At 32.6% G+C, this 72,089-nt stretch overlaps 1 protein-coding gene across 2 annotated transcripts; it reads right to left on the minus strand.

Moving 5' to 3' along the window:
* Positions 1-11,733: 11,733 nt before the first annotated feature.
* LOC115242738 lies at positions 11,734-47,614 on the minus strand. 2 transcript variants are annotated; one of them, XM_029819262.1, is made up of 3 exons: positions 46,377-47,614; positions 42,318-42,455; positions 11,734-13,742 (listed from the first exon to the last, which is right to left on the minus strand). In XM_029819262.1, exon 3 carries the CDS (start codon positions 13,416-13,418, stop codon positions 12,402-12,404), a length of 1,017 nt encoding a protein of 338 aa, XP_029675122.1. In that variant the 5' UTR covers positions 13,419-13,742; positions 42,318-42,455; positions 46,377-47,614; the 3' UTR covers positions 11,734-12,401. The 2 variants fall into 2 exon arrangements, with proteins under 2 accessions (XP_029675122.1, XP_029675123.1); XM_029819263.1 differs by lacking the exon at positions 42,318-42,455.
* Positions 47,615-72,089: the final 24,475 nt, after the last annotated feature.

The raw sequence follows: 72,089 nt of genomic DNA on the forward strand, positions 1-72,089 counted from the left end.
AGAGAGTACTACGAAGGAAGATGGAGAACGAAAGAGCGACGAAGAGGACGTGACGCCGTTCTCTCGTGGCTCTATCGACGCGAGCGCCTCCTTCGTCGACTTCCGCGCCGAAAACGCCGACGCTCGCGGCCGTCCCGCCCCGGAGAGCTAAGGGGGTGGTAATTAGAAAGAGAGAATACGCTGGCGCAAGTGGTAACTGATTACGGAATTAATTAAGAGGCTCGACGCGTACTACGCGCATCGCGATACCGGTCGCCGAAAGAATAAACGAGCAGTAGATATGGTTGGAATTAATCGGACATGAGTAATTAAAAATAATAGAAAGATGAATTTTTTTGAAGACACAAATTACGGAGGTGAATAAATAATAACGATTTGTAAAAAAAAAAATAATAGGCTATAACTGAGGCACACATTGGCACGTGGAATATAAAAAAAAAAAAAAACTGCACAATGTATACAAAAAATACGGAAATAAACAAATCCAATCGATTTGAAAATAAATAGAAAATAAAAACGCATGAATACGCCGGGGAATACAATTGAAAATTTTCAACTATAACGATGACGATAAACTTTCAGCAACAAAACATGAAAACGTGACCCAGATGAATGCAAGAAGAAAGGCAGACTTCTTTATCTTGTCTCTTCAATTTTCTTTCCGGCGATCTACTTTTTATTCTATTATTATTATTATCGAATACCGCCCGACTTTCTCATTATTTATCCTTCTTTTGCCACAGCTGATAAATAAAATAAACGAATACAATGGCAACAAACTAATAGATCAAAGACAAAAGATATTATTTTTATGTCAATTGCCAATTTAACTATTAGCTTCTGCTGGATACAATAAACTTTATGAGATCCTATGCAATTTTCAAATGCGAGTCAAAATAGTAGTTTACTTTTTCATAGATAATCAGGATCTGCAAATAACAAGAAATTTCGTTCTAAAATTAAATTGATGTATCGCGAAAATATTAACTCTACATAAACGTTAGTCGATGATGCAAATTTTTGATCCCAACTAAAAGTCAACGCGATTCAAGTGAAAACTATCGGTAGATTGACTCGATTATCTAAACGATTACACAATTAATCGGTGTAAAACCGTAACGGAGAAAATCGATCAGCAAACGTCGAGCCACCAAACACGAGAGAGAGAGAGAGAGAGAGCGACGACGGTTGTCCCTAAAATGGCAGACAAACCGTGATCGCGGAAACGCACGCTCTAAAATGCGGAAGAGGAACCACGTGCTTCGAGTGACACACCCACGTTTCTCGAAATCAATGGAGAACGTGCCGCGTCGTTCGAGCGAACGTGGATCTGAGTAAACGCTTTACAACAGGATACATTTGTTGCGGAACGCACGAATGAACGACGAGCATGCAAATGAAAGCATTCCGAGATACAAGTTTATCGCAATATTTACATTGGAGGAGATGCAGTTTGCGCACGCGGTTGACAGCCGTGAATCTCGAACTTCGCGCCGAGCCCGCATCGATTGCGACGACAGATTATTAGTATCACGCGGAAATGTCAGAATATTATGACGCGTAAAATACGGTAAATACGTGTTTAAATCAAGAAATAGATTTACCGATGCCGAGGAATTTTGATACCCTCTATATATAATCCCTGAAATTACTCCGAGAGAAATGGAACGCTTGACCTTACGCGTCAAACTGTCAGCTTGCGATAGCATGGATAGTCAAAAAGTATAGAAGCAATAAGAAAGCTTGGTGGAGAGAAGGGATTTGTCGAGTCATAGAGAGTTACGGTTACGTTACGAGGAGATTAAGTGAGAGAAGTGGAGAAGCTAATAAAACATACGATGCGGCGCAACAAAGAAAAAAGACACGAATTGACGGAGATGAATTTATTAGTACAGAAATACACGGATCCGTGACCTGCACAATATATGCATGGTAACAAATGTGCCATGGAAGCAACTGTTCACCCATGACCTACGTCTACAGTGTGTTTCGTGATATTGATCATACGCACGCGACTTCAATTTAAATAACGTAACACTTAGAAGGGGTAAATATACATATTGCGACTCCTTCTATTTTTACGTCGTATATAAAAGCTTCAAAGGAGAACCTCCTCTTGAGAATTATTTCGATGCATCCTTTTATCAAACTTTAATCACATATCAGGAATATTAAATATTTCTTAAAAAAGAAATATCACTATTTCCAAAAAGTCTGTTATTTAACAGATGGGAAAATAATTAAATTCTTATTATTGATAAATTATTTAAAATCATAAATCATTTTTTAATTAATTTCGTCAACAATGCAATCTCTATTATGCGGGATAAATCGTAAGCGAATGCATCATTACAAATTCGGTTGTTTCTTTAACGTAATAACGCGATACACATGTTTCCACGACACACCCACGGCGCAAAATCAATGGCATCGAGGGCGCCGTACCGGTGGCTGTGTGTCCACAGTAGCAGAAAATTTAAAAGGACGCGTTTCCTCTCGGAGAGTAACGACGAAAAACGAGGAAGAGTTCATGTATCGAACGCTTCGTCACACTTGTCGAAATAATAATAAGGTTGTGGTACGACAGTAGAAAAATAAGTCAACTGTAAATATAACTGACAACTAATATACGTCGTGTAACTCGACACGACTTTTGTAATATTTCGTGCTTTTATAATATAAGTATTTTATTAAAAATAAATTTTTTAAATAATATTAAAAATTTGTAAGACAGATATATACAATATATTATCTCAAAATTGTTTAAACTTGTAATATTTTTTTCAAACATTTTATCGATGAAGCCAAGAAAACTATATATTTTTAAGACTAACTGTACCCAGAAACATATATTGAACATATGAAGATTTCTTTCTTTTTACGAATCACTAGAAAAAAAAATAAATATTTTAATAAATATAATATATGGCTGCCCCGCATGGCAACGAGATATAGATTTACCGATTGCAAAACTATTGAAAGGAAGAAGCTAAAAAAGAGAGACAAAGAGAGAGAGAGAGAGAGAGAAAGAGGAAATATATCTCGAATGAAAAATCGATGGAAAACTAATTCCAAAGACAGGGTCTGCAATCTGATACCGACGATCAATCGATTGAAATGGCACTTACAATGGGAAATCAATAAATGTATTCGACGAACACTCCGATAAATACGGGCGAATATTTTCCGATGGGAGAATTTTCAGAGAAACTGAACCAGAGCAATAACACAATGATGTTATCGCATGATGTTATTAATGCAAACGTATTAAACCCGCATTATACGTAAAGTGAAATTCCATCTATCTTTTATAAAGCTAATGCATATATCACGAACAACATTCTCATCTGGATTAAATGTTGCAATTCTAGTTTTATATATCATACTAGCGTAGATTAATATCTGCAATGTAGGACAACGGAATATCAATTAACATCAAATGTCGCTCGTTGCACGTATCAATCGAAAGATTTCATCAAAAATTAATTATATGATTAAATACGTCTAAATATGTAAGAAATTATTACTGACGTTTTAACATTCTCAAGCAATAATTACGATCACGATTTATTGAGAAATTCTCTTGCATCCGATAAAAGATTTTAAACCAGATCGTAACACATTTTTTTTTATTCGCAATATACCAATAATTTGAAACCTAGAGAATGCATCGCGCTCGACATTATTCAGCGCATTTGAGTGCATTCCGCGATGACATTCTTTCTCTTCGCCCGCTGAATCTGCATTGCCGGACCACGTTTCAATTCGTTTCCGTCACATTCTAAAAATGCAAGTACTCCCCAATGACGCTTTGAGCCCTCGAGAGCTTCTTACTTTCTCATCCATCCTTCGTGACATCCTTGCGATAAGAGCTTAATAAGAGACACTACTATTTGGCCTATCGCTTTAATTTGCATCGTTCAATCGTTGCACTGTTAGTGTATAGGTGTACGTAATAATGTATAATAATAAATTTGACAGCAATCTGTATTCAATAATTTTGAATAGAATATCACGTAAATTGTAATGAATATTATCAATAGCTATTCTTATATGTGTCTGTGTATATATACGAGAGAGAAAAAGAGACCAGAAATAAAATTAAATAGACACAAATTTTGAATAATAAAATAAATAATAAAATTTTTAATTCCAATAAATATATCAGTAAATTAAAATGAAAAATATTAGCTTTTAATAAAAAGGCTAAAAAATTAAAAATTTTTAGAAAATGAAATGTCTTGTATATACATACAATGTGTGTGTTTTGTGCTATTAAATTTTTACATATTGTTTCTTTCGCGCTCCGAAAGTAAGGAAAAAATACAGCCATGTTGTAAAACCAAATAACTTGTACTTAAATGAAAACAAAGTTTGACCCGTCTCATTATTGATTCTATGAGTAACGCATCGTGCTGCCACGAACTGTTCATCTGCTAAACTTTATATACACCCTATGGATCGATTTTGTAGTCGGTAAAGCAGACGACGGTTAGCTTCAGTGGCGAAAAGCTACTATGATAAAATTTTCGCGGAAAACTGATGAGGTTTGAAGATTTTCCGTCACAGCGCTGCCGGGAAAGTTGCGATCAAAGAAAACGCAGATATCTCATTTTCCCGCATTGCGGGAAACTCAGGATAACTTATATAAATCGAGAAAAAAATTTGCCTCGCCCAGATCAAGCGTATGCATAAAATTTAGAGAATTATACACAAACATATAATCCACCTTTGTAAAAAGTTCGTTATAAAAAGCAGTTTTATTTTTATCTCTTCGCGATAATACGTTTTCAAACAGAAGTAGTTGAAAAAAAAAATTCACGGAATAACTCTAAAGTAAAATCCTTGCGTTTCGTAACAAAAAGTCATACAAACAAAATCGCGTATTTTAAACAACAAGCGTACTTGGTAGAAATTCGCTTATATAAACGTGGCAATTTGGCAGCTGAATGTCGCGATCTTCCCGAGCCTCCAACGACAGATTCGTTTGTAACTGACGGTTTGACAATCATGCGTAAAACGTCGACGTTCGCATACCTCCTTGACTCACGTTGGCAACTGCCCGATCAGAATATTTAGATATATATATATCTAGCTTTAAATATAGACAAAATTACTGACTTAATTTCGCAAGACGGGAATGGTTCCTGTATTAACGTTGAAAAACATCTTGAAAAATATCACAAAAAAATATGTGAGAATGCTGTGGGTGAAAGTAGGCTGGGAGATGTAAGATCAGTTGGAATAAAGATCCAACTCTGAATTCCATCTGGACCAAACTATCCTGAAGAAGACCGATTAATCTCAAGACAGTTGTCTTAAGCTTTGACTAAACTTTTGCTCTGGCAAAACTATTTATCGGATCGAGATAGACAAAGTTTCATAAATCAAGTAGACAAAAGGAGAAAAAAGTGAGAAAGATAAAGAGGCATAATTAACTTAATAGAGAGTTTGCCATAATTAAATTATACGGCTGAATTTAATTATACAGCTATTATGAGCAGTGCACCCGAGCAAGATGCAATTTGGCTCGTCTCAAAATTGCATTGTTTTTCTTGGAACTATTAGTCTATTCACTGCAATCGACTTAAAGCCAGCCGTGATCAATATCTTTGCACAAAAAGAAACGCTAATGCAAATTGCGCTAATAGAGAGGAAAATTGATCAAGATTTTATTTAAAACATAGGCGATTTGCAGCAAAGTACTACAGGCGAAATTAAATTAATCAAGCATGCTTGTTTGTATCAACATTAATATTATATCGCTGAGACTTGTAACGAAATCACGTTAATTAATAACAACGCTATTACATAATACTGCGTTGTACGTCGTCATCGATAACAAGTTCGCATACATTGCCGAGTTTGCGAATAATAACCCAAATGCGAAGAAAATCCATGTCCGTTCGGTAAACGAGGGAGTTCCAGTTTCATCATTTAAATCGCGGCGCTTTGTTATCATTTTAATATCAATTTTTTTATACCAATGTATTTTTTCAATATATCAGAGTTTATATATACAATAGATCGACATTTCTGCTCGTGCTCCTCGCGTATTTGCCAGAGTTCATATCGTGAGCAAACACACGCGGTATTAACGCGAGAAACCGCGAATCAGACGGAACAATATACTGTGATCCGCGATTCCCGGAGCGTCGCACGAACGATAATGGCTCATTGTGCGCGCAACGAAATGTGTAATTTCACCTGGAAGAACTGGCACATCGGCCGATATAATGTCAGTACTATAGCCCAGTTGTATCGATCCAGAAACACGCTCTCTCTCTCTCTCTCTCTCTGTCTCTCTCTTTCTCACGTTTAAATCACATATATCACGTTTAGTTTCCGCAACGTATATATATTCCACGTTGTATATATTCCAGACATTACAATACCGGATGAAATACATAATTTGCATGTCTGCAAGAATAGGAAAAACTTTGAAAAGATATAACAGGAAGTTTTAAAGGGAAGATATCCGTTGTACCTTGAGATATATTGGATTTAAAGCATTAAACACTGTATATTTTATAAAATTTCTCGTATCATCTTATTTTCTTAAGCAAGAACTATTTTTTGTACAAATTCGTAGAATCTAATTTTATTGAAAAATGCAAAAATAATAGTCAGTTTTGTCCTTCGAGATACATGATGTAAAAGAAGCCAAATATAGAATATTTATCGATAAATTATTGCGATCAAGAAACAAGAATTTGCATGTGAAGCCTTGAAGCAATTTTCTACTCAGAGAAAGCGATTACAAGTGAAACTTATCGTGCATGAACTATCGACAATTGTCATTCTACACACGGGTGTACTTTAGAACACACAGTTCGCAAGTAGTTTAGGTTTAGGTCAATATGCAGAACTCAGTGTGACTAGGGCTAGGTCTCAGAGGAATCAAGGTCATCATATAGCCTCGTTGCTGGCCATATTACTATCGATCTTATGAAAGAATCGCCGAGGAAACAGCGTAAAAGAAGAGGCTAGACGCGAGTAAGGGTTACATGTCGAAATGATCGATCGCGTGTGGAATATTAAATATCAAAGAAGCTTAACCCTTTAAGTTTCTATTAGCATGATTTGCACGATAAGATTTGTGAACTGCACGCGAAACCATTTAGGAATTAATGCCTTCGACGTTTACGTTATCATATCGATAAATTCCATTATTTATATCACGTATATATAAATAAGGTAGCTCAAAAACTTTCTGTATTAAAGTAGCTTTTTTAGATCTTTAAATATCTAACACAAAGTTGTTTTAGATGTAATAAAGCATTTTATATTCAACGTAATATTATATTTAAATTGGATGGACATCAAACTTGAACGACGTCATTTTAAGTATCGTCACGTTGTGTTTTAATGTTACGTGCTTCCGACGTAGAAAAGTTCGAAATAAAGTTTTAAATTGCGCATTTTCAACAGAGGCAAGCGTAACACTTCATCATTGTTGTTTCTAAATTAACTTCAGCAATATGAAATGATTACAATGTATAACGCGTTACGCGTATAAATGATAATAAAACACATTAAAGTAAATTCAATATTTTGCCAAGATTAGACAGATAGAGAATAATTCAAAACGCAAAAGAAAATGAGAGAAATTACAAGCAACATCTTCTTTTTTTCTTTTTTTTTTCCGTGATAAATAAGAGATCTTTCTATTAATAAAAAAATTTTTATTGAATGCACTAGATGAGAAACAAATTTAGAATAAGCAAAAGCTTTTATATCAGCATATGATGTGAATAATTATCATTAAATATCTATGACTTTCATGACGCGTTGTTAATTACAAGAAACTCAACTTTAGTCAATTCAAAATCTAAAATTTAGTTTAAAACTGTAACATTTTATATTGACGTAAGATAATTGCACGAGTTATAAACTATACAGCAATTTATCGCACTAAATAACATCAATTAATAAGAGGCGGAGTAACTGTAGGTAAAGTTGTGTATGTATCTGAGTTGCAATCAACTACTCGACAAACAACGCACTGTAATATTAATCGATTAATTAGCGTGTAACGTTACGTACATACGCAAGAGTGAATTCAAAATCGCTAAAATGGAGCGAGTAAATAACCCTGTTCCCACCTGTGAATTTATCTTGCCGTAAAAATACGCTGCTACTCTTGCGTATATAAAAATGTCAAAACTCGAGCATGAAATCACTCATATTCACATTTAATGAGCAACGTGCTCTTAATGCATTGCAGATCCTACATCCATTCATTTGGACGCAATTTGGTGATTCCTGCAAAGCTATGTGCTAATGTAACACGGAGTGTCTCAAAGGGCATGTAAGTAACTAATGGGAAATTAAGTTCCCTCATCCATTATTGTAGCAGCTGATAAATAACTAGCCATTGAACGAGTTGGTTTGACTACGTCGTATCTTTTTAATTAATGATACGCTGACGTTATCAATATTTGCAAATCTGATCTCGCCAATTTTTTTTTACGTTACAGTTCGCCGAAAATGCTATAAATGTGCTTTCAACTCAGCATAGATTAATAATGATTCCTAGAAAAAAAAAAAAAAAAACGATAGTTACTAGTTGCCGGCGATATATCACAGTAACACCACAATGTGTCAATGTCGCGAGTAACGAGCTATTCGTATAAGTAAAAATATAACCGCAGTAACGCTGAAAAATAACGATACAAGCTAGACAACAAAGTTGTCCGAAACAATACCATCAATATTTTCAACGCCATTGATATCATTAAATAATATTTTAGATTTTTCTATATTTTTTTCTCTATTTTTTCTGAAAAAAAAACAATGCAGAAATCAATATTATTTGGTGATTAAATGAATTATTATTGCCTATCAGGCAAGAAGATTTAAGTGTACAATTATACTACCTATAAATAGAAAGCAATAATGGACTTAATAAATGCATATTTAATATTATATACCAAAAAAAATATATACTACATAAATATAGATTCCATAATTATGCTATTGTAAACAATAATGGATAGAATCGTATTTTTATTTCCGAGTGTAGATTATTTAAAGCGCTTTACTTTAACTTTAAAAATTATAGAAGTAGTATATACAATATGTAGTATCGTTATTTCCTTATCCACATGATACTCCGTTTTATATTTTGCATTTCGCTTCTCGAGTCTGTAGCAAAAGGTATCATGGAAAGGCTTTGTTTAACAAGTTAAAGGTCGATGGTGCACTTTACGAATGACGTCAGATGATTTTTAATGCAGCCAAGAGAAGAGAAAACAGAGCCGCTTTGCTGCACTACAGCTATGATATATGATAAAATGGAAGGCTTTTGCGCAACATAAGGGCTATATGAACGATCAAGCTTTAACCCATGATGCTTAAGCACGTTTCAACCTTGTATTCTTTAGTATTTAATTATGATATATTAATTTCTACCAAAAGAACATAGTGTATAATTATTTTACATTTTATAATTATTATATCATAACTCTAAATTAAAACCACAAAGAAAATATCTCGGAGTAAAGAATATTTAATTTATTTATGTTTTCTGTTTGAATGATATTTTCTTTGAGGCAACAAAAGCTTTTATGAAATTAAAATCAATTTTTCATTAACAGAAATGTCGAGTAACATGCGAATAATACTTGTATTATAAAGAAAAATCTTCTTCGTATAATATTAGCTTGTGCAAAAATGATTTAACGCGACAAAATTACATCAACTAATAGAAAATTGTATCAACTATTAGAAATTATATAGAATATTTTTTTTTAATTAAGTAAATTACCATAATTAAATATTTTAACGACTTAATGCAAAATAGAACTGTATGTCTTGCAAATGGCCCTTGAGCGACTTTTAACAAGACTTTAATAAAGATTTCAGGCGAAGCCATAAAGAAACTTTTAATCAACCGCCGAATTTATCTCGGCGAGCTTCCGCTCGAGAGTCCACAAATTAATTACTAAACTTCACCGGTTTTTTTTCGTCGCAATGGATTAAGAAGAAAAGTAGTAATTTTTCCGATGTATAAGAATTGATAAGAGATAAGTGATATTGAAATATAGAAAATTTCGCAAAATCACTTTTCAAAAATATTGTCAACTGTTTTAATGTACAATATGATCCAAGAGTATATTTACCAAGTCATATCTTCACTCATGAATAATTCGTGCATGCATCATAAGTATATGCTTTTCAAGCATGCATCAATCCCGATCGTTTTACATTCAATTCAGAAAAATCAAGTTGCGTTAAATCTTTTTATACGAGAATATATATATATATATATTTTTTTTTTTAATTCACAAAAGCCTAAATTTCTTTGAAAACACGAGTTACCTCGTTACAAGCATGCCCTTAAAGCCTGAAAAAAAGGAAGTTACTTTGCACCATCAAGGTGGCACGTTCGCGTCGATCGAACTTTATTCTGATTGGAGAACGTCTAAATGGTTTCCAATCTCGTTCGTCATTTCTCGGGGAAAAAGTAGCGTGAACGAAGATTTCCGCATCCCCCTCATTCGTGTTCCATGCCACATTCATTGGCCGACATTTTCAACTCTTGAGAGCATCGTAGACGCGCAATCTATTTTCGAACGTACGTCCCAGTTGAAAGACGTTCGATAAACTCTCTCGCGTACGATCGACAAACATATATCCGCAGCACTTAAAATGTGATATAATTATTGCGATTTGTTGGATTGCCAGAGATTGCAAGCAGAGAGGCAATCGCTATAAACGTATGACAGTGAAAGTGATTGTTTCCTGTTTATTATTCCTAAGGGACGCGTAACTATATGCCTGTTATATAACTATCTTACGCAACATGATTCTAATTAATGATGCATTTTTAGAAAGCAACAGATTATTACGAGAAAAGCGAAATGTAACATGTTTAATGAACCGCACGAAAATTGGATATAATCGCGCTTCAAGTTTTATGCGTCAAACACGAAACCAAAATTGAAACCATTAGCAGCGCCTTTAAATAAATTCGAAATGATCATTTCTACGAAGAATAAAGCATTCAATATTAATATTTTGTATCATTTTTACAAAGTAACTAATTTTTAAATCTCTGCAATCGATAAAGATTACAACATTAACATTTTATAATATTTCATAATTTTTATATACTTTAAACTTTCAAATTACATTAAATGTTTTTTCCCTTTTTTGTATTATGTTTATAAATGACAATCTTTAAACTATCGAACACATAACGTGTGTAAATGTAATACAATAACTGTGTATATATAATTGTCAGTTCAGTTGTATGATTATGTAATTGATGTATTATCGCAAGGAAGTAATAGTAATATTAAATGCATATTAATATGCAGAGCAATATTAATATGCATAACAAACGGAAAATATATATTTATTTATATTTGCATATCTGTAAAGCATATATACATGGTAATATATTTTAATATAACCAAAACGGGAACTATTTTCCTCATCAAAAAGCATCGAATTAATTCTAGATAGAGTCTGAAACATGCTCGATTCACATCACAAAGGAATGTTTCCCTGCGGCAAACACTTCTCTCGATCTTCTCTCGAGTGGCAAGAATATTTACATCTAACACTGGTGTAATGCTAACCCTTTGTCAAAACCAAATATTACATTATTAAAATCGCAATCCCTTCATAACAGTAAAAAATAACATTACGTCTTCTTCTTAATATTAATAAATCTTTAAATAAAAAACTAGGATGTTATTCTTTGGCAAATAAAGTTAAGAGTGATATTGATGTCTCACGATTTTAATAAAATAAAGAAACTTGCAAGAATTTTTTCTCTGTCTCTCAAAGAAAGAAATCCAAAATATTTTGTATCAAATTATCATTTCTTTAAAAATTGAAAGATTCTACTCTGAAACAAATAATAAATTTTGATTGTATTTATATCTGTAAACTATTTTTCACATACAGATGGTGGGAGGTCAACTGTAACAATATCGTTGCAATATTATGTGCAGCTGCATGGGTTTCCATTCACATATGATATGGATTATTCTACCAATTTAATTCATAATCATAATGAAATAATCATCCGCGTCGTAATATAATTCGCGTCCCGATGGATTATCACGATGTATATGATAAATATTAAATATTCCCACGTGTATATCCACGATATCAAGTAGCTGTGTTAATTACAACATTGCATATTATGTTCGGTTCTGCTTATCGGTTGATTTATTTGTTGTTTAGCCGAGACGACTTTGCGCGATGAATTTCTATTATTGATTTTCCCTCATTCCATTTCATTTTTATAAACCGACATACGGAGCCCGGAAAGATTAACGTGAAAAATAATGAAACAAGAGTGGATCGCCTCGAGCGGTATTACCTCAAAAACACCGACCACACAATGGCAAAACAGAGGAGAGGAAATTCTATCATTCAACTACTCACTCTAAAAAGACCTCGGATTCGCTTCGGGGCAACACCAACCTCGGCAATACGATGGCCTTCTTGCGCCTGCTCTTGAGCGTCTGCGCCGAGAATTGAAACTCCGACGTTTGCATGGGCAAGTGCGGGCTCAGGATCGTGATCTTGCGATCGCTGCCACCCGGGCTGGTCAAAGAGAATATGTTGGACGGCGGCGGCAGACTTAGATGCTGCGGTAGCTTTCTCTCAAAGCCGGTATTGGCGAAAAGGCCGCGTCTGACCTCGGCGTTCAGACTCTCCTCCCGATGCAGGTTCTCGCTGCTCTTCGACTCGACCGTCACGATTTTGCGCACGTCCCTCGTGGACGACGTCAGAAAGCTTCTGTAATGGCCCCTTGAAGACGAACCCATGTGCATTTCCGAGGACAGCGACTCCATTGATTTGGAATCCTCGCTGTAGCGATCGTCGGCGCTCAAAAAGTTCCTCGACGATCGCAGACTCTCCATCGATCTGGCTGTCACTTGGCTACCAACACCACTGGTCGTCAACAGATGCTGCTGCTGCTGTTGCTGTTGCTGGCGTTGTTGTTGCATCTGCAACCTCGAGATGCTCTTGATTTCGGGTTCATACTCCTCTTGGCTAGAGCTGGACTGCGGGCTGCGAGTCGTCATGAAAAAGCCCAGCCGCGAGCCGATATATTTTGAGTCGTCGCTTACGCGAAGAGACGATGATGTCGCTATCTTTTTGCGCGTCATCGAGAATTCGGTGTCGTCCGGAACGTCCAAGGAGTGACGACTCCTCTCGCATATCCTGCGCATCCTAATCGGCGCGTCTTCGTCCTTTGGCAGATTCTCAACCTCGTTCTCGGACGCGCATTCCATCGTGTCGGAATCTTCTTTCTCGGCCGATTCTTGGGCTCGCAAGATCTGACGGTTAGTCTTGGATGTAAATTTTCGAGAGGATGAAGCAATTCTCGTGGTGAGTCGGTTCACCAGCGTGACAGCCTCGCGCATGTCCTCGGTATCGTCTTCGTCCATCTTCGATGATTCGCTAAATTGCTCAAGAAAGACGGACGAAAGCCTGTTAGGGCTGAATTATAAGAAGAATGAAACAGCCTCCTCCGTGACGTTGTCTGGAGAAGATTGTCGGAAAATTATTCGCGGGCGGTTAATCCGGCGGGATTAAACTCGTCCGTCTAGACTTTCCAGACGACGCGCTCGGATCGTCAAATTTTCAAGCAATTCGCAGTTCCAGCAGATCTTTCTGTCGTCACATAGAAACGCACCGTTCCCGGCATTTCTTTTTTCTCAGCTGCATCGCGTGTTCCATCTACGCGATCTTGCCGCTTAAAAGTCAACAAGCTGAAAATCAATGATATTCTTCAATATTTCTGGGACAATTTCAATTTATTTGAAGTACTTGGAGCCACTTTCGACGTTATTTTGCATTGAACTTCGATCACTTCAATTAATTCCATTAACAATTCTAAATGGCATCATGGAATCAATAAATAATTTTCAAACATTTTGTTGTCGAATCTATCATATTTGATTCCTAAGCCTTATTTCCTTGTAGTAGAAATTATATTAAAAAAATGATATCAATATTTTAAATAAAATAACACAGGTTAATAAATATCTTTAAATATTATGCAAATATGATAAAAAAAAGTGAGGTCAAAATTCAAACGTGTAAAAGGAAAATTTGACTGTCAATAGCTACCTTTACAAAAATTTTCACCGAATAAAAAAACTCGTCGCCAATACCTGAATATCTCGTAGCGACTGTGCAATTTTTTCGATCATGAACAAATTGATTGAATCGGGACTAGGTACGCCAAAATTCAGTTATTTTTTCATGTTGCAAAGCCAACTAAAATTGTGCAAAAAATCACCGTATTTTAGAAATTTTATCCTACAGTCTGTGAAAATATTATTACCTATTTATAAAATGGTCACAAAAGACTGATTATATTCCAGACAAAATTGCACGATTTACGAATAATCTAGCGTAATTCGCGATTTAAACTCGACTATTCTTTCGACAAAAAATATTGATATAAAATATCCTCGTAAATAAAAAAAAGCAAACAAAAAACAGATGACTTGCACCATCAGCAAATTCGAAACGCAAACTGCAAATATTTTTATTCCCAAATGGGATTTCATTTTTTTTCGCGGAAGATTACTCGTACATGCCCGACATGAGTATCGATTTTCTCATAAATTCAATTAGCGGGAACGATTGTAATTCCGCATGGCCAGTTTACAACAAAATCGCGTGCTACCGACATAACTTTCCGAGAGCTATTTCTCTGTATTAACCGCAACATTTATAGTTTCCGCAAGAGTTACTACGTCAACATCGCGAAATTCATGGATTAAAGCATCCGTACAGGAGAAGATATAATTCCCCGGGTACGCGGAACCTCGCTTTGAAGTAGCTCGTGCAATTGGCGTGCATGGCCGTGCAAGCAAGAATTCGATACGAGCTTGCGACAATAGTCGACGATAAAGACAATGGGCACAATGGGTGCACTGCGGTAGAATTATTCGATTGCATCCCCCTTTAAGTTGAACGTAGCATCTGGCTTTAGCAGTCGCGTCGTATAAATGAGAAACGATCGAATGCTTCACGAGGCAATTATTACTACTTTTAGAATTCGTAACAATCAGCGGGGAATGATTTTCTGAGGAGAAACGTCTCAGGCATATTCTCTTTTCCGTCTATATGATATAGCGTAATACATTTGTTTAACAACATAAGAATTTCCGGATTTGTTTCAATAATACACAGTTGGAAAACTTATGCTTCCCTTTTAAAAAACATGACAATTGAAATTTTTGTGTTAAATATTTAACACATATGTTAATTTGATATATTGCTTTTGTGTTAATTCAATTCAAATGTTATATTATTAAAACAGCTGGAAAAAAAAATGTAAAAATAACACAATGTGACAGAATTTATCAGTTAAAATTTACAGAAAAAAATGTTGATTTTATTCTATAATAGGAATGAGAGTGACTACAGATCATCAATAACTTTTTTTCTAAGTTAAAGTTATCGTTAAAAATATGTTGATTTTATACAAAATTTATTTCAAATTACTATAAAATTCGCATTCATTTTTTTTTGTGTTGAAATATTAACATAGTATTAATGTCACCATTTAACATATCTATATTATGTTAAATTAATGCAAAAATTTGTATGGATCGTTTGGAATATGCGACATATGTTAAATTTAACACAAATTTTCCAACTTTGTAAATCTTTCAGACAAAAAAAATTTCCACGATTTACTTTACAAATAAAGGTGAATAACGCGGGACATTACTCGCCTACGGACGTACTAAATCAAGATATTAAGAATCGCGTAGCGTGTAAATCGCATTAATTAATGCATGCGAGCGTGCGCATAAATTATTTCTATGGGTAGTAAATGTAACGTTGTAATCGGGGCAAACTGCATAACGTAGTTTAAAGTAAATGAATTTATTCCGCACATTTATCAAGCTAATTGTCCAGCTCGCATCGGATAATGAGTAATATTGAGCGGATTGAATCACGCTGCGCAAATCGAACAATTAGGCTGGTAAGCGCGTCGAATGTAAAGATCTTGACTGCAATTTCGGTCGAGTGGGCGCTTACAGCCCCATAATTGGACATAGTAATAGTAGTGGTAGTGTAACGAGCAATTTCGAATCTTCGAAACAAGTTTTGTCAACTCTATTACGCCGCGGCACAAACGGAAGTTGATCCGATGGCTCGATTCTACAAACAAACTACCAACTGCAGATTAAAAACAATACAAATCTAAAATAAAATCGTGTAAAATTTAAACAATTAAAACTAAATAGCAAAAATTCTATTATTTTTTTTAATTACAAAAATTTATTTGGCGAGTTTCAAATTTAGTTTTTAGTGTGCTTGCGATGCTTTTATAAAGCCATTTTATATGCATATCTTTTCCATTCTAACGATCTTTAAGTCGCAACTACATAGTAAATCTTTATTATCGTATACAAAGTTATAATTCGTTTCCAGAGATCGATTTACGTTGAAAATTGTTTACCTATGTATCTCTAACTATGTCGAAAGTGCACCGATGCCGCCGCTTTTAGCAGAGATCGGCCGGTTCTTTTGTAAATAGCTGCCAAGAAATTTTGCCAAATATTTGCGAAACTTTTGGATATCTATATCAAAGTACGGCTCAGACAACCTTCGTTAATTTAAAAGCGCACCCAACACGTTGGTTAAATATTCAATATTTGATAGGGCGTTTCTGAAATTTCAAAAAGAAATTTCTCTCTCCAATGCATACAATACATAAATCTCAAATAAATCGTCGATTCACTTATCGCATCCGTATTTATTTTATTTTATTTTTAGAATGACGCGTATCGGACATTTGAGAATTTATCTTTCGGGCACAATGCCTTTTCACCTTAATACTGAAGTTTCGAGATTTCATGCTTTACCCGACTTTTTTCGCGTTTTATACGAGATTTCAGTGTTCTTCCCTTCGCTGATCGTGACACATGACACGGGTGTGTTTAATCTTGTAAACGGGATTAGCACGATGCCGCCGTAGCTCTAATGGAAAAATAGTTTCCGTAATTGGACACCGTATCGTGAAAGCGCCATTTTTCCGGGCTGATCCTTTATTCTAAACTATCAAGGGCGCCCACGTTGAAACCATTCAAGCATATCTACGCTGCAGATTATGTGGCCGATTGCACGCGAGGCTTTACCAGCATTTTACTTATCGATCGCACTCTCACGTTGCACAGTGAGCTTTCGTGAAATCGTTGGTGGTGAAAATTTCTGTGTGATGTTCGCTAGAGTATGCGTCTACTATTATTGCGATAAAATCGGAGATCTAGCAAAATCCTGAAATTATCATAATACCGAGATATTACGATTTGCATTATCGATGCACCCGATATTACTGATGTGTCATATGCGATAATTGATTAAGCGCAGAAATTTTAACTGATCGTGTTTATATTAGAAGATAAGCATCTGATGATTAAAGTATTAAAATTGATGACTAAAATGTCACAAATAATAATGTGAAGCATATCACACATGCAATTCATCAATTTCCGGATCGAGCATCTTGTGAATCACATAAATAGTATAAATACATTTATTATTAACGGGAAAAATATTTTGTAAAATATAAATACATCGATATTATTATTAAAGACGCCAGAAGCATCTAGTAACCTATCACGAACTGTATCCAAGTCGTCATGTAAGCTGTACCTTGTTTATACAAGCGAGTCACGTGCCACAATCAGACGCGATTGCGTCTCATCCCGAAAGCGGATCATATCCGTTCTCAGGGAAGATAGTACGAATTTCTACAGATACGTGATAACCTTGTTCTCTACATATAATGAAGCTTAAATGAATAGCCGACCCGGTAATTCCTCGAAGAGTAATGACGCATACGGCTGATACTACCGGGCGCGAAATTGTTCGCGATGTTTCGCCACATATGAAACACACATATTATGTACACGGCAAGGCTACACGTTATCCATGCGATCCCGTTGGGCACAAACACGCTACTTCCGGCGGAAACCGTTTGTCGGACGATATAACGACCTCATCGATTCCAACAATGCGCCAGCTGGTTCACCTAGATTAGGCGGGTTCTAGGTCAAACGGACTGGATTCGGCCAGGATTCATCACGGAACCACGCGATCTTGCAATTTCGTTCTGGCGGCAGACCATGAAGTGTTTCATCTCGAACGTGTCCATTTTAATAGAATCGAGCGTGGGTGGTCGTTTTTGCAAATATTTTTCCGGTGGTAATAGCGAAAAAGCCAGCTTCACGCAAATAAATGGTTTTTCTATACAGTTTTTTTTAATAGATTGTATAATCGTTTTAAAAAATTTATGCAACGTCCATCGCTCCATGACGTAAAAAATAACTGTTGAATGTTTTTACCTTCGAATATATTTTTTTATGTCGAGTATTCTATCAATGAAAACGCGCGACTTGCAATCGAAAGTATCTTCTCGAAGGATTTCGATTGATTAAAAATTCTCCGCGTATGTTTGTGTAATGTGTTCGTCAAAATAAAATTTCACAGAATCTGTAAATCAATTTAATTTCTCTATATGGTAGAAAAAATTTAATAACAAAACTGTCGAGACGGTTGAAAGCTTGTTTACATTAATGTACATTTAAATAAGAAGTTTCGCTTAAATAAGAATATCTGTTTATTCACAAACAATTGGATAATTGTCTTCAATATTTATTATAATATTCATGATAGTAGAAATACATCTAGCTATGTTTCTCATATAATTTAATTTTTAACTTATTTCATATATATTCAAAAAAATTCAAAGAGAGAGAGAGAGAGAGAGAGAGAGAAATATGCACCGTTATATTATATACATATAAAATAAACCAAAGTAAGAAAATTATTCAAAATAAAACCAGAAGAAATAAATCAACAATAAATTAACAATTGTAATAAAATGACAATTTATATTCGCGTATTGTAATATTCTTCCAATACACAGACGTATAAAAGAGCAACCACTGAAATTAAATATAAAATCAATAACAATTCCATTCCCAATAAAATCAGACGATTTTTCACATTGACGTGTTGTTCAAACTATTACGACACGTGTATAAATAATACAATGGCGCGTATGTATGCATCGATGATAGGAATACTGGTGTGGAATACAAGTGTTCAAGTCTGTTTATAATATCCCCGAAAAACCAGCAGTGCAAAAATCAGCTCTACAATTCCCACATCTTGTACATTTATTTATACATATCCATTCTGAAATATATATTATCCTATCGGATAAAGTCACAATGATACAACAAGCGAAACCGTAATTATATATATAGGTATATGCATGTACATCGTCCGGCACGTTTGTGTCTCACATTTCAGCGCGTTTAAAGTTAAAAGTCTTTGAAAAAAAAGCTCCGGAATGTCACACAATACGAGAACGAAAACCGGAAACGATTGCATAAAAGCTTATACGGCTGCTTTCGTGCACAACGTGTCATCGGTATGGTTTCATTAATTAAACACATCACACTCGCGTTATGCAGTAAGCTTGTAGCAGCATCACGCGCACATCAATCTCTCTGATTTCGATCTAAAATTACGCACTAAATCACGGTATCGTTAACGGGTTCCGTGTAATTAACAGCGGTCGATGCAATACAAGCAGCGGCAAGTAATATTCTATCACGCATTCATCGCGTATACTTACGGATATTTTCCGTTCTGTTCGCATGTATGTCTGTCAATACAGTTTCATGGAAGTTAAAAAATTTTAAAATGCTTATATCAATTTTTTCTAATAATATTAAAAATATGATATTTAAAAAATGTTATTTAATATGTAATATTAAATATAATATTTCTCTAATATAAAAATAAAAAATAAATTTTGATTCGTTCTCTTAGAAAAATCTAAATAGAAATGATATCAAGAATAATATGTTAGAGGTACATAAGGTGTATAAAATATTTAAGGATACACTTCTCATAGTATTTATATTACTTTCCGTAGCAAATTGATCTCTATAATAATATTGTATATTTTTTTATTTACATTTGGATTTCTAAACCAAATTAACTGAATGAAACTTTAAATTTTTTTTTCATACGTATACTATGTGCACTATAAGTGATACTTTAGTATTTAATAAATTTCAGGTGTTGTCATAATATTCGTTAATATACCTATGTAATCCCATTTTTTTTTTCATTTTTCGAGAATGAATTTTCTTTATTGCGCGAATTTTTCATACGTATTTAACGGCTTTCATACATATTTAATGGCCCTGATATCATTACTTGAACTTTGTTAATGCAATAGTGTTTTGTATAGTTTCCAAATATAATTATAAAAGCATTTTCGTCATTTGTCTTCTTTCTAACTATTTAACAAGATATTTGTCCAATATTCCACTGCTGTTTTAAAGAGAACTGCAATCATTCATTAATTTTATCTCGAAAATAATTTGCACGCGATGAAGAGACAGTTAATCAGTTTCGCAACTTTAGTTTTCACTGTCGACAAATGGTAATTTTATTCCATTCACTCTGACCCGAATAGAAAATTTACAACAAATTCGTGTTACAATCTGCTGAATAAAGCGATGCGTTATAATCGCTTATTTTACTCGTTTCAATCGATGCTTTAAATATATCGGCTTTTGATATCGAAATATTTGTATTTTTTTTTAATGATATACGTATACATCCATTTCCGTGCATCTGTATTAATTTTTCATAGGTACAAAAATGCATTATTTAAAAGAATAGCGAAGACCACACTTTTATACGTTCTATTGTTACACCATGTACACAAAATCATACGGACTGGCTGACAACGTCAGCATTCGAGAACACGATGTCAGTTATGGAAATGGTACGCAAATATATAATACTTGAAAAAAATATTTTCATATCCATAGAAGACCGGAATAAACTTGTTTATCTCGTATGATGCTCAAAATGAAATTTTAATCAAACTTTTGATGCGTTACCTTATATCACGTAATAATACGCAGCGGTTTCGTCGATAATACCTATATAGGCCGATTCATAATCGGTCTCTTAGCAACTTTGCTCAAAATAAAATACGTGAAGTTTATATTACCAGAAATAGAGAGTGGCGACGAAATGCCGGATATTTTCTTGACAGATATCTTCCGATTTGAACCGACGAATGTGCTATTTGCAGCCGTCTAACACAACTTCACCTAAAATCTCTTCCAGCGGCAAGTTATTGCAATCGATAGGTGCTCCTACGGTATCATTCTTTGCTTTCAAAGTAAATGATATATACTTTCGTACATTTCGCTTTTTTAAATTCCGTTCCTTTTATAAAATTCGATTTCATATCTCATGTGTCGCATCAAGAAATGTATACAATAAAACATATTTTTTGGTATGCGTATAAATCTTTTCAAAAAATTGTATATCTAAAATTACTCTATATAAATAACTCTATTTATATCTTATTCTTTCTTTATAAATAGCAGCTGATGTGCATATCCAACTTTCGGGCAATTTTCGAAAGGAATATTAAATTAAAGTCAATGATAACATCATAATGGATAGAACAATCGAGATTTCGATTCACGAAATTACATGGACTCCTATTCAACTTCAAATATAAAGCCATAGTATCACAATGGAATGGAGGAAATAGTACGAAAAATTGCGTTCTGTCGGTACACTCTTAGCCGAGCATAAAGCATTTCCTAACTCGATTATAGCGGTAATGAGAGGTATAGAGGTAGTTCAAAACTTTATACGATACTGTCGTGAATTGTGCAATATCGTAAAATGCGAACGTTAGAAGAAAACTAGCAGACTACATTTTAATCAATTTACAATAGGGTAATAAAAGATTCTGCAATGTCGAAGTTACTTGAAAGCAGTAAATCATAATTAATTTTAGATATCCGAAATTAATTAATCCCAGAGCGCCTTTTAATTTTCTGTCTAATTTGGATTATATATTCGTAAGAGGATTATATATTCGTAAAAGGAAGAAGAGAAATAATTATCAAAGTTTCGCCTAAGAGTTGTCTTACGTTTTATTGATATGCCTGAGATATTTAACTTGCTTCATTACGCTGAGTTCTTTCGAACGAGAGAATTTTTTCATGAGACGAGAAAATAGTAAATTGCACAGGCAAGTTGCACGTGAAACACAAAGGGAATCACGTGCGTGTCATCAGCCATAGCGAAAGTTTTCTCAACATCGGAACATACTACGCGAAGTCTGGAGATTTAACAACCTGCATGAAATTAAAAAAAACAAAAAAAAACACAAACTGCAATTTCCGCCATATTGTGTGCTTTATTTTTATATTATCCTCTTATTATTTGCTAAGAATTATATTTTATTATATATACATATTAGATTTCTAATTTTATTTATAAAACTTATATTATCTTTCTAAATCTTTGTATAAATTCTCACGAGAGAGAGAAAGAGAGAGAAATTTTTTAAATGCATGCCATATGACAGTCATTCAAAAACGAAAAATAAAACTTCCTCAAAAAGTAAAATGAAATCCAATTCAGGCACAAACTGTACCTACGCACGTGGCGTTACTTTTATACGTGAGCGCAATAGCGATTGGTTGCCAGGAAGTGAGAAACAGACGGAAATCTCCCGAGCATAGTTTCAGTTGTAGAAATAAAAAAGAACCTCCAAGGATAACTTTATTCCGGAAATGTATAACTATCGTACAAAAATAAAAGACATTTTGAACGTGATGTAATAGATTCTCTAATGAGATAATTTCTTTTGTTTAATACCCAGACGTAATAAACGTTATTTAACTTGATACTCTCCCCTTTCCCTATTTAAATTTTCTCAGCACATATTTCCTTCAATTAAGTTTCATGTCAATAATATTCGATATATATTATAAATAACTATCATTCTCTCTGATATTTGAAGTCATGTTAATTAAAATAAAAAATGTGAGATATGAGAGGTCAATTGGCAGCGACAGGTCTGTGATTTTTGACGTATTGATTAAAATTAATATGCCGTCGGTGCACTTGAGCCCTATCTTAAAATCTCAGCATCGCGGAATAATCTACATAATGAGAAGACCAGAGAAAAGAAAGGATTTTCAGTTTTTTCGGAAAATCTAATCTCTAGTCATATTTATGAAATAATATAATTTATATACTTGAATATTGTTAAATATATTAATAAAGATTAATTTTTAGAGATTAGAAATCTCTTGCATTCTCAAGTTTAATGGACCATTTCCGTGCATGTTAAGCATATTTCTCTTACTTGCATCGATGATATTTTACGTAATTTATTGAACGACAAAATTCCGAATACATTCTCGAGGATAATTAATCGTGGGAGTCTCTGAACGGATATTAAACCGTACTTTAAATCTCTGGAGAAAATAGGTCGAGGAAATTTGACTTATGTTTGTTTTAAAAATCACGCGCTCTCAAGTACCACGATGTATCATAAAAATGATCGTTACGATCCTCGTTAAAGGCCGAGGGACTTGCGATCTCCTGCATATAAAAGGGTCATGGGAAATATATATGCAAGCTTTATAGACACTCGATTCGAGTGGCGAATGAATCTCGAGTGGGAAACAAACGTTAATTGTCTGCTAATGTCACGTAAAATTCACGGAGGAGTTTTATCCTTCAACATCCCAAGTAATTGTTCGCAACGACATGTAACATGCTTGAGAAACGTATCATCCGCATTCTGTTTTGATGTTCTTTCCAGTTATAAATAAGTGCACTTAAAGTGGATCAGCCGTCTCTTAACACGCTCGAGGGAGCAATTCTTCGGAAGCTGCTCGTTTTCTATGATATCGCAAATCTTGGCGCTCAGCCAATATTGTACTGTACATCATCTCAAATAAGACAGCGCGAGAATGAAGGTGCGAGATAGAGCGTCAAGAAAAATAAAGGAAAAAAATACAGAATATAAGAGAGCGCGCGGTCGACTTTTTAAAGTTAGACTTTCTAATGATGCCATTTCTGGGTTGGAATTTGAAATTCATACCGCGTCGCATGAATCGCACATGTAGAGAAAATATGTTACAACGACAACGATCGTTAGAGAATTATTTCCCGTTACGAGAAACGCATGCAGAGAAGAAATCAAGTAACGGTATAAATTATTTCATAGACGTAAGAGACTTGTTTCAGAAAGACATGCGTGAACTCTACTCTTCCATATAGCATTCTTTCAAGAAAACGAGAACTGATTTTATTACAATATTGCGTAAACATGTAAATATTATGAAGAATTCTTAAATGAGGTAGAAAATATAATAAAAGAACAATTTTTTTTGCGGAACAAAAAGATTAACTGTCAACGATATCATATAAAATTCTTTCGCTTGACATCTATTCTTTGTATTAGATACAAAATAAAGGCAGAGGTAGACTCGGGTAATTGGAGCGGCTTATATGTATATATGTCATGTCGAAAAGTGAATACCATTAATCCCCTCAGCGCATTTGATAGAAAATCCAAAGGGACTGCCATTCCTATATAATCATTTACTACGATCAACTAAGCGGATGATGGTCAATCTATGGGTTTCCGACGCGAAACAAATCATATGATACGATTATCATTATCGATCATCGTTGATCAACGTTAATCTGCAAATAATATGTATTATTAGATAAAACTACAAACGTTAAACATATTCGAAAGATGTAAACTTATCTTTCTTCTATTTTTCTACAAATAATTTACTATATATAAAAAAATATATTTAATAATATAATTTATGCTTTTTCGACAGCCAAATATCTATATGTCAAGTCTTCAATTTTATATAATTTGAACTTAATATATTTTCGAAAATTTAAATGTATGAATTTTGAAATTAAATTAAAAATGCGATTTTTTATAATATTTAATTAAATAATAATTCTTTTCATTATGATAAACTTCACATGAATAATGCGCATTCTGTATTGCCATTCAATGAAAACTGCTCCTAATAAAGACGATGATATTTTCAGAGTAACAATGAGTGAAATATAAAGAAGTTAAATACGAATTCATTAACGGCATCAGCAAGGCATACTAATAATAAAGTAAAACTCCCGTTGAGTTTTACGTTAATTAGAAACTGGAACACACTTATGATGAAAGCATCGCGAAACGTATTCAAAAGGGTAAATAACGTATTTATCTTGATTTCATTAATTTTGATCTCACGGCAAAGAAATAAATAACTATGTTTACTCAAAAATTCCTCTGTATATATGTTATATGTGACATTATATAAAATTATACATTATATAAATTAATTGCTAATTCATATATAACATATTTATGTAATATTTCGATAAGAATTACGTGTGACATTTATATTATATATATTTTAACACCAAACCTTGATTTAAACAATCTAAATTGATCATCACATTAAATAAAATAAACAATATAATTGAAGCATTTAACTAAAAGCGATGTCGTAATTGAGTGAACCGCACTATTCACGTAAATGATGAAAGGATGATGTAACTATACCAGCCTAAGTTTCACAGACATGTGGTGCCTCTGACATATTCATTGTCGTTAACATAACATTGTCTCTATAGTCGGCTCGTTAATTAATCTTGCAATTGTGCCGCAAAGCGTAGTCAGTATTTACGCAAATATGATCAATATTCTGTCCAAATCGTGTTAACAGCAGATTAAATTTTGTGCAGATTTATATTCGTACATTTATAATGCATATCATATCTAACGTTAGTAATATCTTAATATCAAAAATGTTCCTCGTCGGAAAATACTCTTTTTGTTCTAAGTTTTCATAAAACGCACGACTTTGATATTTAATATCACAAATGGATTTGTTCTCGACAATGATTTTTAGTTATATAATTTTATCTCCAAATGGCTTTCTCATTAAAATTGTATCGAATCACATATTATTTGAATATGAATAATAAAATGGTATTTTACGATATTTTATTTTTAAAATGCCTTATTTTATAAAACAGTCAGCACATGCTTTATAATTACATTCATGTTTCCCGTTGACATTTCCTGATCTTTTCTTCCTTTCATCATTCGTACTTCCTTCTGATTATTGTATCCGCGTTAAATTACCTCATTGATTTATATGACTATGTCATATAAATCAAAGAAAAATTCCATCGAAAAATATGAATAAAGATGGGAAGATATAAATTGCTAGTTCGATATAATAATAATCTGCCTAGATGATTTGACTTGATTAAAGTTTAAAAAAATAAAAAATAAAAAATATTTCATACGTTAAATGCGTAAGATTTTACATATTAAAATTTTTATAAAAAGAAAGCCATCAATAAAAAATACAACAGAGAATCGTGATAAAACGGACAACAATGGACGCGTGAATACGGAAACAATATAAATTACTTTTGTATATCTCTTAAACGATAAACCTTCGAATGAAATATTCAAACAACTACGTCCAACTTATTTTTGATAACTCTTGAAAGGATTTAGGCCGTTTCGTATTACCTGTGTGTTCCCGCGCTTTTATAAGACAATTAGCTCGGTTGTACTCCGCAATTTGAAATTGAAACCGTCATCGAAGCGTAATGGGCTACTAGAAACGTCACGCTTACACGATATCCAATTACAAGCGTTACTGTTATTCAGGGATCGGATCACTGAATGAATCGACGTAAACACGAAGAGCGACCAGTCAAACTGACTGCTTTTGTGGAAAAGTTTCATAGATATGTAGGGTTATAGTTCACTCGAAATTGCAGGCAGTGCGACGTAGAAACACACCTAAATTGCATCGCGTGGATTATTGTAATATAACAATTGATTAGTAATTAGCAACTTGTCATGTCTTTCGTGGAATGTTTACTGATTGTTAAATGACAATTAACTAATAATTAGTGCAACATATCGTACCTCGAAATGTCTGCTTATTGCTTCATTGTACTAAAAGAACACCTGCGTTTTACGTAATCCTCTTATACAATTTTACAATAAAAAAAGAAAATATTTAAAAAAAATAATGAAATAATTTTATTAAATTGTAATACTTCACGAAAGTATTTTCAAATTAAAATTTATCAATAAATATCTTGAAACCTGTAAAGGTTTGAGACATTTTGTATATAAGAACGCAAATGTGTTTCCATCAATCGATTGAGAGGATTATAAGAGCGATTAAACGATCCGCGCCAGCTTGTATGCAAATATCGCGTCATGTAACCACACATTGGATTTTATACTGACACCATTCGCTAATATCGAATAAGAACTTCATGTATATATTTTCGCATCCGCGTTGGTAAATTTATACTCCGCTTTTATCCTTTTATTAGCGTAAATCTTCCGGTGATCCTGATCCTGTCTCATCACGTCGGCAGAAAACTTCGCATAAGTCTGAAGAGGACGAGAAATATATCAGTTATGTAATATGTAACGAACTTTTTAATCAAAAACTTCTATCGTTGATCGTGGAAGTAGTTGCCAGCACATGCGTCTCTTTCTCATTAGCATAATATCCTTTAATCTGACAGGAAATCGAGCAGCATAGGCATCAGGAGATCATAAACAATCGCGCTATGTGCAATCGGGATTAAAATGATTCTTCTCCGACAGCGTTCCTCGCGCGAACAGGAAAAAATTAAATAAATTATGAGATAATATTTTATGTAGAAAAATATATAAGAAAATGCGATTTGCTTGTCGGCGAATATCGAAGCGACGTAAAAATATGAAAAATTATTTTATATCTATATTCGCATATCGGGTAGTTATGCGAATGCCATTAGATGTAAGATAAGAGGCACAGAGATCGCATGTGGTAATTTTATTGTCTGGCATACTATTTGTATGCATAATAAATATATATCAGCAAAAAGACGAATTGACAACAAGAATTGTGACAGACACTAGATAAGATAACATAACGAAAAAGCACACGCAATTATTATTAACTATAGTTCGACGTTAACTTTGACGTAAACTCTTATTCAAACTTTTAATCAAATATATTTTTATTAATTAGAAAATATATTATATGTTTAATTATTTTTAATAATTACAATAAATTCCACGGATAATCTTAATTCAATGCTTAATTTAATACTGAAATATTTAATACTGAAAATTAAAAAACTGAAATAAACGAGACAGCTTTTATTGGTAAGGAAAAATAGACTTGAAATATTAGAGAAAGATACTCCATATAAAATATTTAATTTCAATGGCATTGTATAAATAATAATAAAACAGTGAAATAAATAAAAAAAGCACTCCATTCCTCAATAGTATTTTCAATGCGTAGGTTTCATCATCGGTTTTCGCAAAAAGCAACAGCTGTCTTCGCATAATGAGCAAGCTTAAAGCACGTATCTGATCATCAAACAGCAGCCGAGTTTGTCGAAGCCGAGTTGATTCTAGCCATTAGAGTGCCATGCATTGGGTTCATCCACTAGCAGGATTAATTGCATCTTCCGCAAACACGGGCATCGTCACGGCACTAGTGCTTACGAATCATTATCGTAAAATCCGAGTCGAGAATAGCAAACTATTCGCAAATAGTATAAAAATTGTGTATTAAGAGAATTGTATAAATACAATAAAATTAGATGACCCTATTCTTTTTTGATATTATGTAATAATATAAACGTTTCAAGCCAGTATTTTTATCGATGTCATAATATCATATAAATCAGACTTTCTGACACGTTTGGCGATTTATATAATTTATAATAATTCGAATAAATGAATGGCGCGAAACAAAATTATTAATTACACTATAATCACATTTCAGGAAATTGTAAGTTGCAAGTTGGCGAATTGCTTTCGCAGTATATTGTGATTAATTGAAATTCCAGTTCTAAAACTGTTCTAAAAGTCGTCGGAAACGAGCGACTGCGAAATATAACCAACAATTGGAAGAGACCGACTGACAGCATTCCCGACGCGGCGTCACATGAATTCCATCGAGAGGTGATATCAAGAGCCAGATGTTCTCATGCATGAAACAAGTTCTATCTAGATGAAATAAACGTAATAAAGGCAAACCGATATCATTGAATATTAATTGAATATTTTACACACACCTAATATACCTAATATATTATTTAATTAACCGAAGAGAACAGATAATTTTTTTACGTATCTTCTTATTAATTCCATAATAATGGCTTATTAATTGCTTTGTATATGTTGTCAATATATTCTTATTACTTCAACTTCTTCTTATTACTTTCACTTTTCTCATATCTCTGTGCGTTAAATATTAATTCATAACTTATTTTATTACACTAACAAAAAGGGTCAAAGAAAACCAAAAAAATAATAATTTTTTAATTCCGATTGTATAGTGCGTTTGCTTGCTATTTCCTGACATATTCAATTTTCGTCAAATTAAAATATTACTAATAATAAATTATGCTAATAATAGACACAATTCGTGGCAAATACTTATTTACAATTAATGGTAAATGAAGTCTCCGATTATAAAATCTCGTTATATTGTCTCTGCCTAACTGATGAAATTAGGTTATGAAACAAATATTTCATTATATTTAATTTCATTATGCAAATTAGTATTTTACATTTTTTCTATCTTTTTCTGTTATTTTTATATGCGTGTAGCATGTCAAAATATATCACTCTTATCACGCTCAGTATATTTAATCATATCTAAAATTGTATAATATATGAATACATAAGTGGTAAGAATATACATCGTGTGAAATTAATCATTAAATAGCTGACTGTCAAGCACGCGTTTTTTGCACGTCCATAATATATACGGTTAATAATAATTGATGATATAATGCACGATGAACACAGGAATCAGCGAAGAGAGATATCAGAATGATAAATGTATTTCGAAAAGTCCGAAGAGTACGCTCTTGATATAATTAATTACGATTATGCAATAGGATAAACAAACCCATTTTTTATAAAATAAGAATTATTACACATCAACGCACCTCGTGTGGAATGTAATCCTTCAAAAGTGACGATTATCCACTGACCTTTTAACATTAATGTGTATAGGGATAAAGATATCTTTCTTACAGAGCTCCTGCTTCTAGTACATAAATAAATTGCACATGTGTGTAAGAATACAGCACTTTGTATTTAATAATCTACTCGAAAAAAAATATGTATATAAACACAAATTATTTCGTATGTTTCTTCCATAAAAAAATATTCTCCGATATCTCTAATATGCTTTTAATATGCTGAATTTGCATTTTTCATGAAAATGCGATATTAATTACATAAATCGAGATATTTTTCTGATCTTGATATGAAACATGTCTTTTAAAACAAACTCAATCTGACAGCAGCTTAAAAAAAAAGGTAGGCAATATAAATTCTCAAATGGATAGATTGACAAAGTAATTTACTAAATGTTCAGTGAGACGATTGTCAATAATGGACAATCAATGGATTCGTTACAACTTCTTTTAAAATTGTCGCAATGTAAAATTGTTTACTGAAAGTCTTATCGAGCAGAATTTTCCACATATCTCAAATTTAAAAAAAGAATGCCATTTAAAAGACTTTCGTAAACATATTTCCTTTGTTAATCCACATCACATTATTGTGATTGAGCCAATTAAAGAGATGACGCACAAGTATATTTATGTATATTAATATAACATATTTATAAAAATGCAATTTCCCAGATATGGTTCGGCAAATTTTCTAATAAAATCATACACCTATATCATGACACGTATAATTAGCTGTCGGATCGAATATAGCGAGATGAAAGTATTCAGAAGAGGAGAAAATTTTTTCTACTACCGTAAAACAGATACAAAAAACTGAGAGGAACAAAGATATAGCTTAAATTAGGCCTTGTATATTAAAAGCGAGAGACAATTGCAAAAGATTAAATTTATAAGCAATAAGAAAAAGCGTTAAAAATCAGAAATAGTTACGCATATGAGTGAAAATAAATCCATATATGTATAATTAAAAAAAAGAAATTATAAATATATATAATTAATGTCAACAAGAAATCGTCAAGATAGCATATCAATTGTAACTGAATATTTCTATACATCAATTCGGTTTGCTGAGAGACCGCGAATTAAGACATTAACGAGCAATTTTCCAAATACCATGGAGCGAACATGCTAATAACTCAATATCTATTGCGTGCTTGTGGTCTGTTTAGATTTGCCATTACTACTAGCATTCTAATATAAGCCATAGCTGCAATATGTTTGAGTAACATTCCGATTTATCGCAATAAATTACTTTTACATTATTATTCTCGCAACAAAGCAAAGCAATCTGCAAAATCTATTTCAATTGTTAACTGCAATATAAAAAAATGTTAATGGTCTTTTATCGCCATATAATCAAAAAAAAAAAATTATTAAATTTTAATCAATTTTGTAACACGTGTAAATTAAATTCTTCGCAATATTATACAAAGACATGCGAAATATTTGCAATTTTATCTTCGTTTTATAAAATTAATACATGGAGAATCTCATTTTCCCATATTTTTAATAAAGTTAATGGGAGAGTTAAGAAATTTACTTCCTGTTCGTTAATTTTTTTTACTGACGTCATGCAGCTAAAGTTAGAGAAATTTGAGATCCTCAGTCTTAGTCAGTCTAGTTAATGTGTTATGGGAATAGTCGAACTCCGAGTTGAATTGATGCTTTAGAATGTAAAGCATGTCCAGCCCCTAAAGAGATTAAAATTTATCTTATGGAGATGAAAGAAATGTAGAAAATAACATTATCAACTCTTCAGAAGTTAACAGAAAAGCGTGTCTGCGGAAAAAAGAATTTATTAAATGTGTTTTCTTCAAAGGAACATGGCTTTGAACACTTTGAGGCAAAACTTTGTATTCTATAAAAAACTTTATAAAGCGTGTAAAAAGATTTATGCGAAATTCATTATCAAAATTCTAATGCTTTCTACACAACAATTAAATTCAGTAAATTAAGAACATTTGCTTTAAGGAATAAAATTTATATTATTTAAGAGCGTCATACATATTTTACCCGATAAACTTATTACCATAAAAAGTTGCTCGATGCATTATATCCATTATTATACTACATTATTATATTCCATTATTATACTTCATTATTATACACAATTATATTTAATATTCTAATTTTTTTTCCATTGATTATTACAAAGAAAATAACTAGTGCAATTGATACATGCAAATTGTTAAAATTAACGAGCCGAGATCGTTAGTAACGCAAAAAAATTCTCTTTTCTTTTTTCACTATCAATTCGTATAGCTCTTTTTCGCTTTATGATTGTATCGCAGATGCAATCTGCATCGATGTCACCATATCTCTGCATCTTTAAACTGCCGCAGGCCACATCGCCATACGCGTTAAATATATTTCTTTCGAATGTTCTATGTTCTCTCGCCAAAGAAATTAGAAAAAGTAGAATTTTTCACGAAAAAGTAGCAAATATTTTATTAAATGTAAATGTTATCTCTATAAAAAGCAAATCTTTATATAAAACATACAATTAATTGCATTGATTAAATCGTTCGCAATAAGAGTAGAGCGTGTTAATTAAATTTAATTAAATCGTTAATTTTAAAAAAAGAGCTTTATTCCAAAAATGTCAAAAATAAATTTGTATTATACATAATTTCCTTTTATGTTTATATACGTTTTAATATATATATTCTAATAAATATAAATTTTGGAATAAAGTTCTTTCTCTCTCTCTCTCTCTCTCTCTCTCTCTCTCTCTTTCTCTTCCTTTCTCTCTAATTCTCTCTAATTCTCTCTAAAATATTTGTTTCGATTAACATGTGATGCGATTATAATATCGCGATGTCGTATCATCAAAAATTGTTCCCTTTAAACAGACCTTTAGAAATTCGATCAAACGAGATATTTTCCCTTCGCATATTCATCGTTTGCGACTGGCCATCAATATCATGAAAAAGTGATCATGGAACAACCAACCGGCAAAACATCCGGCGAAAATTGACCGTTAAATTTTCGAACGGGAAAAATAAAAAGAAAGAGAATACATCTCGTTACGTCTATCGAAATATACACTGACGGAAATGAAATCCCAACACCAAAAAAGAGTTATGCTGGGTGAATGAAAAATACAGAATGTTTGTTTACATAAGTATTTACTTTTATTACATTTCTTTATTTTATTTTTTTTTAATTATATATATTATTTATATAATGCACGATGAACACAGGAATCAGCGAAGAGAGATATCAGAATGATAAATGTATTTCGAAAAGTCCGAAGAGTACGCTCTTGATATAATTAATTACGATTATGCAATAGGATAAACAAACCCATTTTTTATAAAATAAGAATTATTACACATCAACGCACCTCGTGTGGAATGTAATCCTTCAAAAGTGACGATTATCCACTGACCTTTTAACATTAATGTGTATAGGGATAAAGATATCTTTCTTACAGAGCTCCTGCTTCTAGTACATAAATAAATTGCACATGTGTGTAAGAATACAGCACTTTGTATTTAATAATCTACTCGAAAAAAAAATATGTATATAAACACAAATTATTTCGTATGTTTCTTCCATAAAAAAATATTCTCCGATATCTCTAATATGCTTTTAATATGCTGAATTTGCATTTTTCATGAAAATGCGATATTAATTACATAAATCGAGATATTTTTCTGATCTTGATATGAAACATGTCTTTTAAAACAAACTCAATCTGACAGCAGCTTAAAAAAAAAGGTAGGCAATATAAATTCTCAAATGGATAGATTGACAAAGTAATTTACTAAATGTTCAGTGAGACGATTGTCAATAATGGACAATCAATGGATTCGTTACAACTTCTTTTAAAATTGTCGCAATGTAAAATTGTTTACTGAAAGTCTTATCGAGCAGAATTTTCCACATATCTCAAATTTAAAAAAAGAATGCCATTTAAAAGACTTTCGTAAACATATTTCCTTTGTTAATCCACATCACATTATTGTGATTGAGCCAATTAAAGAGATGACGCACAAGTATATTTATGTATATTAATATAACATATTTATAAAAATGCAATTTCCCAGATATGGTTCGGCAAATTTTCTAATAAAATCATACACCTATATCATGACACGTATAATTAGCTGTCGGATCGAATATAGCGAGATGAAAGTATTCAGAAGAGGAGAAAATTTTTTCTACTACCGTAAAACAGATACAAAAAACTGAGAGGAACAAAGATATAGCTTAAATTAGGCCTTGTATATTAAAAGCGAGAGACAATTGCAAAAGATTAAATTTATAAGCAATAAGAAAAAGCGTTAAAAATCAGAAATAGTTACGCATATGAGTGAAAATAAATCCATATATGTATAATTAAAAAAAAGAAATTATAAATATATATAATTAATGTCAACAAGAAATCGTCAAGATAGCATATCAATTGTAACTGAATATTTCTATACATCAATTCGGTTTGCTGAGAGACCGCGAATTAAGACATTAACGAGCAATTTTCCAAATACCATGGAGCGAACATGCTAATAACTCAATATCTATTGCGTGATTGTGGTCTGTTTAGATTTGCCATTACTACTAGCATTCTAATATAAGCCATAGCTGCAATATGTTTGAGTAACATTCCGATTTATCGCAATAAATTACTTTTACATTATTATTCTCGCAACAAAGCAAAGCAATTTGCAAAATCTATTTCAATTGTTAACTGCAATATAAAAAATGTTAATGGTCTTTTATCGCCATATAATCAAAAAAAAAAAATTATTAAATTTTAATCAATTTTGTAACACGTGTAAATTAAATTCTTCGCAATATTATACAAAGACATGCGAAATATTTGCAATTTTATCTTCGTTTTATAAAATTAATACATGGAGAATCTCATTTTCCCATATTTTTAATAAAGTTAATGGGAGAGTTAAGAAATTTACTTCCTGTTCGTTAATTTTTTTTACTGACGTCATGCAGCTAAAGTTAGAGAAATTTGAGATCCTCAGTCTTAGTCAGTCTAGTTAATGTGTTATGGGAATAGTCGAACTCCGAGTTGAATTGATGCTTTAGAATGTAAAGCATGTCCAGCCCCTAAAGAGATTAAAATTTATCTTATGGAGATGAAAGAAATGTAGAAAATAACATTATCAACTCTTCAGAAGTTAACAGAAAAGCGTGTCTGCGGAAAAAAGAATTTATTAAATGTGTTTTCTTCAAAGGAACATGGCTTTGAACACTTTGAGGCAAAACTTTGTATTCTATAAAAAACTTTATAAAGCGTGTAAAAAGATTTATGCGAAATTCATTATCAAAATTCTAATGCTTTCTACACAACAATTAAATTCAGTAAATTAAGAACATTTGCTTTAAGGAATAAAATTTATATTATTTAAGAGCGTCATACATATTTTACCCGATAAACTTATTACCATAAAAAGTTGCTCGATGCATTATATCCATTATTATACTACATTATTATATTCCATTATTATACTTCATTATTATACACAATTATATTTAATATTCTAATTTTTTTTCCATTGATTATTACAAAGAAAATAACTAGTGCAATTGATACATGCAAATTGTTAAAATTAACGAGCCGAGATCGTTAGTAACGCAAAAAAATTCTCTTTTCTTTTTTCACTATCAATTCGTATAGCTCTTTTTCGCTTTATGATTGTATCGCAGATGCAATCTGCATCGATGTCACCATATCTCTGCATCTTTAAACTGCCGCAGGCCACATCGCCATACGCGTTAAATATATTTCTTTCGAATGTTCTATGTTCTCTCGCCAAAGAAATTAGAAAAAGTAGAATTTTTCACGAAAAAGTAGCAAATATTTTATTAAATGTAAATGTTATCTCTATAAAAAGCAAATCTTTATATAAAACATACAATTAATTGCATTGATTAAATCGTTCGCAATAAGAGTAGAGCGTGTTAATTAAATTTAATTAAATCGTTAATTTTAAAAAAAGAGCTTTATTCCAAAAATGTCAAAAATAAATTTGTATTATACATAATTTCCTTTTATGTTTATATACGTTTTAATATATTCTAATAAATATAAATTTTGGAATAAAGTTCTCTCTCTCTCTCTCTCTCTCTCTCTCTCTCTCTCTCTCTCTTTCTCTTTCTTTCTCTCTAATTCTCTCTTTCATATTTATTAAAATGTTACGTAAATAATTAATTTTTTAACTTTAAATCATTACTATATCAAATAAGAAATTACTTGTATATTTAAATTAGAAATGCTTATAACATATTAATTTCTGTTATCATTTGTATGATTGCTACCAAATGACTATCTCTTTACTAAATCTAATAAAGACTAAATCTAATAAAGAGATAATAATATTAACCGGCTCTATCAACAAAGAAATTATAAAACGATATAAAATCTACTTTTCTTTATGTCTCTAACTTATTTCATTCTGGATTCTGTTAACTTTCATTTCTCCTGGCTCGAGAGTCAAGAGTATCTAATAAGAAAAGCATCACGCCTACACTATACAATGTGTACAGCAAATGATTTCCTGTTTGGTCCACCACCATCGTCTTTTCGTAGTCCTGACGACTTTATTCCCCTAGTTTCTTCTTGATGTCATTCGTTCGCCATTGAAGCAGAGGCCAGTTATGCTCCTGAAAGGCTCCTTTTTGGAGGGTCGGCAGGCGACATATAATGTATATATTCGCACGGCGATCATTGTGTCGGCCGACTTCATAGAAGGCAAAAATCATACAAAACCAACTCATCGGTGGCTTCTTCTTTATCCAATTATCCGCGTATTCACGCCCCAGAAGTTGTGCTTTCGCACCTTCTCCACCGGCTATTCCGGACAAATCCATCATTCCATACTCCTCCTAGGGTCATGTAATGGATGCCGCATGCGAAGCTCGACGAGCGTACGAAACATCTTGGAATAAATTTCACCGATGTTCTAATTTCCAGCTGTTCACCGATTGAACGAAACGGCAGGTGCGAATTGTGTTTTTTCAAGCTTGAAACTAACAGTTTGCGGAAACATCCAACAAGGAGGCATTGAACCAAGCATAAAGGTGTTAAAATATCTTTCACACACACACAAACACACATCCACTCTTTAAGCAAAATATATAATTTTACAAAATTGACAAATATTTCTGATCAAAGTTAATTTACAGAATCCTATGAGAGAAAACGGAGAAAGAGAGAGACAATTAAAAATCTAAAATCTTTTTACTTTCCATGTAGATTATATTACGAGATATTGATTTTTTTTTTTTTGTAATATATGTATACAAAATTTAGCTATAAAATAATATCTATATGTATATGTTTCTCTTCGTTACTCATACATGATATGATGCACAGGCGTCAAAGACAGTGCTTCGTTGTGCCGAAGCACATGAAGGAAAGCAGATCTCTTGTGAAATATCATCTACTATGTGTACATGTATCGGATTACGAGGCCGTCTAGTGAACCTCGCGTTCGTTACAAAAACACACTATCTGGATAGCCTATCGCAATTTTGCTTCCAAATCATTCATCAGCTTTCAAAACGTAGCAAAACCACTATACTACAAACACATATTACTAATATTAATTTGTAACGATAAAATAAAATAATGATATTATTGATATGCATTCTTATATAAAAAAATCTTGTGTTTGTATGTGTTATGTTTTATATAGAATATTCTGAAAAGATCTCATATATTTGGTTCGATATTATAACAAAAAGAAAAATCATCGGAACAATAATCTCTCATCGAAAATTGACTTTTATAATTTTATATAAAAAACAAATTCTTATTCTTTTTACATTTATTTAATTCAACATTTCTTCGTCTTAACAAGTGCATACTAACCTGAAAAAAATCTCCAATGTCAAAAAATAAAGTTGATCTATCCTGGAATTAATGATGCGCTATAAATATTGACACCAATCGTGAGTGCGATGTACATGGATATAAAGCACGCAAAAAAAATTCCGTGTCACACTATCCCTTTATCGATGTAACCGAATGCCAATTATCGATGTCTCCAAGCAGCGAAAGGCGAAACCTTATAGCGAGTTTTCTATAGCTACTATAAGATTTATATTGCGCGTATATAAGCAGGGGAAACGAGCCGATGCGGCAACATTTTTATATCGCCCTCGCACCTGTAATCCTCTTGATTTCAATATTTTCTATATGCAGAATCTATTATATTTTCTCGTCGTTCGAATTAATGAAAAATAAAGCTGTATAAATCTTACGATACTTTTCGTTATATCGTGTTGACGGACAATGATAAATATCTTGTTAAAAATTCACAGGGTATAGTTAACAAGACTCGTTAAAATATCAACACCTGCGCCATATACGCTCTTCTCTCTCTCTCTCTCTCTCTCTCTCTCTCTCTCTCTCTCTCTCTCTCTCTCTCTCTCTCTCTCTCTCTCTCTCTCTCTCTCTCTCTCTCTCTCTCTCTCTCTCTCTCTCTCTCTCTCTCTCTCTCTCTCTCTCTCTCTCTCTCTCTCTCTCTCTCTCTCTCTCTCTCTCTCTCTCTCTCTCTCTCTCTCTCTCTCTCTCTCTCTCTCTCTCTTTCTCTTCCTTTCTCTCTAATTCTCTCTAATTCTCTCTAAAATATTTGTTTCGATTAACATGTGATGCGATTATAATATCGCGATGTCGTATCATCAAAAATTGTTCCCTTTAAACAGACCTTTAGAAATTCGATCAAACGAGATATTTTCCCTTCGCATATTCATCGTTTGCGACTGGCCATCAATATCATGAAAAAGTGATCATGGAACAACCAACCGGCAAAACATCCGGCGAAAATTGACCGTTAAATTTTCGAACGGGAAAAATAAAAAGAAAGAGAATACATCTCGTTACGTCTATCGAAATATACACTGACGGAAATGAAATCCCAACACCAAAAAAGAGTTATGCTGGGTGAATAAAAAATACAGAATGTTTGTTTACATAAGTATTTACTTTTATTACATTTCTTTATTTTATTTTTTTTTAATTATATATATTATTAACAAACATTCTGTGTAATTTTTATTCACCCAGCAAAACTCTTTGGTGTTGGGATTTTATTTTCAGTCAATATATATACATATACGCAATTCGAGCTTCGACATGCGTGAAACTCGCCAAAGCGATAGAGGCGAAAGGCGTAGAGAATGTTCTTTTTTCGCACAGTTGCGACTTTTCCCAATGTGTTTATGTGTTCTCAATATGTTTACGTGTTAATATTTTTTTTTCGCTGTTCTCAATGCAGTCTACTTTCCGTTCCAACATCAAGAAGAACGACGCCGCGACCGTCAATGCGTCCCATGGTTGTCATATGATCAGCTGTTCCGAGTGTCAATGTCGACTGGCAAAAAACAAAGTTAGTTCTGGCACAGAATCGGCTGCTTGTGCGCGCGCGTTGCCATCGCCATTTCTCGGATAAAATTAAATTCGCCGCGACACGAGAATGCAAAAGTTCGGGAGGTTCATTGTCGCCGGACCGGTGACAATCGGGATGACACGTGGGCATTGAGCAGTAAACGGATGAAGAGAGTACGACGAAAATAGAACAATTAACGAAATTGATGGCAAAATTCGACGAACAGTATGTTCAGTTCAAACAACCGGACATTCTATTAATGACTGACTTATCCGTACAATAGTACAATATTGTCTAATTGACGTCAATTCTATCGCATCGGTAAAATTTCAGATAAACTGTGTCATTAACGAAAATAATATATTTACAATATGTGCAATAAAACGAAAATAATTAATGCATAATATACGATGGCTCGCGGAAGTATTTTAATATATTTCATTCAATTTATAATTACACTAATGCTTCGAATACATTTTGTAAAATATTATACGTAATATGATCATAATACATTTTTCATACATTCAAAATTATTAAATAAATTTCATTTCTTGGCGTTTAAAGCTTGCCTAAGCTATAATTTAATTCATGCTGTTTTTGATGACTTGGATGAAATATAATCTTTTTATCCGTATGTATCAACAATGAGCGCGACTCTTCACCACATATATCGGGGCTATTTTCGTTTCATCAAATTTTAATTGTACAAACGTGCATGTAAATACATCGAAACTGCGTCGTTGCAGAGAGAATAATTCAGAGTGGGAAGAAACATTATCGTAACCAAAACAAAGTTACAAAATAATATTATCGTTATAAACTGCGCTTGAAAATTGATTGTAATTAACTCTGATTAAAATCGTCGAACGCGATTTTACACTTTATTTAATATGATTTATCGATTTATCTTAAATTCGGACACTTTTATACAGAACGTTTCCACTATTTTTTTATCGATTTCAAGAAATTTCTTCTAAAAGAATAAACAAAAAAGTATATTTCGTAAAAAGATAAAATGTCGACGAATTCTATCAAGATCCGCGTAATGAGCGCCGATAAAAAAAAAGTCTATTTTCTTACATCAGCCTGTCAACGTTTTATTTACACAGTTGGTACGTATAACAGTCTTCTCATTCTCTCTTCCAAGTTATCCTTGAAATGAAAAGCTTCTCCGAAAACAAGTTGTGTCCTCATTATCGTGCGCATTTTACTACTACGGACTGAATTACATTTCCTTTATGCCTTGGACGGGACCTTCTCGGTGTCAGCTTTATAACGAGATAAAGCTAAACAGAAAGCTCGGCTATTCTTTCCGCTACTACTATGTCATCGTCGCCCGCGGGTGAACAGCTAGCGGGGGGTGGAAAAAAAAGATCGCTCGCGATATGTCGCGGGAGCTGCGATGCCCGATGTTTTATGTGCTAGATAAACACATCTCTTTGAATAATTAAAGATCGCGTTCAAATGTCACGCGAAGACAACAATTTATACGTATTCCTTTTTTCCAGACTTCGTACTGGAAGAAGAATCGATGAACTCGCGAAATGACACGACGAAATCGAAATTAAATCAATTTATGTAAAACATCATGCAATATAGAGGGTAAAGAAATCTAGTCCCGCGATTATCACATTTTATCCTATTATATTATGATAGCGTGAAAGGATTATCATGCTCGCGTAGGCCACTAATTAATGACGTCAGAGTGTCGCCCGCTTCTTCACTACGTTTATAAAATGACACTGAATGCTTTCCCTGCTGAGAGATAACGTCGGGAAAATGAGATGGCATTCGTCCCGAGAGATGCATATTCTCGTATTCTATAGTTACGAGGAGACGAGAAGAAGATTGATACGTATATGCGAGATTCGTGATAATTTACATGCTGCGAAGACGAATCCGTTCGTGCCAATTTCACAGCGTTTATTTACTCAAATTAATTGACAACTCATGTAATCGCGAAGAACAACAGATTTAAGATCTTCATTGCCGGCAATAAAATCGCTTGTCATTATCTTACGACGTAACGAGATTCTTACTGTGCACGAAAACATCTTAATCGTTAAGAAAACTTTGTTGTTTTGAAGTTGATGTTATAACTGTTACGTAAGTCCTGTAAGGTGGTTTAAGATTATTTATTTAATAACTCACGACAGAAATTTTAAAAGAGATAAAAAGAAAGAGGGGGAATAGTTTCGCAAACTATATTTTTGCTGAAATTAAAATGCTTCTCGATGGCTCCAAGTACTCCAAAACAGAAAATAATGCGATAACATCTACATAATCAATATTATCAGTATTATCGCTAATCTTACATTATCTATTATCTCTTAATTCTTATTTTCCTAGCGCGAATACACATAGACATATCTATTTCTATCTAATTAAAGATAAAATACTATTTTTTTAAATTTGAACAAAATTTGAAAATTACTTTAGTATCAATTTGATAATACCAGTATAAGAACAAAATTCAGCTTAAATTCTAAGAAATAAATATTTTTACGTACTCGCATCGTTGGCATGATTCCATTATTGAGTTATTCCAATCAATTATATTTCGCCATAATTAAATCGCAAGTTGCCACTTGAAAATCAATTAAATTGAATTTTTTGACTTACTTATATAAGCATAACTCGACGAACAAGCGATATTGAGGATTGCTTTCACAATCTCTTCTCTCGATAAAAAAAAAAAACGGGATTGTATCCCGATTTCATTTTAGAGAGCGGCTGCGATGGAGACCGAAACGTCGAGCTCCGAAACTTCCAAGTAAAAAAGGGAAGCTTCATTAGGTGCTTTTGTAACTAGTAAAATTTCATCCCCGCTCTTGTTCACACATGTACCGTTAATTACGAAAGTTTACAGTATCACGAAAGCTCTCACGGTAGAAGCAAGAGAGGTCCGCGAAAATTTTATTATGATTAAAAATCAATTCCAAACCGGATTCAAATCTCATTAGAAATCGATTGGAAGCAAATTCACGCAAACGATGCGAGTAATCATAATCGGTCAATATCTCTCCAGTGGATGCTCACCGTGAATGCTCGAGGAACGTATCTCACTCCGCGATACCCTTTGCACTTACACCGCCTACACGTTACGGAAACACACTGGAAACACAAGAGGCACCAACGCTAGTTGGCTGTAATCCTGAGATAGGATTTCTCCTTCCTCTGTCGGACAAAACACACAATCCAGAGATAAAGGGAGAGAATTGCTAATTCAGAACTAGTTAGTTAGCAACTTGATGCAACTGGAGTAAAACTGGACTCCAGGGGATTTTCACTGGGCGTCGTTAGTTGCATAGTCGAGAGGACGCGAATGCTACGATCGTCTTTGCGTCACCTCGACCTTACGCGGAGAAAAGAGAAGGAAAACTGAACGGTTCGCGGAAACGACGACGAGCACCAGGAGCACGGGGTTGCCTGAACCGCGCGAGGTCGCGTGCGTTGTCGGACTGAGAGAGCGCCGACGAGCTGCCTCCCGGCGAACCCAGAACTGGCGGAGGAGCGAGGAGTGTCGTCGTTGTCGTCGTCGTCGTCGTCGTCGTCGTCGTCGTGTCATGCTCGTCCGTTACCGCGGGCATGCTCCCTACGAGCGTGTACGTGTACGTGCGTACATAGGAACGACGACTCGCCATTCCTCCGGAGCTGTCACTTGCCTCACAGCTGTTCGTCTCTGTCGCTCGGTATCGCGTTTCAATACCTTGTTCCCTTGTACGTTTTAGCCGGCGCATCTCACGGAACGTCGTCGTCAATCATGCATGACAGGAAGAGAGAAAGAAAGGCAGACGGCGGAGTTTTAAATCGTAACGATATCCGATTAAAATGCGATAGTACGAGTGTCAAAGAGAGGAATTTAAAACGATACGATCTACGTTGCAAATTTTAATTATCCTTTCGTCACTTTTATAGCAAGATCGATTCTTGAGAATTATAATTGATAATTGATAATTTATACATAATTGTGTAATAGAAATATTTATTTATATTTACACACATTTATATATAATACGTTATAAGTTAATTAATAAAATTACTCTTCATGTATTTCAAAGAATAAGAAAAATGCTATTTATATTTACACACATTTATATGTATATAATATATTATAAGTTAATTAATAAAGCTACTCTTCATATATTTCAAAGAATAACAAAAATGCAGATGTTTCGAAAAATCTTCAAAAACATATATTTTTAACGAAGTATATTTCCAGATTTTTTATTTTTAATAGCTAAATAAAATTTATAATAAAATTAAATATTTAAATGTTCGAAAAATAAATCCCGGTAAGAGAAAGAAGCGCTACCGTTGTTCGGAAAATGACAGCGGAAAAAAAGGAAAGACATTAGATCCTCTCATATCAATATGTAATACCGTTATCAAATAGAGACTTTCCGAAAGAAACGTGCCGCATAATCGATATTATAAAAGTCTCAGAGTTGCTACGCTTTAGCGAAATATAGTGCTACGGTGAAATTGATTTATTCAGATAGCCCCGTGGATGGGTATATCCTGGACCGAGACTCAACGCGAGTGCATTACACGGTGAGATATAGGAAGGGCAGCCTTTCGCGGAGCGTAAAAACAAGTTAGAACGCAAGATGTAGTTCCCGAGGGATCGACTTTCTTCCCACGTGTTTTAGAGCTTCATCGAGATAGAGCAGCAAGTCCGCGCTTATCTGACATATTTCGTAGTAGACGTAAAAGTATATCGTCGAGTCCGCACTAATTTATCTTGAGCGAAAACCGAGTTTCGCGATACGGAGATGGGCGATGTAGTTAAATTAAGAGAAACGACCAAAGTAAACCCAGATTAGTATGTTTACAACGCGGATTAATATTCTTAACTCGTTATCTGATACGATACGTGTCGCGCGACGCACGAGATCTCTTCGACACGGAATAGCGAACAGGTTTCATAATTTATCTAGTTCTCGCATCACAACAACGTTATGCAAAATTTGCCGAGAATTAACATCCCTGAACAAAATAAATTTCCACTTGATTAACAATATTTAATTTCATTAATATTTATTTTTTTATTAATATTTAAGCTCGAAATGTAAAGAAAAAACACGATAAATGACGATCTATTTTATAAAGCTGATAGAATAACTAATCAAAGATTGTTTATTAATGCTGATATTTTTAATTAATAATTTTGCGATTATACGTAGAACATATCCGAAATATATCAAGCGTATCAATTTCGTAGCATCCTATCTGCGTAAATTGAATGTACGAAATAAAATCTGTGTGTTGATAAATATGAAATATTATTCTATCCATTTCCGAGAAGAGATGTAAAAACATTGGCCGAAATTTGAGCTATTATTGAGGTATAGAATTTTATATAATTTATATATTTGATGATATCATTTTCATTTATTTGTAAGAAAACCGACGAAAAACCATTGTTATAAAATTTTATTGTTATAAAATTTATTGATATGTTCAACGTGATAATTGCGTTCATGTATATTTTCTTTCAAGTGAATGATGATCGTTCAAAAAGATTTGAACGATCTCTTACGAGAATAAAAAGCTTAAAAGTAGCGTGAATCATTGTCTATTTAACCGTTTCGATCGACGAGTAGTAAAGTCAAGCTTTTGGCTTTGAATGTAAGCAAAATGTGCAGAAGAAAGGAATCTAAAAGAAACGATATATATCGACAGAAGAAATTCTCTCTTTCATGGCATGCATCACGATTATTTTAAAAAATGGAATAAGAATATCATTGAGAAAGATAGACATACAAGAATTATTTCAAAAAATTTCGTACGCGTTATTTTCGCCAAAATAAAGCCTACAAAAGTTTTTAAAATAAAGCATTTAAGTGTATTTTCAAGTGTACTTCAAGTGTAAAATCGCTTAAGTTACGAATTTCATCGATATTAAATAAAAAGAGTGAGAGTGACATATATCATTCTTATTTTTAATAAGTTAATTGCTTTCTCGGTGACTCGACATGAAAATCTTATTTCTGCGAATCTCATGGAATAAAAGACAAATTTAATCGAACTAAGGTAAACATAGTAATCTTTGCGATATCTCGGATCAATATACTCATAATCCGGTAAGAAACGAAGATTGAAGCGTCAGAAGTTAGTTCAATAAATATTTTCACGTAGCAATTGGTCATAAAGCTTGGCAACTCGGATATCATGGATGTGAGATATCTCTCTTTCTCTCTCTCTCTCTCTCTCTCTCTCTTAATTGGCACGATACTTCGTACATAATTATTGGCGCAAAAAGATCTCGCGATGACGTCGATTATTATATATAATCACTAAATTGAAATAATTTTAAACATCAATTTATACAAGATTACACAGTTCGAGATCGCGTACGCGACATCGCATGACGTTGTACGCGAATATAAACGATGATACCGATGACGCACAGAAAATAATTGATTTCCACATCTTTATACCATCCATACCTTAATAAATTATCTCGTAAATAAAGCACCTGATATATATAACTTGGAGATAAATGAAACGAGATGTCATATTCGACTAAAAAATCTTTTTTCTTGAAAGCTATAAAAATTCTGTTTTATGTACAAAGCATAGATTTTCTGTCCGCACTTGATTAATCTTTTTTTCCACATTTTTAGATGTAAAATGTCAAAACAATGGTTGTCTAATTTGTTGCGCGTAAACAAATTATATGTACAGAATCGTTAAAATAAATGGCGGTCACAAATGTTTACTATGTTACTACTGGTTCAAACCACCCACATTTATGTTAGTTTTTATAATATAAGGTAAATCGAAAGAATTATTTCTGTGCGTATTTTTATAATATAAAATTTAATTCACCAGTGTACGCTATTCCCACATTAATTATTATCATGTAAATAACGATAACGTAAAAATTGTGGAAAAATATGTATAAAAAATACATTTCGTTTTAGACAGAGATTTTTAAAATAACTTTTTTGTACTGATGTTACTAATAAGCATTTTTCAATCAAGTGTGTATCTATAAAGAACGAAATTCATACAATTTTTTTGACACAATTATTATACAATCGTATCAACTCTCTGCATGTAAATACGAGATCTAATTAATTATAGACTCACCAATCATTATTTCCCTCTCGTCCATCAATCCAATCTTTCTCTCCGAAGCTTTATTAATTATCGATGATCGATGATCCATCGCACATGTAAGTTTATATTTAAAATTTCACAATCACACGATATTTTTCCCGACACTTTTCCCCGGTACATATTTATTTATTCGAAAAAATACAATTCTAACTATCGTAAAAAAACACTTCCATGATACTTATATATATATTTTCTCTCGACATTCACTTTACGCGCGGCGATATATAATTATAATACTTTCGATCGAATATCGACTACTGATTTATATGTATTTGCAACATTTACATTCGCGTAACCACAATAATAATCGTCCGATGTTTCCTTGTATCACATATTATTCAGTATCACTCGCGATATTTATATTAAAACACGACGTCGATCGATGTAATTTCGCTCGATATTTTCACATTCGACGTTCCCGAAATTCGCGCAAATACGATTACCAACGAACGTGTAAATGCGCATTGTGATTCGCATTCGTAACACTCACATAATCGTACATGACGATTGCCTTTCGATAACTGCGGACACGTGTGACTGACGCAGACGTGTGTGAGAGAGTCACGCGCCAAAAGGTCAAGACGAGAACCTGACTTAATCCGACTGCGCACTGATTATATTTCTTACGCATTGATTAAATATCGATCATTATTATATTCACGAGATACGTTTACAAGTTCATCAACTTCGCTTGCTTTTACGAAATTTCTCGTCAATATTGACACAACGCGACGATATGTTCAGCGATCACCGTACAAATATCAGAATCCTTCATCGATCGAAAGATAATTGCTATAGTTAATATTTCACTTATATGTGCGCGCAACTATTTTTCTATCAATGAGAGAGATCGAAAGCACGCGCTCGGTAGACTGATCTAGACTGATCTAACACGGCAAATGGAATGTTATTATGTTTGTACGGGCGTGAGCTCCGCAGCGTCTCTCCCTCCATCAACACCGGGAATCGTCTTGTGTGTCCTTTTACGGTACGTATGTCAGTAAGAAAAACATATATATGTGTGGGTAAGAATATTCTTTGTAGAACTAACTCTTAGTATCAATGAAATAATATACGTAGCAATTGTGCGTGGTGAATTTTATAAATTATTCCATAATTTTTTTAATTCTAATAAAATAAAATATGAAATTGAAATAATTTCAAGCATGTAAAATTTGAATAGCTACACAAAATTTTCGTATAGAGGATATAACAAAGATAATGATTTTCTCTTATCTCTAATCTTTTTGTTGAAATAAATAATAAATTAAATACTGCAATTCGTAGAATTATGAGACGAAGAGATATAGCAAATATTCGATATTAAATTCGATACGAATTTAATTCGCATCATAGCATTCCTTCATGTGCATCGTTCAATCAGTAAGAAAAACATATGTATGTATATAAATAAAAGAATTTTCTTCCTAAAACTTTAAATTAATATCAATCAAATAACAAATAAACTTGAGACAGATATACGTAACGATTGATAAGTATTATAGATTAATCCACAATTAATTTTCTCATTTCAACCAAATGCAATAAAATACAAAATCAAAGTAATATCAAGCATGTGAAATTTGAATGATTACACAAAATTCTTGTATAGAGGGTATAACAAAAATAATAATTTTCTCTTATAATCTTTTTGTTGAAATAAATAATAAATTAGATACTACAATTCGTAGAATTATGAGACGAAGAGATATAGCAAATATTCGATATTAAATTCGATACGAATTTAATTCGCATCATAGCATTCCTTCATATGCTTCGTTCACTCACTGTGGCATCGAGCGCGACATTCGTGCTTTACGATGCGTCGTTTCCATGTGTGATATTTATACGTGCACTGCGAATGATAAATTCTCGAAATGAAGTACGTGCATTATAAAATCTGAATACCATATGCTGGAATAACGTGAGCCGATAAAATTCTCAAGCGTTACGTTGTAGAATATGCATAATCACTACGTGACCGCGATAAAGTTTGTTTGTTCCAACACATCTTAATTTTTTAAATAAATTAATTTCGCTCAGAAATTTAATGAGTAGAATAATCGGATTATCTATTTTTTATCATCTCCCGTAGATATGTATAAATAAGCTATTACAAATATAAATAAATGTTAATTAATAAGAAAATCATCAATTAATGAAAAAATTTGTTTTGTTACCTGTAATGTCAAATAAAAAATAAAAAATTGCCAATTAAAATATAAAATTTCTTTTGTAATTGGCAATTTTGTGACATTTGTTTATTCGAACCATTCGAGGAGGATGATTCACTATGAAACGTCACAAACTTTCGCCTCCTAGTAATAATATTATTTTTTGAGCTGCTTTATCCCACCCGAATCACTTTATATTTGACTTGGATTATACATGAAATTCGCTACAATCACGAACAAAGTTCCCCTTTGGGAAACCAAGGATTGCGAATTGAAGAAAAAGATACTTCAAACTTGATCTTTTGTATGTATAAGAGGATTGATACGTGATCATATATTATGACAGTATAAATTATATATATGCATGTTTGCGAATGCTTAATTAAAATCATATAAACAAAAAAAAACACATATCGAATATAAAGATCAGAAACAATAATATTTATTTGAATATTCACACAATGTAAAACAAACAATTCAAGAAAACGTTCTGAATAAATAAAATTCAATATATATATTGATATAAAAAATAATTTTTTTCAAAACCAAAAATTTATCCATAGGATTTTTAGCGGAAATAATGCGTGCGTGTTGTGTTTGCACTGTATACCGCGAAAATTTATTATCATTGAAATGTGCGCACAGGTTTGATAAATCATGTGATAGATTCGAAATATTTAGCTGATGAACGATATTCATTAAATCGTAATTTGTTACAAAGTGGTCTAAATCTAAATTGAGCAAAATATAAGTAATAACTTTAGCCGTGATTAATATCGCGCATTTTTCGTTTTTACCTTGCGATGAATTCCATCAAAATTCATGTTTCGCTGTCGTATTTTTTAAATATTCATAAAAGGATTAATTACATCATTCAGTAATATCTTCTATTTGAAAATATGCATTATGCATTTTGCTTTCTCCACATATGGATATGTATTGGATACATTACGGATGTAATAATGTTATTATCTATTAAAATTTTTAAATTGCATTAAAAGATATTCCTCCCTTCTTCAAATCGATAAAAATATATGTGAAAATTTATCGTTGATATTCTGGGGCATTACTAATTTTAAATGCAGAAAATGAAAGTAAAGAAGCTATAAAAAAATAGAAAAACAATAATTTTTTAAAACGGACTATGTTTTCCTAATAAAATACTAAAATTTCATTATATATTTCTTCTTAAATCAAGATATACACATATAATATACACGCATATTTAATATTTTAATTTATTTACTGGACTAAAATTATTGTTAAAAGCGATTGCAAATTTAACAATATAGAATATTTACAATATGGAACCTAGCTTATCGACTCTTCTTCAAGTAAAACTGGAAAATGTGTGAAACGGTAACCGCAGCATCGATCTACTAAATATAGTACAGAAGACCAGTTGCATGAAATCCAGACTGTATCGCGAAAGATGGCGGTACTATGGTCGTTTTATCAGCTGATATATACACTGATATACCGATAAGTTACCGCAGTTCCGAAACTTTCACAATAGATCACTTTATTGCTCGATAAAGTTATCATTTGATAACAGCCAGCCATTTGATAAAGCAGTCCTGACGAAAATGATTTAGAACAATTATATGCAAAAATAATCTACGAGAAACATTTTTATCAAACTCTAGTTAAAGAAATTTAAAAAATCTCATAATGATTTAAATAATGATTAAGATATCGCAATATAATATTTCGCATCTAAAGATTCTTTAACTATTTTAGAATCGATATTTGCTTCGTAAAATTTTAATTAAGTGTTATTCTTTTCTACTTTTCGTTCACCAAAAAAAAAAAAAAAAAATCTGGATTAATAAAAAAATCTTGTATTTTAATTAATTGTATGCAAATCTTGCATCCTGTATATCTCCCTTGCAAAAATTATCGATGCACTTTCGAAAAAATCCGGGTGATTTTATGAAGCCGCCTCGAATACGATGCAATTTTATTTTTGTCCCTGTCTCCAGAGTGTTTTGGCTCCGGTCGAAAACATATTCTTCCTGTCGCATACGCGACATATTACAGTCTTACCTGACTGTTCATTTTAGTCGACGAAAAATATCTTATCCCGACAGATCGCGGCCAAATCATGTGATTTGTCACACTTACCGTAACTCGTGCCCGACCACCGTCCATCCCCTGCGACGCCTCCTATCCTTCCGGCGTAACATTTCCGCCACGCTGAGCCTCTCCATCATGCAAGACAAATAATTTCGCCGATTTTTCGTGCCCACTCTTAAAACGCACGCACTTTGCCGACGAGGACGACCGCGTGATCGTCGATTTGCGGCACAATCACGCGCGAAACCCCGTTAAAAACGACACGCGACACGTCTCGCCTCATCTAAAATTGTAGCACGTTTATTAATTCCAGATTTCCACTGTAGATTCCGCAAACGAGAACATTATAAGATTTCTGAGGCTTTGCACACGCAATTATAAAAAAAAATATATATTTTTCGTGTGAATTTATTTATAGTTTGTCAATTATTTATTAAAAATTATTACGTATAATTAAGCTTGTATAATGTCATATGAGATAGAATTTTGTAAAATGATCGCATTAAAAAAATTATAGTTTGTTAATTTTTATTAGAGTCGATCATTGTTTCCGTTAATCAAACGCGCATATTTCAAAGTGATTCGATCAATTTATTTATTTATGTGTTATGTAATTGCGTATGTATCGCCGAACGGTTTCAATTGTTACATTGATGATACGATTAATTGGCAAAGATGCCAATAAACGTTTCTTGCGCAAGAATAAATCGCAATCATCGATACTCACGATGAATACTACATCAATTTCAAAACGTTACAAATGTATCCAAAATATTTTGGAAATATATTCATGAATACGCACTTTTTCACAACATGTCACTTTATTGCACGTAATTTATTATATTATCTTGGAGCGGCAAAACGTCCTCGCGTTGTTTGCGCTAAACAATCGAATTTCAGATTTCAACACTGAGTGTTCCTAGCGTTTAATATACATACGAATCATCCGGTCAATTAATCTAATTAAAATTTGTGATTAAATCGTTGATTGTTGAACGAATAGACGTGGTGAAGCATCTGGACATCGCGACGCGCCACATACGACTGAATGTCGTATTGTATTTATAGAGCGACTCGAATTATTTTGAACGCCGTCGCGCGCTTTTCTCACGTATACGTAGTTTGTTCGATTTTCGAGTCACGACACACGTAAATATCGTGGTATATTTTTTATGCCTATTTTTTTTTTATATCATCTCGTGTCTGATATAAATGTGGCCTTCCGCATTATTAATTTCATCGCTGCTCTTACTTTTCTTGTCTATTGTTTTGCCGCTATTAATCATTCTTTACGCGACTTTTATTATGTGCTTCAAAATATTTCATAAAAAAAAAATACTGTTGACACATATATAATTTATCTTATCGTGCGCGCAATATTATTATAACGCTAACCGCAAAAACCGTTTATGATAAAGACTGACTTTTGGCAAGAATGCAAAAGGCATTATCTAAGTCGCAGTAACTTTAATCACGTACTTTTTAATCAAATGCAAGATGATACACCACAATCTCATAAGTGAGATACATATATACGTAGATAATTGAATTGAGCACAAAAACTTTCTTTCAAGAATGATTAATTTGATATCTCTTGTGCTTACCACACACATTCCTCTCATTTTTAACTCTTCTCATCCACGCTAAAAATATATTAATAATTTGTGGATAAATTGCTCATTTTCTATATTTACGAAGAACTGGCACATGTCCATAAATATTGAATCATACGTTGAGTAGCTATAAATTACAGATATTTTTTTTAACTCTATAGAATAAAATTTTAGTTGACTACGAAGCATGTGCTGTACGTTGCAGCATCCGGCGTGTTGTACTAATATTTGCCAAAGTTGTGACAAATATTAACTAATGGTAGCTATCAATTTATGTCGATTAGAAAATGACTTGTGTCAACAGCAATCTCTAATGAATATCCCCTATCCAAGCAATGAACAGATCTTGTAATTCAGGATGCCAAAGGAGCAAGCACCGGATAATTATGTCTTTTCTTAGCTCGATCTGTAAAAAGAGAAAAAATCGAACGAGACGCAAGGTCGTCGGTTATTTATTATAATCGAGAATTCTCGGCGGACGACGCTGTCTCCATATAAATCGTGGGTGTCGGCTGGCCAATTATAATGCCCGTATTTTGGGATTCCAAATATCTTTCGCGCACGCGGTGGCCAACTTTAACGTGGAAACACAGAACATTACGCCGCTACATTTTTCTTACATTTATGCACGAATTTGACGGAACATGATGCAAGACAATACGAGAATCATGAACTGTTCTGAACTACAACATTTAAGATAATCGCAATTTTTTTCTTACTAACACAACATTATTCTCTCACATAAATAAAGATATATATTTATGATATTATTATTATTCTTCAACCCTCATGTAATAAGGATAAATCTCTTACTTCAGCGTAAATAACTTATAAAGCATCGGGGAAATTAGGGGAAACTTGTATGTAATTAAAATTAATAGAAAATTACCAAGTAAAATATTAATATATTGCGAAGAAAACACAGTAGCTTACATAAATAAGCAAAAAAATGGTACGTAATATTTTTCTCTACTCAGAGAGAATTTATTACAAATATATTTAAAATTTTATAAGAGATTGTAATATATCATATTCCTGCTATGTCGCAGTTTCATGCCGAAGACATTTATCTTCATTGTTGTAAATATGATTTTATCATACAAATGTTAAGGCAGTTTGCTGGAATAATATCGTTCATTAACATTAAAAAAAAAAAGTTATAAAAATGCGTAAAGTAATAATTTGTGAAATTTTGAATGATTTTAGAAAACAATTAATTTACAGTTTTATGCTTTTCGTTCAAATGTAATCTCGATGGTTTCAATTTTAACAAACTAAATAAATAGGTTTAAGGAGAAATAGAATTTCACTTTAAAATCTGAATTAACATATCAATTGATTAACGACTAAAACTTCGATAGCTAAAACGAAGTTTTCAAATAAGCTTCGACGGTATCCAGGCCACAACTTCGTCGCAAGAAAATACTGTTATTTCGTAATAAAATTGCTATTTTTTATCATGCAAGATGGCCAATAAAGATACATATATATATCCGCAAAATAATGTCTTCTTCCGAGTTGATATATTCGTGAAATATTGGCCCCGTTCCGAAATAATAATAATAATAATAATACCGAAGCACACAATATATCATAAAACACGATTATTTTTACTGAATCGAATTAATTTATAAAACATGTGCAAATTATTTTCTATAAATTATAATAAGTTCTCTGCCCTAGAATTTTTCATAAACATAGCATGTTTTCTACATTATTTATAAGATCTGTGCTTAATTGTTCAAAAACATATTGCGCAGAGACTTCATACACAAGAGCCATACGATGCGCGGATACAAAAGGTGGTGAAGTTTATAAAAATGAAAGTAAAAATAATTAATCAATATATTAACCCTTTGCCGCAACATCTTGCCCTGACACGATCGTGCAAAGGGAAACAACTACGGCGGAAACAACTATGTAAAAAGGATAATAAGGTGGGTCAATATTTTTTCGCTTCATTAAGCAATCTGAGAAGATTACTTCCTGTTTTTTAAATTGATTTGCATAGAAAGAAAAGAAGAAAACCAATAAACTTGTTAAAAGAATTAATTACAAACACAAACAATATTGACACGAAAAATACACGTTGATTTTTCTTTTCTTATTGATAGATTTTTTTTTTATAACTCCCTCTTTGAAAATAGAATATTCAATGCAATAATTATATATTTTGTTTTATTTTTAATTTATATGTTGATATTTTATCACATATAAAATGCATGTTGTCATAATGTTAACAACAATTGCCACGTACATTCCGTTACATCGTCTATCGGTAAAGGTGCAGCAATGCACGATGCTACCATCCGTGAATGTCCGACGAATTTGCAGAGTTTTAGTAAACATTATCATCTGTAGCAAACCTTGCACAGTTTCAGATTCAACTAAATATTTATATTTACATGTGTGCTAAAATTCGAAATATGTCTTATTAATGCAGAATGGAATTGTGTGTCCTTTAATAAAATATATTATAACAAACAATTTTTTTACACGCACAAAACTCATTCTTAGGTATTCGTATTTCGTCATGAATTTTATTATAATTCATATTTTTAATGCTTGCTAATTGCTGCTAAATATATATAAAGGCTATCCTCGCGCGAAATAACAATATTTTTTGCACGTGCGATGGAAGTAAGCAAGTACGCTGTAACGCTGTGTCGAGGTGTAGATTTAATAGTGATATATAAGCAACTCGTGTGAAAAAGAAAAATAATGTCGCACGGTCACGCTGGCGATAGCACACGAACATTAAAATGTAAATGAAAGCGGTGCGGAAAGAGAAGGATACAAGACAGGTCAACCGCTATTCGCGGTATAGCAAATTCTTCCGCAACTTTACACAACCAATCCGCTTCTAACATAAGAGTCTCTTGCTAATACGACGGATAAATATAGCAGATATTCGGCACGAATTGCTCGACTTCATCGAATGGCAGTAACGGCAAGTTGTACCTCGACAAACACGCAAGATGCTTCGATCTTGCCCGGAAAAAAATCAAATATCAGTTTATATACTATATATTCGATCATATAAGCTATCACAGTAAATATATTTTATCGATAATTGACATAATATGTATATCTTATGATTTTTTTAAAAATTAAGATTTTTTTATCAAATTGTATTACAAAATACATCCTTTATATTGAATTTATAAAATTTTCTTTATTTGATATTCGTTTCTGCAAAATTTCAAAAAATTGTAAAAAAATTTTACTTGTAATGCAAAAATCCTTTAAATAAGAAATCTGTGTAAAAGGGAGGTATTAAAAAAATGCCATCAAATCTAAATTAATTAAGAAGAATTTGCTGGTAAAAGGGACAGAACGATGCTTCCAAAGGAAAGTGTCCGTCTCTCGTATACGATTTTCTCACTAGCGTTTAATTTAATATCACGGTCGTCCGCGAAGAGAATGGCTCTCGCACCTCCGGTCTTGATCTTTGTCATCAATTATTCTTATAAAGGAGTCGACGAGATGCATTTCATCTCGTCGGGCGGTGCATTCAGAGATGCGCCTTCCTTATTAGAGATCTTTTACGCAAGGATGTCATTTTCCCGCCTACACAATTCCTCCCGCGATAAATTCCTCGCAGAGGAATGTCTGAGGACTCGAGTGACGCGCAGCACCGTTTATACGCGAACGGTTATACACGGTGTGTTACACGAAAAGCCACTCCACGACCCATTATGCAAATTGTGCCTACGAACAGTAGAATGTGTGCAATCGCACCTTGAAATAATCGTATGGCGGTGACGCTGGAGCCAAAATAGTAGCTACCGTATTTCATTCCAGAACGTGAATTAATTCGACGATCGAAATGCTCAGCATGATTGACGATTCGTTCGCGAAAATCCGTAATCATCGTCGCCGGTATTGGTGTCTCACGTACAATCGTATATAAATGATCACGACTTGAAGAATCGCTGCAAGAACGAGTATGAGCGAGAGGAGAATGGGGAAATGCATGGCACAATTGCGCAAGATACGCATCGTCGCAAACTATTCCGACGATTATAATTTACTTTGGCGTTAAGTCTAGCATAAATGCTCTAGTTAGGAATGGAGCAAATACTATGTAGAGTAGCGATTCGTCGTGGGCGACTCTTGCAAAATATTGCGAGCTTCTTCCCGAGTTCTCTCGGGTGCATACGGCGGTAAATTTCTATAAATATTTAAGTGCATTGATATTATATTTGTATATCTATTAGAGTAATTTGTATTTCTTGGTTTTCTCCACCCAAATTGAATAAGCTTTAACGAGCTGTATCTGAATATTATGGAACGAAATATTCGAATATGAACATAAAATGTATGAAAAAGATTCGAAAAAAAATGTATAACGCAATATATTTATGCACAAAAAAAATAAGCAACGACAAAAGGTAGCGTCACCATATATTTTTTTAATCGTGCAAGTGCATTTTTGATTCTCGTTTTTGAAGAAATTGCCAATCAAAACCTAGATAATTGCCTAATATCCGGAATCGCGAATTCTCTTGCTATAACTCGATCAAATACTCCGTATGCCCTAGGCGAACGGTTTACCGAGGCGTTTTCGCAAGTTTGTGTGCTTCCACCGTTCTAACGTAATTCATTTTACCTCGCATGGTGACGTTCAAAGTTGTGTCCGCCTGTCCTAAAAGTTTAATACAATGGAAAGAAAATATGTTCCGCGAAAATTTTAAATAATCGAAAACCGATAGTGAATAGAGTTTACCACAATTCCATCGATAATCTCTTTTTATCGATGGAATAAACCAATAACGGCATGAAATATATATATATATTTATGATAATATTAAGCACATATTAAATTCTCTTACCAAAAATAAATTAATCAATTTTTAGTCCTGCAAAGGAAATTTCCGCCGACTTGTTTCCTTAAAGTTTCTTTTACGCGGACTGAAAATTGATGTCTTCATATCAAATATTGTGAGAAATATCCCAAGTCTTGACGGCTGAATGGACGCTCACCCGGAAAATAGGGAGGTCCAAATTTGACCCCTGGCTTAAGTAATATATTTTCTAGAGGAAAATGTAATATTATTCTTTAATAGCAATATCAATTTATCTTATAACCGATAAAATTCTATTTATTTACTATATATTGTACACACGCATTTATATCTGTTTAAAAAAAATTATATAAAAATAATTTCGGGCGCTATTGACGTTTTATGATTGTAAAAATGCGTAATTCTGATTATAATAATATATCTTTATAATAACTAATCATATAAATTTAGTAACTGACGATCGAATTGTCAGTAATAAATAATTAAACCTATCATGTGTAAGATCAAGTGTAATATCACATTTCTAACGTACATTAAAAGCTTTCACGCCATTATCAGCGAGAACAAATCTATTTCACAAATACCATTAATATCATAATAGTACACACGTTAATTGCACACCTCATATACAATCATCAAAGGTACAAGCTTGTATCGACATGTAGACACTACGTTAACCCTTTCAGTGCTCGTGTTATTGTATGGCGTCAAAGGAACAAATACAACATGACGCGATTGCACCGCGTCCATGACCGTATATCAATGTTTCCTGATTTAGTCCTAATCGAAATGGTTTCGGGTTACGCGTGGGTATCGATATCCGCTAAAACGATACTACCAAACGAGAAAAAAAAAAAGTAAGGCGTAAATCGAGAAGAGATTTCGCGATGAAGTGCCAAGAAAATAACAACCGCGTCCAGCATCAAGAGCTATTAGGCATGTCGCCAATCTGCGTCATGCTTATTTCCAAGGACCGTGGATTTTGGGGAAAGAGCGGGCAGGCAGGGATGCAGGGATGCCGATGTCGCGGGTAAGTCAGCAAGGGAGGGGTAGGGCTAGTTATGCGATGGGGTTCACGGCGAGGTGGGGCCAAGGTACATTTCGGGGTCGGTCGATACCGTTGCCCGTCGAAGCGCCATCGCCACGTGCTTCGCACCATGCTCTACGATTCCGCGATCGAAAAGACATCCGACAAGGAAATTTTTTTTTTTTAGATCCTCGCGAGTATCAGTCCTCTACCTGCATTTAGATTAATTCGTTAATCGAAAATAATCGAATCTCGATTTCCTATAATTTTCGCATAATTTTCTCAAGTCTGATAGATAAAATTGCGATTAATTATCCGATTATTAATGCAACTTTGGAAAGTTAGCATCAAAGATGAATAAAGTAATTTAAAAAGTATGTACACTACTAAAAAAAAATAGGGAACACTTTTTATATCCTAAAAATTGGGCTATTTTCAAACCGCTGAAATTCGACGAAAAATCATCGTAGACAAAAAATTAAAAAAGCATTTTGAAGCTTGAAGTTTCAATTTTAACGTCCTATCGATGGCTTAAAAGAATTTTTTTATCTTCCTTGTTTTGTGCTTTAAAAAAGAATTGTTTTGTTTTGTTCCTTAAAGTTATGTATTTTTGACGCTCTGCAGCTCGATAAAAAAACTTCCATAAACTACAATATTTTGCTTACAAAACGCTTTTTTAACATTTTTCTACGATTTTTTTTTTTGACCGAATTACATGATTTTGAAACTAAACCTGTATTTTCTAAAAATGAGAAAATAAAATTTTTTTTTTTTTTTATTTATCGATATCATGTTACAGTTGAAACCTCAAATTTCAAAATGCTTTTCCAGTTTTTTGTCTACCATAATTTTTTGCCGAGTATTGACATCATTTCTAAAAACACAGATTTAGTTTCAAAATCATATAACTCGGTCAAAAAAAATCGCAGGAAAATTTTTAAGAAAGCATTTTGTAGGCGAAATGTTGTAGTTTATGGAACTTGAGTTTAATTTTTCAAGAGAAATTTTTTTATCGAGCTGCAGAGTGTCAAAAATTTATAATTTTAAGGAACAAAACAATGTGTTCTTTTTTAAAGCACGGAACAAAGATATAAAAATTTTTTTTAACTACCAATAGCGCGTTAAAATTGAAACTTCAAGCTTCAAAATGCTTTTTTAATCTTTTGTCTATGATTTTTCATCGAGTTTAAGCGGTTTGAAAATAGCCCAATTTTTAGGGTATGAAAAATGTTCCCTATTTTTTTTTTTTTTTTTAGTAGTGTATATATACGTATAAATCGTAAATTCTGTTTGTAATATAAAGTCACGTTAAACATTTTTAGAATATGCACTTCTAAGCTCGCTCTCTCATTAAAAAGTCTCTCTCGTTAAAGAAATGGAAAAAATTATACCGGAAATATACCGAACGATCGATATTACCCTTGAAGTTCAATGCGTCTGTCGGATTACTACGTAGAAATGAAATAGAAAAAATTATACGAGAAGTATATCAAACGATCGATATTACCCTTGAAGTTCAGTGCGTCTGTCGGATTATTATCTAAAAATGCAACGATGAGACATTTGCGAAAGCGACCGATACCGTCAGATATGGGCATATCTTTGTAATCCTTGACATTTCACAGTCCTTTTGTACGATAAATAGGCGCATTGAATACATACTATTTCACATTAAATTTTACATGAATTTGCATTCTCCTCCTTGTCGCCGTGGAACAATTTTTATATACTGATAATGTATTCCTGAATGGTCTCTCAAGATATAAATTTGCATATAATTATAAAGTAGAAGATTATAAATATATAATATAATACGACAAGCATTATATTTATCAAATATGACAGTTATGTTTTTTTTTATCCTTCATCGTCCCCTTCTTACGAATTTATTTTATTACTTTGAATATTTTATTTTATACTATATATTTTTCATGTTTTCTCTACACTTTTATATCTAATGTAATATCTTGTTAATATAAATTATTCATTATTATATCCAAAACATTAATATTATTATATATTATTCATTATAACGTTTTTATGCTACAAGCTGGATAATACGTGCTGGATAATATATGCTGGACAATACATGCTTTAAATATATAATTTTCGTATAAGCAATATTGAACAAAATTAATTTCCAGATTCTTGACATTTGCCAAAATTATTATTAAATGCTCCTATCGTCGTAATAAAGACATAGTTTCTCTGACTATAACACATAATAGTAAAACTTATTTTAGATAAGGCTATGCACTTTCGAAGTTTATCGTTTATCGACATGTGCAAGAAATTTGCGAATTATTTGTATCCATGTTTCTTGATCTATGAGTCTTCCTTTCAGAAAATTAATATCGCGATACGATTAGAGCTTAATCTTTAAGAAACAAAGCCATCGATAAGGGACTCCAAGTTCGAGGTATTAACCTTGATTAGTTTGACTCTCCCTTCTTCGACAAATCTCTCTCGTATTTATAGCTTGGGAACAATTCTCGAGCGAATATACACGTCGGATAGTCTCGCGGATATATTCGGCCTCGTTCCGAAGCGCAAGATCGCGTGCGGCCGGTACATTACTATCGCCGGCGAAAGCTCGAGCCGCAAGCTTTTATAGGTCAAGTTCTCGTTTCGTCTCATAGGGAAAGCTTACGCTCACCATCGATGTGTGTATTCACGAGCAGAACCATCGTGCGCGCGATCTGCCCTCGGCCTAGACCCAACTCAGGTGTCTCGTGATAACCATTGCTTTCCAGCTAATGCATCGCGTTTCTCCTTGTCACGTCTTAATTGCAATGACGTATGATAGATCGACTCTAACAAAACAAGGGAACACGGAGAAGACGGACAGAGATACGGCGAATGAAAATTGCCCTATATTCGCGAGATTAGAAATTCGCCATTGCAACATGTTTCGCAAGGGAAATAAAGGAGATTTTAAACTTACAGTAAAGTTGAAATAAGATTCTGGTCCATCTTCAAAACCAAGACGGATAAAATGGAATTTAGCGAAGGCAAAAAGATGAAGGAGTTACTATCTCTAGTTGGATTCGGATGTATCGCGGTGAGCAGGCTTGTATTCGCACGTTGTAAAGCGTTTCAAAGAATGAAACACCAGAATCATTCCGTTTTTAGTGCAAAGCTTCTGCTACTTCAAAATATAGCGAAAGTTTATATAGATAAATTTCTTTAGATACATCTTTTCCTCGTGTCCATAAATCGAAATTGGACGCGTGCAACATCGTTGTCTGTTGTTGAAAGGAACAATTGTACATCTGACTCGTATTTCGAATAGCGTTCTGGAATATCCGAGTTTAAAAACGAATTTATCATTAAAATTAAAGGTGAAGTTTCTGAAACACCCTAGTGTTATACTACGATTCCACGCATAATATATCATCTTTGTATGAGCTAATTGTACCAAAAATTACAGACCGTGAAATGAAAAAATTCGCGGATGTATCACATTTTGCGCAATACTAGACAACGTTAATTATCTACGACGTTAATTATTGAATTGTACAAACAAGGGTTTCACCGCAAATCATTGCGCGTCCGGTGATAATACGAGATCGCAAAATTTACGATAACCGGTGTTATGGAAATGTAAAGACCAACAATTAAAATTTTAATGTGTATGAACCGTGCTATATATGCTATATGTTATTAGCTCGTAGCAAACGTAAATAAAATGTGTAATAGCCATATATATTAAGATATAATTAATTGTAAATTACTACATAGAAGCCACACACACACACACACATAATGTAAATAATGGCGTATAATTTATAGTATAAAATAAAAAAAGATAAAAATTTAATAAATTATATATATTAAACTTTTTAAATAAGATCAAATGTTGTGGAAATTATTTAAAAATTCTACAGTAGAGCATTGAGTATAAAATACGAGCAAAATATTTGTGAAAGATAAAAGGATAATTTACATTCTTTTAAGATCAATCTAGCTTGAAAGAGCTAAATCACAAAAGCGATGTCTACCAATGTGATAGAAGGTTTTATTTCACCAAATTGAGAATCCCAAGTGCACCATTCTCACATTTGGCCGAATTCTGTCGAGTTTAAAGATCCTTACTATCTTTACTCCTTTGCGATTTCTCTCGAAGAGAATTTCGTGAGATATCGCAAATTGTCATTAAATTTGTTATTTTATAAAAATAATAATAACAAAATTACTATAAAAAAAAATTAGCTGCTTCTTTTTCGTAATGCGAGCAATATTAATTTTCTGGAAAAAAAAGAAAAAATAAGTATATATGTTAACCACCCCCAATAGCAGATTTCATATTGTGATAAAAAATTACTCTTGTTCAATCGCATGGCGAAAGAATGTCATTTAATTAATTGATTCAATCATTTAATCCATTTCTATTAATTCATTCAATAAAACCATCAAGCGGTTTGAGCGACGAAGCATAATTATAGAGTAAATGTAATATTTTGATAAAAAGTTGATTGTATGCGTATAGGAAACCACAAACTCGAAACCGCCAAACATGTTCGCCTATTTCAATATAATAGGAAAAGAGAGATCGTTATAAAATGTATATATGTATGTGTATATCTACATATATATACATATTTATATACTAATTTATACACAGTATTGAAATTTTTGTATACAACTGAAATAATCCAATCTTTAAATTAATTTTTAAATATAAAAATCAGTTTAATATGTATTATATAATATATAACATAATTAACCACAAAAAGATATGAATTTTCTTCAAATATTTAATCTATGCATTCCGATATTAAAATTGGTAGATAAATTACTCTATATCTCTGATATTATATTATTTATGAAACATTTCCCTTGCATTTCGAAAAAAAAAAACACAAATATTTTTACATTCCATTAATAACATGTATTGTACATTTTTTTAATATCATCTTTCTTGTATCGGGAATCGATTAAGATTTAATTGGCTATATGGACGGAAAGGTAACGGAAAAAGAACTTTTATACTGTCTCTTCTTTTAAAGTAATAATATTATAAGTAATTTTATGAGAGAGACAGCGAAAAGAAACTCGAATGCAAAAAGCGCCAGATAAGGTTCGGTCGAATGTCTCGGTTCTCAGTGAGCCACATCGCAATAATTACAGGAACATTGTAAAAGGACAAACACAGAACGCACGCTAGAAAGGGTAAAGGTGAAAATGCGCTTGTAGCATATTCTATGCGGTTTTGGCGACGTATGTAACGAGTCTTTTAGTTTCACTGAAAACCACCCGAGGATTGTTCGACCGAGCAGGTAAACCACATGATACCAAATTCGTAAATGTAAGTGTATTTAAGTGTATTTATTAAACAAATTTCTACAAAAGAATAAAAAATTTTTCAATCTTAAAACATATGTTTAAGTAGAAGAATATATTTGTTATTGTAAATTCTGATAATTTTTGACATTTTCAAAAGAAAGATAAATGCGTAAAAAATTCAGAGCAAATAATATAAAATTATTTGACATTTACACAAATTTGAAGACTTTAATGAAATGATACTGGAAAACATCGTTATACGCATCGTCAAACATGACTCGAAAATCAAGTTTCAACTTCGCGATGTCTAACACAAAACTGTATTCGAACATTGCGTCGGTCTATCAAGGCTTCTGCGAGTATTCTATTTCGTTTCAAAATTAAAACGCTCTTTTTCAAACGCTCGCAGTAATACATGGAACATAAAGATTTCGCTAAGAAATTTAGAGCGCTCGAGAAGATATCGTGTTTTGCGAGATATTTGAGCCGGTAAAAAAAAAAATAGTATATAAAAGTATAAAAATTAAAACTTTAAAAATTACGAAGTTGTTTTAAATCATAAAATTAACATTCTATATAAAAAAAAAATATACGTATTCTGTTTATCAGAACTTATTAATTCATTCCGACTTCGCGTATTCCAAACAAACTTTAATTACGAGCAAGCTTCCCAACTTTGTTTCTGTTAAGAAAAACTATTTAAATTTCAATATTTGGATAAAATAAGATGCACAAAATGCATTTAATTAAAACTATTTTCCATGTATGAGTGACTCCGCTTTAAAGAAAAACAAACTAACTCATCGGCGGAAATGTAATCGGGAAACAAGAAAATTGGCTGCGTCAATCCAGCGTTTACTACATGCACGCTTTTTCTAAGCATAATTAGATTCAACGAGTAGACAAATAGTAATTTAATTCCGCAAACATTACACCTGCCAGCGTCAGCGTAGCTGTGTCATGTGTATGATATTATAGTATAATTCACAGAATCCACGCGTGCGCGCGTACATTAGTATATACAAACTTTAAAATGTATTATAAACCACGAAAATTCGTGGTAAAATTTACTCGATATTTTTCTTGAATATCTAGTTTGAAGTATCTATTATATAGGGTGTAACATAAAATTATACTTCTCATATTAAGATAATAACACGTCAATTTATATGTACAAAGTACAACGAATCAGTTATTCACTTGCATATATGAATACACCGATATGATCCATGTAAAATAGTGACGTAATATTTATACAAGTTTTTTATTGATCTGTATATATTTAATAAATGCATTCTTCCTATTCAGCTGTCAATTTATATGTACAAAGTACAACGAATCAGTTATAATCATATGTTTTTCACGACGTTTTTATATAATCCATTTCTTAGAAAATAATTAGAATTGTAATTAAAAAATCGCAATAGGATCTATATCCGTTTAGAAAATTATATTTCTTTCTCATTGCCTTTCGAATTATGCTAATTTACGATATACTCGCAAAGCAATATATTTCTTATTTGATTAATTATTTATCATTTTCAATGTAAACAGTGCATTATTTGCCGATATTGTAATGCAAAACAGATTGGCGAATCTCTCACGTCGCGCGTCGTAATTCGTTATAAAAATGTAGCGTGACAAATGCGAAACATCAATGATTAACATCAGATAGCACTTTTGTCGCGAGCTGACATTACGACGCGGCACGCGATTCTTCGATCGCAAAGCGACAACATATGTAGGTATCACGCGTGTGTATTAAGCCAGCAGCCTCGGTACAACGAGCCGCAATCATCATTAACTTGGACGCATGCAAACGATACGAGGGATCAGTCATTGAATTAAACCACTTATTATAGGTGACTACGCATTATTGTAATTAATTGACTGTATATAATTCGATAAAAAGAATGACGAAAGATATGACAAGACAAAAAAATGTATAGATGTCATTTATTTTTTATTAATGTTAGCTTGATGTCAAATTGTAGCAAAGAGCATCTAGAATAATATTTCTTCCTCCAGCTAATCGCATGCAATGTAATTTTTGTTACCCGTTTTGTGAAAGGATTATAACTGATATAGCTTAAAGAAGATATCTAGATATTATTAACTATTTAAATAAAAATTTTCAGCTTAAAACAAATTTTTTTTTTAAAGTTATGGGAATATTTGTAGAGTTCCTCCAAATTTCTTTCCAAAAAGACAACCTAAATCAACATTTTTATCCGCGCCTCTTATAGTATATTTTACGACTCTTAAGCTACATATATTGTGCTTTTAAAGCAAAATTTGTTACATATGAAAAGCTATTAAACGATATCGGCATGAATATCGGTGGTAAATTAAAGCAGTTTTAATGGGTTTAATGGATTTAAGCGTAACAAAATGTAATTACAAAGATTAATATTTTTTTAATTGGCTTCGATATTGTGTATATCCATTATGCAATTTGCAGCCGAGTATGAAATGAAAAACTAATTTTGCAGAGTATTTAAACAACAACAATAATGCATTCTTCCTATTCAGCTGTCTCCGCGATGGGAACAGCTTTTTATACCAACGAAATGAAAAGTTAAAGATTAGGAGCGTTCTTGGTTCCTTTCTTGTAGACTTCTCTGTCGGAATGGCTCATATTTTTAACGTCAACACGCGCAAGAACTTCAGTTTCCTTGACGTTGGTATGTAGGGGAAAATAGGTCACTTTTTCAAAGAAATATTAAGTTTTTACGTTATGTTCAACATTACAATTATCTTCAATACATATGTCACAAGGTAATACATCGCCGATGGCGCCTACAGAATCTATCGATTACATACGCGACAGTAATAATTATGCATGATGTAACGACTACATAATAGACTTACAGAACGTATATGGCGTGTCAATGGCAAAGCGATTAAGTTTCACATAAAAATGTCAAACTTCGCATTAATCTGATGGATTTATCGCTCTAACAATAAGACCGAAGAAAAATGTTAAATATTTAAAATTATTTCTCGTAATACAAAAATATTCTCGTAACACAATTAAAAAGTTTATTTAAATTTTGATTTAGCTTTATGTCTTGATAATTCTGAATTAATCTTGTATTTAACCTTTTTTAATATATTAATGACTATATTTTTTATAGTATAGGCTCATTTTGATATAAATATCGTAGGAGATAGTCCTTCGGGAAAACCTCGACAAAAAACTTTAAAAAATTATTTTTGCATATGTTAACAATTTTTACACAAATCAATTAAATTTTTTTTTATTTAAAAAAATACTATTTCTTAAAATATATTTTACACATCTTCAGACAAACAATTTAAGAATTGTTATCAATAGCTTAACAATACACACATTGTCATTATTTTATAATAGCTTATATATATTTAAAAAGATGTATAAAATATGTTTTATCAATGCTTTTATCTTTTGTGTCATCAATTTTAAAGAAATGCAATATTTTAACGGAATGTAATGGAAATGTTAATCTTGTTACATCTCTCGCGAGAGCTATAATACTGTGTATTTCGCGATATATCTCGATTTCTCAAGCTACAAAGCTACCATCAATTTATCGTAGACATTTCGTTTATGTTCGTTTTCCCGCTGCTAGGCGAAGAGATGTTGTTGCGTGCATTTCACAATGGAGAAATTTGCGAGTTGTATTATTCTCCCTTCTCAAAAAGAGATTAATTATGCGCGCCAAGATTATTATTCGTCTTATCAATCGTTAAAAGCAAACTCATAAAAATTATTCAATGTTATAATAAAATAAAATATAACAAATATAGGTATGTATATTTAAAACAATGTAAACTGTGAAAAGAAAAAAATGAATATGATAATTTAATAAATATAATAGAAAAAATGAAAACTTCCTGTTTTTTTTCCATAAATGTCACATCAAATCTTACTCATTAATATATGAGCTACAAATCATATTTTAATACTATTATAATATACACAGTTGGTAATAATAATAGTTGCGCGAAACTGTAACCGAAGCGGGTTAATTGTTTCATAATTTGCAAACAATGCATGCGCGCGCAAGTTGCGCTATAATATGGAAACTTACGTGAAAGCTATCAGAGGAATTATTGAGAGAAGAGAGTTTCGGATGAAATCTCGTCAGATAATGAAAATATTTTATTCCAAAGCGGGATCGTACAGAAACCACTTATTTGGATACATTTTCATTATCCCGAGCCATGTTTTGTCTGATCGGCGAAGGTGTTTTTCTACTTTCACATTCTGAATTGCCTTTCAATCATATCCGACAAATAATGAAACGATAACTTTGCCGAGGAATCTGCGTTGGTGTAATTTCATAACGTACTTTGAAAGTCAAATTGAAAAATTAAATCTTTGTTATTATTTTCTATTAGGCGAAGTCTAATTTTACGAGAGAGAGAATATCGTCTTATTGGAATGTTTTATTTTATCATAGCAAAAAAAAAAAAAAAAATTAGAAAAGAAAATAAATTCTCTACTATGAAAATAGCAAATACTAACGTTTCATGCACGTGACGTTTTAAATCACCGCACATTTATCCGTTTTATTACAATATGTCTTCCGCACAAAACCGAATTTTGACCACCTTGTAGATGACAAAAGGGAATGCAAGGCTAGGGTAGAGCTCTGGTCCTGAGGGATCGATACGAACCGTTGCCTGCTACTGCTGCTGTTACTGCTGCTGCTGCACGGGTTCTGCACATTCGCCAGTAAGCGATAACTTAGCAGTTTCGAAACGCGCACTCTTACAAAGTTACATCATTGCTTTAACTGGAAAATTAGGGTAATTCGATGGAGCTTACCAAACTCTTTATCTCGATTAAAAATATTTCGTTAAAATTTAATCATCTTTTACGACTCGTATGAAAAATGTGTGACATAATGTAAGCGTAACATAACGTAAATTTAAAAAAAAAAAAGATAAATACAATTTACTCTCTTTGCTACCAGCAGACAGCGTTAAAAAGCTGGCAGGTCGTGACGAAACATTAATATAATTTCACATTGTAAAATTATTTTAAATATCAACTTATTAAATATAAAATTATTTAAATATAAAATATTTAAAAATTGTGATAAACTATACCAAAATTCATGTCGTAGTGAAAAGGAAAATAGCTTATTAAAATTATGTAAAGTTAATTATTTTTATGAATATTAAATGTAATGCATTTTGGCACAATGCATCGTCCAACGCTTATTTAATTTCAAATATTTTAACAAACGTTAATTCAGACTGTTAATGGCTACTTCGCTGTTTTTACGCGACGATAAATCGTACTGATAGGATATTCTTGGCCATTAGCCAAGCCGAGCTTCTGTTTACCACAAATACATATAATCATTAGCGCAACAAACCTACCTACGTATCTTATTGCCATAATAGAAAATCGATAATATAAAATCGAAAATTCAAAAATAACCTCCCTATAAATTTATATCTATTGTTTTAATCAGGATATTCAAAGAGAATATTTTAATATAGCATACCCCGATTTTAAGATGATTAATCCATTACAAAAAATATGAGAAAAAAGATGTAGAATAAATAAGAGAGAAGTAATGCTGGAAATATTGTACTTTTCTGCATTATTTCAAAAGTCTTTCGGGAATATATATATTATACAAAACAATTGAAAAAAATCTTTCTTTGAGAAAATCAATTTCCCAATCTTTATCTCCGCCATTCAACGATGAAAGCTTTCAACGTCAAGTGCGCGAGCGGCACAGATATAAAATATATACGGGACGAGATACATCACTTATTATCTCCCGCTACAGACAATAAAGCCGACATAAAAACACGTGAACGAAAAAAGAACGAAGGTAATACAAGCTGCATCGCTGCGATCTGTAATAACCGGATTCTCCGGTCTCTCGGTTCGCGCAGGTGTTGTCGGGAAATGCAATTTAAAGACATTCACGTCTGGCAAGAGTGTTTTTCTTCCTTCGCGCAAGAAAGGATAGATCCTGGCAAGAAAAAAAGGAACGATACAATTTCTTGCGAAACGCAACCCTGTCTTGATAAGACCAGCGCGCCTTCGTTATAGAAGAGAAGAAAAAAAAATCATACGTCAAAAATTTAATTAGGAATTATTAATAATCTTAATGTAAAAGCACAGCGTTTCTTAAGTCTTATCACTATCATATTTTAATCATTCGCAACAGAATGCATATGAAAGTATTATAGAATATTATTTTTCCTATTCCCAGATATGTGTGCGTCGCGATGTAAGAAACAAAAATTATAAGTTGCCAATTAGCTAAATGTAAATCTTGAAGACAATCTGCTGTTGCACGACAATCGTGCAAGAATCTAACAGCGCGCAATTAGGATATTAATAGTCAATTGTTATCGCTCCACGAATGCCTTATACAAATGTGCACGATGACGCGACTCACCTTTTGCGAAGTCATTTGCACATACCATTCGCGTATTTATGATTCTACGTCGTTTTCTTGCCTTCTTTAACTGCGGATAATTATACGTTCTTACGACGAAACAGTAATAAAAATCATAAACTACGTAGAATATCTCTATTATATAGTACAAAAGAATTCTTACGCGCGCACTAAAATAAAAATATCAAAAAAATTCTAAACTCTTAAGCGTTAATTAATTAAAAAATCCAATAACAAACATGGCAGAATGAGGTAGAGGCAGAAAATAATAACGATGTATAGACACAAGCGGATTAATTTAACGAAACAAGCGCAATCTACACCAACGTTTCTCGGGTGGCTATTCGAAAGAAAAACACGGTCGTACTTTCTTTTTATTTTCAACGAGCGGTTCGTGTGATACTCTATCTATGGCGCGTTTAATCGTCTTATAAAGCAGTGCGCCAAGCTTGCCACTTGGCGACGACGAGAAAGTAAAAATAAAATATGAAAGAGAGTTCTCTCCCACGTAAGGAATCTTAATCGTGTCAATGGAAAAAAGATTTCTCCATTCAATATTATGCCGTTTAATTTGAATATAACCGTCTACAAAGTACCGCGTCAATTAATCATTTTAATTTTCTTTCTGTTTTTCTGTAATAAAATTGCAATTTAAAATTGCAATTTAAAATTGCAGTAGACGGTGCATAATTTATATGTTGGTGATATACATGAGTGAGCTACTCTCTCTCTCTCTCTCTACCATCCAACTTGCACGTTTTATAAAAGCAAAATACAGAGTAGTACTGTGTTACAAATATCCTTGCATATAGAATGCAAAAAAATTAAATGGACATATAACAGCACAATAAAATTTAATCAGTGAACAATTATATACACGCGCGCGCTTGTCTTTATTCATATAATATATTTGTATATAAATCTTCTTTTTATAATAGCGTAAAGCATTTATAATAATAAATAATAAATTGCAAATATTTAAAATTTTACTACATTGCTTTTAAGCAGAACAAAAATTGGACATAGCCAATTTTATTCAATTTTTATTATAAAAATTTATAATAGAAATTGGAAACTGCTTGAGATATAGAGATTTAAACGAGAATTAAAAGAATAGCAAAAATCACACGAGACAAATCATTCAATTTTAACTTACATTCTATTTTAATTCTCTATTTGAAGCAACGCATTAATTCTCACAGAAACTTTTCAAAATTGGAACGGCACCTCAACCTATGATATGTATCATACCGTATCATTATCCTAGGCTACATTCCAAAACGTACTCTCCAAGAAAAATTTTATTCGATGGCCGTTCTGAAACTTTTCTGAGCGTTTCTGATTGGTTCTAGGCCAGCCATAAAATAAAATTCTCCTCGGAGAGAAATTTTATACAGTTTTGGAACCTAGATTAAAGACCTTGGGGAAACTAGTTCTGTATCGAGATAGTCGAAACTTGATCATTTTATAAATATTATTCATAAATATTTTATAGATATTATTTATAAATATTATTCAGCGTGGAACAAATTTAAAGCTCGTATTTTATATGCTTTAATTAATGCTTTATTTAAGCTATGTGCTTCTTGTTCAAGAATCAAGAATTAGAATCATAAAAAGTAATATTTTTAATATTTTCCTCTATCAAAAGTCTTATATTTTAAAAGTTTTTAAAGGTGTTTATTAGATATACAATAAATAAATTGTTCATATAATGAAAAAAGTATGAGAAGAAAAAGATGACAAACATGCTTTGTAAAAGCATCTTACAAACATCTTTTCTAATTTCTGCCGTTTTTCATAAATTCTTTCGTATTGAAAGTTATAAAGATATAAAAAAGATTTAAAGAAGCTTAATATCTCTGCCTTATCTCTTCTCCTTTTCTAGCCAACCATTAAAAAAAGTTTTGTATAAATATTTAGCATATGTAATAGAAAGAAAAACAATTATTATAAAATATCCATCTATATCTTACACTTCTCGGTTAAGAATATATTATATATTGTAAATATTTATTATATATTATAAATATTGTTAAGATTATAAATATTATTATGCTCTACATGCATTTGATTACGAAACGTAAAATGCCATATTTGCATAATGGCCAGCGCCCTATCTATGCTACATCTTATCGAACAAAATCGCGGAGAGCGAAAACACATTTCCATAAAATTCACGATTTCACCTAAAGAGTTATAAGAGCATGTAGAATATTTCAAGACAAGTAACATAAATTCGTACGTGCATACGAGAGACGACCGTGCGTAAATAAATCCAATCTA

This window comes from Formica exsecta, unplaced genomic scaffold (genome assembly GCF_003651465.1).
Source record: "Formica exsecta isolate Colony F162 unplaced genomic scaffold, ASM365146v1 scaffold62, whole genome shotgun sequence".
Classification (NCBI taxonomy): domain Eukaryota; kingdom Metazoa; phylum Arthropoda; class Insecta; order Hymenoptera; family Formicidae; genus Formica; species Formica exsecta.

What these genes read in the sequence shown, in the direction of transcription:
- LOC115242738 (XM_029819263.1), bottom strand. Translation starts at nt 13,418, where the DNA reads ATGGACGAAGACGATACCGAGGACATGCGCGAGGCTGTCACGCTGGTG.